At 44.5% G+C, this 71,855-nt stretch overlaps 3 protein-coding genes, 1 long non-coding RNA gene and 2 pseudogenes across 4 annotated transcripts; 3 read left to right on the top strand and 3 right to left on the bottom strand.

The window, feature by feature from the left end:
- The first annotated feature begins 3,179 nt into the window (after window positions 1-3,179).
- Window positions 3,180-5,388, top strand: LOC117838832 (uncharacterized). Its single transcript, XR_011897159.1, has 2 exons — window positions 3,180-3,706; window positions 3,792-5,388. It is a non-coding gene; the product is annotated as an uncharacterized lncRNA (long non-coding RNA).
- A 23,578-nt stretch (window positions 5,389-28,966) lies between these two features.
- On the top strand, window positions 28,967-31,782 carry LOC117840819 (putative receptor protein kinase ZmPK1). Its single transcript, XM_034721358.2, has one exon. It carries the CDS (start codon window positions 29,194-29,196, stop codon window positions 31,624-31,626), a length of 2,433 nt encoding a protein of 810 aa, XP_034577249.1. The 5' UTR covers window positions 28,967-29,193; the 3' UTR covers window positions 31,627-31,782.
- Window positions 31,783-34,642: 2,860 nt separating this feature from the next.
- LOC117840818 (wall-associated receptor kinase 2-like) lies at window positions 34,643-39,053 on the bottom strand (annotated as a pseudogene).
- Window positions 39,054-39,133: 80 nt separating this feature from the next.
- LOC117840821 (F-box protein At5g39250) lies at window positions 39,134-42,088 on the top strand. The gene is made up of 2 exons (XM_034721360.2): window positions 39,134-39,321; window positions 41,126-42,088. The coding sequence occupies exon 2, from the start codon at window positions 41,183-41,185 to the stop codon at window positions 41,933-41,935; it is 753 nt and encodes a 250-aa protein (XP_034577251.1). The 5' UTR covers window positions 39,134-39,321; window positions 41,126-41,182; the 3' UTR covers window positions 41,936-42,088.
- A 413-nt stretch (window positions 42,089-42,501) lies between these two features.
- Window positions 42,502-44,324, bottom strand: LOC117840820 (acyl-[acyl-carrier-protein] desaturase 4, chloroplastic). The gene is made up of 3 exons (XM_034721359.2): window positions 44,146-44,324; window positions 43,279-43,885; window positions 42,502-43,207 (listed from the first exon to the last, which is right to left on the bottom strand). The coding sequence occupies exons 1-3, from the start codon at window positions 44,268-44,270 to the stop codon at window positions 42,629-42,631; spliced, it is 1,311 nt and encodes a 436-aa protein (XP_034577250.1). The 5' UTR covers window positions 44,271-44,324; the 3' UTR covers window positions 42,502-42,628.
- Window positions 44,325-62,801: 18,477 nt separating this feature from the next.
- LOC117835660 (U-box domain-containing protein 57-like) lies at window positions 62,802-69,136 on the bottom strand (annotated as a pseudogene).
- Between the last annotated feature and the right edge of the window lie 2,719 nt (window positions 69,137-71,855).

The raw sequence follows: 71,855 nt of genomic DNA, 5'->3' as shown, positions 1-71,855 counted from the left end.
GAAAGTTAAACCTTGTCGAGGTGAATGTGGCTGTTGCAACTTCCTTTTCCTTTAAACCATGCCTTGCATCGTTGGGTACACGCGCGAATACAACTAAACTCTTGCATGTGCATGTCGTATAGAAGCTAATCTCGCCGACGGAACCTACGAGCTCCACCCGACATCAGAGAAAGACCCCGCTGCGAAGCTTCATCACTTGGAGGGCGAGCCCGAGACGCATCAAGACCCGAGGAACCGCTAACTTTTCCTGAAGGCAAGCCCCGGTGCATGAATTCCCTATTTTACTTTTATGCCAATTGTGATGCTTATGATTGTGCATTTATGTTTGTAGGAGTTGATTGAAACCATAGATGCATGAATTTAGTACCTTGATCTGAATGCTAGTTGTTAAGGTTGAGTAGTTGCAATGCTTAATAGGTTTTGGTAAAAGTCGAGTGATTTCCCGTCACTCGCGAGTTATAGGAGTTGAATGTTTTATTTATGTTGCAACTATAAGGACGACGGATGGGGTCGGGCTTATGTTCGATACTTGGTGGACTGCCCCGTCTGTCTAAATGAAACTGATCTAAGGTCGAAACGTGTCGGCGTTCGTGATCAAGTGTTTGAAAAAGTACTAATCTCATACCTAGTATGGGATGGGGAAGCCTAGTACCTAATTGAACTGGGGCGTGGCATACCCTCCGTCTGTCCTTGGAATATCGTTCCCATGGTGCATCATGTGGGCGCAAGTGTGGTCATAGTACGACAGAGGCTGGGATTATGGACCATTGCATGCCAAAGGAAGTTGGCTCTGACACGTGCCTAAGGGATCGATGGGGACGGCTGACAAATGAAGCGACCCTTTGTGATGCGCGGATGTCGTGAGATTAGGTTTGCTATGCATGGTTAATAAATTCGAATCAATTCATCTGCCTCTCACAGTTTGGGACTGCTTGATTGCTATTCTGCACTGAGTAAAGATGGAACATGATGATGATATTAATTTGATGCTTGTTCTTTAATTGCTGGAAACTATGCTTGCTTAGTATAAGTTGCTAATCTAGACTGGATAAAGAACATAGAACTTGAGCTAAAATATTGAAAGTAAGGACCTACTTTAGACGCTTTTGGCAAAGCAAACCCAGAGCCAGAAAGCCTTGCATGTCTAGATCTTGGTAAAAATAGTTTACCTGATGGGGCAGTCTTGCTGAGTATTAGTTGCTCAGCCTTGTTGTGGCTTAACTTTTCAGGTGATGTTAATAGATCCAGCTCCCTCTGGGCTGGACAGTCGAGTGGGATCCCTCCTCGGACGGCGAGGGTAGAGATTTTTGATGTCATGATCGGCTTCGTCATGATATCGTGTATCGACGTTTAGCTTCCCCTTGTTTTATTCGACTGTTCGAACCTTGCAAACTTGCTTGAATTTCAGAAACTCTGATGTAATAATTTGTTGAACTAAGTTAATGTGATGGGAATGTTGTAATCTCTGTGCTACTCACCTTCGTGTGAGCGATGCTTCTCCATCCTGTGTAAGTGGTTCATCGGATGAAATCTGACGGTCAACCAGGTTGACTTGCTTAAAGTGCATAATCGCAAGTCAGGCGACTTAAATGCATTTTAGTCAGGTTAATTTGGACGGTTCCACCACACTATGACGAACGGGGAGTCCGATAGCGATAAAATTTGGATCCTTTGTGTAGGATCAACCCCACTTAATGTTTCGGGTACTAAAGAAAAAGGTTGTGAAAACCCCTTTTGAAAATGAACCCCTGCATGTGTTGAAAATCTAGCTTTATTGCAAATGAACCTTAGCCTTATGCCATCTAACATCCTGTGCATATTCTTATTTTGTTGCTACAGAGGAAGACCCGGACTTCGTCGCCGAGGATTTTGAGTAGGAGGTCGTGTCCGCACCCAACGCTGCCTGTGGTGTTGGCCTTCGCAAAATGCTTCTGCTGCCGTGTAGTCCCGAGTGCTGTCTTTTGGCAGTCGCCTGACTCGCTGCTGTTATTTATTTGCTTATTATCGTGGTGTGGCTTTCACGCCCACTCCCTCGGGAGTTGTACGGTATTTGAACTATCTGTTGAATAAATGTGTTATCAGTCTCCTGAGACTGATATTTGCATCACATTTGGGGACGCTTCACTCTCTCTACACAAACTGATAAACCACTATTGGTATCACAGTTGATAATTCATTCTCATCATAATAAATAGGGCCCTCAGGTTAGAGGATAACTCCCCAGACCCGCTTCTTTGGCTGGTGGATGAGAACTTTCTTGGCTGTTCACAAGGAAATGCGTAAGGGCCTTGATTCTTTGATAATTTTGGTCGCATGGGAGATTTGGAAACACAGAAATGATTGTGTTTTCGAAAAGGTTAGGCCAACAATTCAGGAAGTCCTTAGAGCCATAAGCAATGAGGGAGGCTTATGGTGTATGGCAGGGGCTTCCAGGCTTCGAGAGCTACTGTCCAGGTCGCCACCTGTGGGAGTGTAGGCTCTGTACTTCTGGTCGCCTCTTCATACTTCTAGTGCAGCCTTAGTTTTGTTGCTGCTGGGGTGTGTGAGTTTGCAGGTGTGTGTTCTTGTACCTAGGTAGGGGCTACCGAATCACTTTTGTTTTCTCCTACCTTAATGAAATGACGCGCAACTCTCCTGCGTAGTTTGAGAAAAAAAAAAGGTTAGAGGACAACTTAAAAAAAGGGGACTACTGAGGCCATTGCTACGTGGGTCATCTGAGACACTCAGATACAACAGAAATGAAAATAAAAGGAAAGGAGAATGACTTAACAATATTTAATAGCTTGTTTTGCTAAGTGGTTCTGCCATAAACGATATGATCCGCTTTTGATTGCATTCTGGATTTCGCTAGTTAATGTACTGCACTCAATGTTGCTTTATCATGTCGAATCCTTGTGAGCACTGTAGTTGCTAGAGACACTGCTATGTAAGTCCACATTTTTTACTTCTCTTGTCCTAATGTGATGCGCGAAAAAAGAGTTTAACTGAGACACAACAAGTGTTACGAAATAGAAAAACTAATTTACGAAATGTTACTGTGCAAATTCGTCCTTTCGGCCCGGCAGCAAAAGACGGCCCACAGCCCGTCTTGTGCTCGCGCGGCTCGTGCTAGGCTCTGGCACAAATGGCCGAAAGCCGGTCTGTGTTTTGGCGACGCGGCCCACGGAGACAATGCGGCCCGTCAAAAACGGCCGGCCCGACGGCTCGACTCGCTCGCAGGCCTCAACCTGGTCCTAGGCCGCCGAATCGGCCTGCCGCCGCTGCCCGCCTGGGCCAAATCTGGCCCGGACAATCGCGGCCGTCCGTCGCGATGGACGGTCCTCCGGGCGTCTCTCCGGAACAAAAACCCGGCGCACCGGTACATCCGCAAAACCCTAGGGCCATTTCTCTTCCTCTCCCCCGCGTGGTCTCGCCGTGGCGGGGCCGTCTCTCCCGCTTGCGGCGAGGCCCGCCGGCGGCGGTTGAGAGGCGCACGGCCGCGGCAGCCCCCCCTCCCCCATCTCTTTCGTTCTTTCCCCTCCCCCTCTCCCTCCGAGCCTCCTCGAGATCCAGAGACTTGGCCGCGGAGGAGGGCCGGCGCCACCGCGGGTCCCCTCGCCGGCGCGCGCGTCCACCCGAGGGTGAGCGCGCCGCCGTCGAGCGGTCCTGTGGTGGTGCTATTGCGCCCGTGCGCGGCGGTCGCGCTGTTCGGCGAGGACGGCCCCAGGTAAGCCTCTCCGCGTCCCTCTTTTTTCTTCTTTTTCTTTTTCGATTTTTCATCGATTCGCTTTCTGTTCTTCCCGATCTGTTAGACGAAAATCTAGAACCTCTGAGCTGGGGAACGAAGGCGGTGGGCCCGGCTGGGGTGGGCGCTGAGCTGGCATACGCCGATCGATACGCGTTTCCTATTCCTACTCGAGTAGTCGGATACCGTCAACCGACATACGTACGGTGGTTATAAATCCAAGGGGTACGGAGGGCCGTCCCTCCCCTCGCATAACGCCGTTTGCTTTGCGTCAGAAAGCTCCCGCGATTCGGCACACGGCAACGGTTCGGGCGCTCCGTCTCCTTCTCTCTTCCGTTAAAGTTTCCGCCTTTTGTTTCTTTCCTCGTTAGTCTCCGTTTAGTTCTAGTTAATCTTCCCCGTTTACTATATTCTGCTAGTTTAATCTCTTGTTAGTTTTCGCTTCCGTCTAGCTAGTCTTCATCTTTCTTATCTAGCTTTTTCGCATCTATTAATTTTTCTCATCTGCTAATTTACATTGCAAGTTATTTTCTCATCTATTATCCATTGTCGATCTAGTTATCACCTTGCGCTAATTAAATTCTGTGTTCTTTATCTCATCTACTACTTGTTGTTAGTCTTCGTCACCTGTTAATTTGTCTCGTCTAGTTTACATTGCAACTTAATCTCGGTTTAGCTTATAGTCTATTCAAGAAAATTTCTTGCCTAGTTTCTGCATTTCGTTCATTTCCCTTTCGTATTGCTCTGTTTTTGTTTTCCGTTTCCGTGCACACGCGCAGCTTGCCGTTGATGGCTGACGCTTGCACGCTGACCCCGGCGGCTGCTCTGCCGCCGTTGCTCCCAACCCCCCGCTTTTTTTCTACTGTTGCAGGCCGTGCGAGCGAGGGATCGGCTTGGGCCGGCAACAAGAAGCCCGGTCGCGCGTCGGCGAGCGAGAGCTGGACCAAAGATAAGCTACTCGCCCGTACCACCGCCTCGTCGAGCGTTCCAAGCCGCGCGTCCCTGAGCCAGGATTGGACCAAGGACAAGGCCCAGCGGAAGGAGGAGACCGAGCGTGTGGGGCGATCCTCGTCGAGGGAGGATCCGGTCGGGCCCAAGAAGAGGACCTTGAGCCGAGCGCCGTCGGTGGAGGTCGATCGGAGCGAGAAGAAGGCGAAGCCCGAGGATGCAGTAGAGCCGGTGACGGTGCAGTACTACGCTGGCCCGGCGTTCCTGAAGTCGCCGGACCCGAGCGAGGTGCCACTCCCGACTATGTTCCTGAAGCGGAAGACACCCAAGGCAGCTGATGACCGGAAGTGAAGAATCGCCAAGGTTCCTGAAGCGGAAGACACCCAAGGCAGGCAGCTGATGACAGAAAGTGAAGAATCGCCGTTCACGAGATAACAATGTTGTGGATAACAGATTAAGATATGAAGAGAGTTATTATCTAGTTTGCTCAGCTTCATAGTACTCCTATTTTATGATTTATCAAGTTTTATGATAGAGTAGTGGAGTACCAGTAGTTATGTAATATATTAACATTCGATTACAATTAATCTAGTTTGCTAAGCTTCATAGTACTCCTATTTTATGCTTTATGAAGCTTTCAGATAGAGCAGGGGAGTACTAGTAGTTATGTAATAAAAGCTAAACGATCGATTAATACGAAGCCATCGCTCTGGTCAGTTGTGCGTGTCTGTGTGGTTTCATTCTTTCTGTCAGCAACAACCAGGATTAGTCCATCCAACACCAAACGAACGTGTAGTGGAAGGCCGTCTTGGTCTCCATCCAATGCGCATCGTCTTCGCCTGCGGTTGCCAATGTGCCATGGCGCGGCGATGCAGACTCACGCTCGCGCATTGCGCCACGGCACACAAATCGTGCGGTCCGGGATGCACGTGCACGGGCGCGCGCCGCTGAGAGGGAGCACGACGCCTCGCGCTGCGTGGGGGTGGCGGCGGGAGGAGTAGCAAGCGGGGACGGTCGCCAACCAGGCAACCAGCTCCGTACCTCGTCCCCTCGCCCGCCCCGCACGAGAGACTGGAGCGTGCGAGCTAAGGGCATGTCACGCCCGCCCTCAACGTGTTCGACGGATTGCCTCGTGGCGCCTGGAAGAGTGCTTGAGGGAGGATGGGACTCGGGAGAGAAGATGTTAGGCATATGGATTACGTGTGGTGGTAAGACATTTTTCTTCAAAACACCGAAAAATAAAGCTGTTTAATTAGGTTATTGGTCATTTGGTTTTGAATTTGACAGATGTACATAGAAATTATGTTCGATTTATTCTTGCTTTCCTTCCCACATTGCATAGGTGGCCATTCTACAGCCTTCGAGGACTCTACTATCAAATCTTAACTAACCAAATCTGCTAACAATCTTATCTAATCAAGACTTGGACCTGAAGGCAACTAGGGATAAGGAGCACTATGGATCCTGTCGTGCAGCATCAACTGGCTTGGACACATCTAGCTTCGATGATGGCTCTTTGTGCCATGAGCACCCAGCTGATCCAAGGTCTTGACCATAACAAAAATGCTATCCTGTACATACTACAAATATATGGGAGTGCCCAGCCCAACTTAGTGTTCCAATGCTCTTTCTTTGAATCCGATCTTAGCTATCAATACATCATTCCAGTCAATGAAAATTTATCCTCGGATTGCTAAGGACAAGTGATCTTAGCTATCAATACATCATTCCAATCAATGAAAATTTATCCTCAGATTGGTAAGGACAAGTGTTGGACTGTGCATAGCCTTTTAATTGCAAGCAGTTACATGCTTATTATCTATATAAACTTGAAAAAAAGCCAGGAATGGTTCATGATTCTATCCACAATTCATGAATTTTGTCAGAACTTTTGGTCCGTGTGGGCTCAAACTTTGCTACTTTTGACCTATATGCCTGGCTTTGCCAAGATAAGAGTCCATAATATGTTATTGCAATTGTGCTAGCAAACTCCAGTACTTCACTACCTTTTATGTGCTTATGTGTGTATATCATCACAAAATTACAAAGCATCATTTCTAACTGACACAATTTGTCCTCTGTTTAAGTGCAAGGGTCTTATATTGGTAACTGTACTGTAAATTTTCATCTTAATTATAGATATATGTTGTTGGTAAGTGATTTGAAATTACTCATCAGTTCGATGGAGCAATGTAATGTTTACAATTGCACTTTTCAGGCTTTCACAGCGGTGTGATTTCTTTTATTGATATCTCCGTCTCAATTTTTATCTTACTGATCAGCGATAAAGAGTTGATAAGTGATTCTTATATGTATCCTGCTTTCAAGAATCAAGATGCCAGTCACGCACGCAGGTGAGCCCATCAATCTAGCTTTTGTTTACAGACATCTTTTGTGGTGTCTGTGTTTCCTGTTGGCAGGTAGGGCAGCCAATCACGAAATGTATGTCCTTTCTCAAAATATGGGTGAAATGGGTTCTACTGACCTACCTTTTCCATCCATATTAGTCAGCTCTCTGTAACATCCGTAAAATTTACCAACCTAAAACCCTCGCTAAAAATTTGTTTTCAAAATCTTTTTACCGTTGAGCTCCCGAAAATCAAATCATCCCAGCGATTTCGCCGTCCCGGTGCCCAAAGCCGACAACTATCATTTTTATCCTCTCCGTAAATTTCGCCGCGTGCCGGTCGACAAACCACCGCGCGTGCTCCGACTACATTCCACAATCTCCACCATCCATTCTTTCTTTTTCCTCTCTGCAAGTCACGCCACGTGCCGGTCAGAAGACCGCCACGGCCGCTCCCGCAAAATCCATTGTATCCCTCTCTACCTCTTTAACCTGTCAAATCGATTAAATTCTACCTTTTTGCTCCGGCATTTTCCTTTTTACCTTAACCCCTTTTTTTTTTCCTTTTAACACGTTCCCTTTTTTTCCTCTCTTTTTCTTCCTCTCTCTTTTCCCTCTTTCTTTTTCCTCTTCCTTCTTCCTTCTTCATCTTCCTTCCACCTCCTCCTTTCTTCGTCATTTCCTGGCTGCGCACGCCCTCCTCCCATGCCAGGCCACCTCCCTAGCTGGACCCCCCAGCTTCCCTCCACACGGCGTGGGGCCCGCGACCGCCCCTCTCGCCCGGCTGCCCCGGCCCTCCCTTTGGCGCACCATGCCCCCCTCCTCTACCTCCCCTCGCCCGGCGCCCAGCGTCCAGCCCCTGCGCGCCCGCCTGCCCCGGCCCCGACACCGCCCCGGCAGCGCACCGACGCCATACCCCAGCGCCTGGCCCCCCCAAGCGCCGGCGACCCCCACTACTCACCTCCTGGCGCACCGCACGCCGGCTTCCCTACCGGTGTCCCTCCGCCAAGCTCGCCGGCCCAACCCCTACGACCGACGGCTCTTCGTTGTGGCGGAACTGCCCAACTTAAACTGGCTTAAGTGCGCCTAATTGCTGTTAGAACAGCAATTATCCAAAATGCACTTAAAACAGTGTAAGTCCGCTAGTCCGTCAAGGGTTCTGTTCACATAACTCCTTGAAAACCTCCACGGGGTGTTCCATAGACATACATCAGGATCGCTTCCACGATGGGATAGCATCAACAAACATTACATCTTTACATACATAACCGAGGTATGATTTATTACAAACCATAGATTGAAGAAACTTAACAGTGCAAGTTAAACCAGTGCTAAGAGTTTAAAATATAAAACAGTCCGGGGTAAGTAATTAAACATCTAAGTTTATTCTAGGGTATCATGAGACTCATAAGATACCCTAGTTATTCGGTGCTTCCTCCTCGGTGGGTCCCTGCTGGGTTTCTGAAAACAACAACAAATGATCCCCTGAGTACGAAGTACTCAGCAAGTCTGACCCGTCTAACCAATATAAATACTTTTGACACACTGTATGATAGCTTTATGGTGTACTAGCTGACTCACATTTTTTAGAAAGAGCTTATTATAAGTGAAACCTTAGCTTTATCTTTTATTTTAGATTGAGTTTGTTACCTGATCAGTCTAGATGATGAAAAATATTTTAGCAACTAGATGGAACTAAGTCATACAACATATTTATTCAAAAGCAACAGTTCCCTTCTCTTTGTTACACTACGATGCTTAAGCAATGGTCAAGTGCATTCATATCCGAGAATTGCAGCGATCCGGACCGATTTACATCCTGCAGGAGATACCCGACCACCAACCATGTACAACTGTCCGGGTTGCACATAACGACCTTTTGATTAGATGTACCCAACGATCGGAAATATGACTACTCGAACCCAGGGCCGCACCCCCACATGGAACCCCACGTCTGGCGATCTCCACTGTGAGTTTCAGGCTACGCCCTGCCCTTCCACTGCATGCCAAGCATGGGTACGGAATATTTCCGATCAGAGAGCCAACTAACCTACCGGGTTGCTGGTTCCCATATAGCAGTAAGCAACCAGGTAATATCACTTGATCACGGGTTAAAACAACGATCGGTCCTTAATCAAATTAATCGAGTAGGCGGAACTACGGAACTCAAGACTCCTTTCTTGATTCCATCTTCACTATCTTCCAAAACAGGTCATTTCTTTGATATACATATGTATGACAATGTTACCTTAGGGTGCTGAGTACCATAGGTTCTCAGGAATGGTAAAGGTAGCGTGACTATGCTTTGCTAAGCATGGGATACTTACTAATTATTGAACAAGTGGCAAAGATGTCCTTAATAACAAGGTTGGATTGTGCATAAAAGTAAGGTTTCAATCAACTCCTAGACTTAATGCATTCATAAAGAAATAACCAATTGTTGGACACATGAAATAATAGCTTTAAAATAGATAGGCATAGATGCACCGGGGCTTGCCTTGGTCTGCAAAAATGTCAGTGTTGCCCGATGGTCCGGCTTCACAAGGGATCAACTCAATAATTTCCTCAAACTCCGGAGGTTCTTCAGAAATTTCCAGAAATTCCGCTTCTGGAGCTTCAGTATCTACGGTAAAGCATATGCATGAGTCAGAGATGCAACTTTTTAAGTACAGGACTCTACAACTTCTTTCATGATAAAGTTGCAAGCGAACAGAACTCTACCCATAACATCTAACTTGCGATTTAAACTCCCTTATTTAAACCCATTTTAGACTTTTCTTTTTATTTTCGAAAAGCATTTGAAATAATTTCTAATGTAAAAGAAAATGTAAAATTATAGATTAACATTTGTTTGGAATTAATCAACACCTTATTCATAATTTTATTTATTTATAAAGCTTAAGCATTTACTTAACTATTTTAAAGAAAAGCATTAAATAAATACTCAATATTTATCTTTTATTTAAGAACGTAAGCCTTTTGTTTTTATTTTTCAAAATCATCATAATTATTTTCTAATCATAAACTCCTAATAACTATAGATTATGGTTAATTTGTAATTAGAAAAGCATTATTTCATATTTTATGTATTTTGGAATTATTAAGTATTTATTTAAAAATTTTAATTAACGACACTAAATAAATACTCAAAATATTTCTATAAACAAATAGGTTTTAACAATTTTAATGTGTATAGGAGATTAAAACAAACCTAAAGAAATTTATTTCACTATTTTTGGGTACCTATACAATTTACAGTGAATTAAATGGGTTGGCAGTTATTTAAATTTATTTTTAAATCCGGAAATTCCAACCTTATCCAAAAAAAACCCTGGAATCCTACTGCTACCGGCCCTCCCTTACCCTATCCTCACCGACGCTGGTGGCGGGGCCAGGCCAGGGAGCACCCCTAGGCCCCGGCGCACCTGCAGGTGGTGCTAGCTCACTCGGAGGCGGCCTGAGCCGGGCCCTCCACGAGCGGCAGCGGCCATGGCCGAAGGCCGGCCGGATTCTAGGTCTTGCGGCGGCGCAAGCGCCCGGTGGAGGCGTCCTACGACGTCTACGCGACCTAAGGAGCCTCTAAACCCGAGCACAAGAGTGGAGAAGGGGTGGCGCGGAGGGCTCACCGGAGGGGCAGTAGCGGCGGCGGGCGGACAGGAGATGCGATGGGTGTGGCTCGCCGGCGGGAAAACTGGTGGACGGGGCGGTGTAGGGTGTCGGCGAGGGGCTAGGGGAGATTCGGGTGGAAGGAATCGAGGATTAGAGCGGTGGTGCGGTGGAATCGTCCGGCGGCGGTGCCGGTCACCCGAGCTCTGTTTTGTGGCAGTGAAAGAATGGCGGCAGGGTAAACGGATGAGGGCGGGAGCGGTACAAATACGAACTTCTACCGCGTGCATGACGGCCACATCGACGACTTGAAGGCGTGCATGGCGCGATTGGGATTGTTGCGCTGGCCGGCGGGCAGAGGTGCCGGCGGCGGCACGACTCTGTTCCTGCTCGCCTGTTTCCCTCTTTCTTCTTCTTCTTCTCCGAAATTCAGACTTCCCCATCGACCACTTTCAAATCCGAAGGTCCAAATGTTCCTCAAGCAAACTTGTAGGGTAGCCCAAGTACTTCATTTGATAGATTGACCTCCAACCGAAATGAGCACCCTAAGACCGAGATTGCAAAGCTCAAAGTTTCTGCCAGAACCTCGTGTTAACTGAACTTCAATGGTTTAGTTTCGTCAGGTACGGTACAGGGCCATTTATACCTCTTTGAGCTTGATTTAAATTAGGCAAACTTGTTCCATGCAGCTTGACCCTTACCCAACCTTGTTCTACAACTAACAAAGATTCCATTTTGCACATGAACTCATATATCTTTTACACTAAATTTTTCTGAATTTTGCTCCAAACATAGCCACTTGCTGCTGTTTTCAGACTTTGGAAAAATGCAGTTCAGTAGTTAGGCCGAAAATGGCTAGAGTGCTGACTTTGAGCCTCAATTTAAATTTGATTCCTTCACTATTCCTGATCAACAACACCCTATTAAACTTGTCCAAAGATCATGCTTCATTGCTGTGCAGTTACCTTGGTCCACTTACTTGGAAAGTTTGGCAGAAATCAATTTCCAAAGTGGATACTCATCATGTTTTTCTGAATTTTCCTATTTTCGGATAATGAATAGTACTCACTTTATTTTGATTTTCAATTGCATTTCTTGAGGAGTTTGGGACTTGATTTAATGTCCAATTTCATTCCATTAAGTTCTAAACTTCCTCAAGCCTCAACTTCATATTTGTGGTAAATTTTTCCAAATTTAAATCTCCAAATTGCAATTTTGGCTAAATTCGGCTCAATTTGACTTTGACTCAAGTTACCTTCTGTTGACGCCAGATTTCATCACTAGTAGAATCGGCGCCAAGAAGAGAGGGAATCGGAGAAGCACAGTTGGGAATCAGCCAAATGGTGCTACAGTGTGAGATCGGCCGGTGACTTCTGTCTCGCTTCGGGTCGAATGTACCAGAGTCCCAATCGGTAGCCTTTTGCCGATGAGGAATCGGCCGATTAGGAGGATGGATTAAATGGGCCTGTATGGGCTTGGAAAGGGATAGAAGGATGAGGTGGAAATCAGCCCACAAAGCGTGGAGTAACCAACCTAGCACGAATCGTGCTTGTAGATATTCGTTTTCTGTTTGAATTAGGGATAGAATTCTAGTCGGTTAAGAAGTTATCTGTACGAGGCTATAAATAGCTACCTTTGTAAATCTGTAATCATCAACCAATCAATACAACAAGCTACTTTTTCCTCGTACTTAGTTTCAAGCAGGCGACTTCGCCATTACTTTCCTTTTTTTCACGAGTTCGTGCGGGTTGGCAGGGCTGCATCATCTTGATCTCCGGCCGATTCTGTAAGTTCCATTTACCGAGTAATATCTAAGCTTTAACTTCGGGCGTATCGCTGTTGTTTCGTTTAGATTTATTCACTAGTTATCGATATTTATTAGAATCATAGGGTTTTTACCTGTTGTTCTAGTTTTATCACCAGTTATCCAGCTAAGAATCGGTAGTTTCGGCTTCATTACTTTCTGTTGTTAAATTCATCTATTGCCAATTAGATCTGTTCCTAGTGTTGTTATCATAGCTCTGTGTCAATTACACTAGTAATTTCCTGTCTACAAGGCTACAGTGATCGGCTGCCTTATAGCCGATTTCTTTATTATAGCAAATCGGCCGATTCGCTGATAAGCTCTCTTGGGATCAGAAACTTAGCCGATCGTGATTTCTAGACCTGACACGTATTCTTCCTTGCCAATCAACAGGTCAGATTGGCTGGCACGCCGCGCGAACCGCACCAGGACATTCACCCGAACAGGAGCTAAGCAGATTCTCCCGGGTCGTGTGTCGGACGCTGGGATTCGGTTGACCGATTTCTAGCGCCAACACCTTCCTTTAATCCAAACTTCACCATTAGCTTCTTGAGGTCATACTTAAGTTGTCATTAACACTAGGTGTTACAGTTTCCTCTGCCCGCCGGCTATAAAAGGGCCGACACCCCGGCCTCCCTGGCCACCCACACGCTCACCGCCCCTCCCCTTGCTTCCTCCCGTGCGCCGCCCTCGCCAAGCACCGCCGCCACCAGAGCGCCGTGCGCCGCCACCTCCCTGCCCACTACCGGCCACCCCCTTCCCATCTCCAAATCCCCAAGGTAAGGGGCAAAACGGAGACCCCACGACCTCCTCCACCTTCCCCCGCCGTCCAATATAACCGCCAGCGAGCCATGGCCGGCCGCCCCCACCGGATTGCCCCTCCTCTCTCTTCTCCAAGTCACGGTTCAAAGGAGGAAGTAGAAACCCCCCCCCCCCCAATTTCGGTCTAACCCCCTACTTCTCTCTATTCTCGAAAGAGCCCTCCCACCTCTCTCATACTCTCTTATGCAGGAAGCCCTCCCCTCTCCAAAAATAATTGCAAATAAGTCCCTAGTTTCTCGCAGATCAGTCCTAAACCTTCTTTTAAGCCCCTAATACTCCGTTAACTCGTCATTTCATGCGCCAAACTTCCTCCAATTAATCCCAAGTTTGACCACGTCATCCTCCCATATACTTTCGCCGAGTCATATCCAAAACTCGTGAAAATACTCATTTCTTCTATTTTCCGTTCGCGTTCTTTGTTTGAAGCTCAACGGGTAAAATCTTATTTTCTTTTATTTATTGGATGCTCGATTGTGTGTGCCATAGGTCGCGGAGTACCCGAGGAGGAGCCCGAGGAAGAGTTTGACCGCAAGCCCGAGCCCGAGGACCAGCACCGCGGGCAGGAACTCCCGGAAGGCTTTGAGGACGGCAAGTCCAATCTCACCCTTTGATGCATATTTATCCTAGTTTTTCAAACACAACCTATTGGCCTGGCTTATAAATTGCATATTGTTTTACTGCTGAAACATGGTTGGATAGCCACCCCTTGATTGTTATGATTATTCCTTGTTTGTCCTATAATTATCTCTAAATATGATTTGCTCTGTTTGGATGATAATTACTGCTTGAATGCTTAGGACCTTGTCACTCAAATCCAATCATGACTACAATGGTTTATTTAAAGGATAAATGTGTGAGTGTTTTCAAATGGGAAAATGGGTTTTCGGAAGTGAAGAAACGAAATGCTTAGATGAGTTGGATGGGCGTTTCATGTGCGAAATGCCAAAATGTTGGGCTCGTACCTTGGTGGTTGAGCAAAGTTGGGAGATATCCATCTTGTCATGGTTAAGGACTGAGTTGATGTGTCATCTTGCCTAACCCAACCTTCGTGCAACCACTCGACCGTTGTATGCGGCAACGGCTTAGCATAAATCCCACTAGCTAAACTGTTAGTCTTCGGGTGAGCTGGTGAGCAACGGGAGCCCATGAAAAAGGAGTAAGATCTTTGTGACTTAGGTCCCGGTTAGGACCTCGTTGGTAGGTCGTTAACCCCTCGGTCACTTCCGTGTGGACTAGTCAGTCTTAGCTAAGGTGGGTAATGGCTTTGTTAGGATCCGCACCGGCACTAAGGTGATCATGCTGCGGTACCCTACTTGTGAGAAAAGTGTACAACCTTTGCAGAGTTAAAACCTATCCGGGTAGCCGTGTCCACGGCATTGGACGAGTTACGGCTTGGTCACATAACAAGCACTTGGGGTGGAACAATTTTCTTGGCGTGCGTTGGATTTTGGTAGTGTCCGGTAGTTGTGCCATGAACTATGTGTAACAACTCTACCTAAATTAAGTTCTTTCAAATCTAAACAAGTGGTTAGTCACTAAGCAAAGAGGTGAAATGTCCATTTTAACCCTAAGAAGCTCTTTTTGGAGTTTAAAATAAAACATGAGATTTTGTATGCAAACGTAAAATTTTTCCCAAATAAGAGTTGTAAAACTTTTATTTTCAAACAACTTTTGTTAAAGGCACTTTGTCTAATTCGGAGTGGGAGGAAGTCAAAAACAGGAATCAAAACCGGAGTATTAAAGAACCCTATAAACCACCAGTCCTGGAATTCAAGTTTTCCTCCAACTTTGCAATTTGTTATCTCACGAATTCATATCTAACCTCAAGTCTGGTCCTTAATAAAAGTTGTAGTCCCTCGAGTGTGTTCCAACTTTGTTACACTGACCCAGGTCCAAATCGAATCCAAACCTGTTCAAAATCTTGGTTAAAGTTGGGTAAAATAGTCAACTCAGCCCCTGGGCACTACAACACTAAGTCTGGAAAACTGCTCAGAGTGCGCCTCTTGGCGAGGGCGTTCCTCCAAATTTCTGAACTAAACTCAAGAAAACCCTAAATAAAAGTTGAAGTCCTCAGTTTGGAGAGCAACTCCTTCAATAACACTTTGGTCTAATTCAACTCAGAAACTTCCCTAAATTCAAGTCAAAGATACCTAAACTCCTGAATTTCCACCTCTCCGGCTAAATTGGCTAAGTCTGAATTTTCAGATTTTTGGCAAACTTTAGCTCGAGGTATCTCTAAATCCGTTGAAAATATGAACAAACACCTTAAATCAAGTTTGAACTACAACCAAAGTTGAACAAGTTTGCTTAAGGGAGTTTCGAAAGTTTAGTTGCAAAATCTGGAGAGGGGAGCTCCCAAAGACGGTCAGGCTTGCTGCCCGAAGTGGCCTCGATGCCTGCGCGCCCAGGGCATGTTTGCCCACGCGCCGCATGGCCGCTGGCCACCGGCAGCTCGCCGATGCCCTATCCCCGATGAGACAGCGACAGGGCGAGAGCCACGGCGCCCAACCCGCGCCTGCGACAGGACGGGGCGAGCGCCGGGCTGGCCAACCGCCGGCCGCGCGCATCCCTTCTCCCTACCGCGTATCTGCTCCGCCCAACCAGTGCGTCGCCCGCCTGCCGGAGAAGCCACCACGCCGTCGACGTCCCGCACCTCCGCCCGCTCGCCCAACCCAGGTTGTGGCCCTCCGCTTCGCCCGCCCGACAGACCGGAGGCAGACGACACGCTCCGCCCGAGGCCAATCACGGCAGGAGAGCGCCCGGAGCTCCGCCTCCCCAGCCCAATGGCGCCGGTGGCCAATGGCCGCCTCGCCCGCGCACCCGCCGCTCCCCGGCCTTATCCTCCCGCCACCGGAGCCCCGCCTCGACCCTCCGCTCCACCGCAGCCCTATAAAAGGGTCAAGCTCGCCGTTAGCGCCACCCTTTGCCACCTCCCGCAAACGCGCCTCTGTTTTTTCCACTGCGCCGCCGTTAGGCTCCCGTGGAGCTCACACCTCTGCACCACCCCACACTCCGACAACTTCTCCGCCCGCTTCACCACCCCTCCGCGCACGTCGCTGAGCAGCCCGTGGCCTCCCCGACGCCGCCGGTGTGCCGGAACGCCGCCTACACCGCCGCCCACAAAGCTCTGTCACCACTGCCGCGTTCCAACCCTCACCGGCCACCTCCGTCACCCCAACCCCACCAAATCGAGCTCAGGTGAGCCCCTGAGCCTCTCCGGCAACTTGTTGCCCCATCCCCGCCGGCGAACCGCCGGGGGTTTTATAGCCGCCGCCGCGCGCACCCCGGGGACGACATTGCATCTTTCCCATTCTTTCCAGGGGCTTGGGTGCAAAAACTCAGGGACCCCTGCGTGTTTAACCCGTAGACTCAGGGGGTAGGATGCAAGTTTGCCACGGCTTTTAGTTTAAATATAGGCAGAAAAGGAGTTAAACTTTGTAAATGCCTAGTAAATCGTAGAAACATCAGAAAAATGCCAAACCACTTTTGTTGGAATTCTTGCTCTGTCTAGTTCCTAAGAAAAATAAGTTTGCTCATGTTACTGTTGTAAATAATATCCTATGCTTTTAATTATGGTTTAGGCCTTTTAAATCATCACAAATAGAAGAAAAGTGAGAAAAATGTAAACCCAACTCTATGATGCTAGTTGCTATGTGTAAAATCTCAGAAAAATAATTAGGGCTCTGGTCTAGAATTTAAAGTCACTGATTTAACTTTATTTTGGGAATCTAAGATTAAATATTCCTTCTTGCATAAGTTTTGATCCAGAGCTCAGAAAAATGTGAAACAAGTTGGGTTGAGTTTGTTTTTCTGTATAGTTTGTAGTAAAAATATGAGTTGTGGTGCAAATCAGAAAGAAAAACACCTTCCTTGTTAAGCATGTTTAATTAGAAGGAAAATAGAGAAAATAGTTTTCCTACTCAAAAAATCATGAAAAATTCACCAAAGCTCCTGTAACACACCCTTAACATACTGGTAAAATTTCATGATCAGTTTCACTATCATTTTGGAGATAGAAAAAGTTAAGCTCATGCTACCTTTAATAATGAAATGCATGTAATTCCCTTTTGAGTCATCCAATGGCTTCCAAAATTTTACAGTAACTTATTGATGGCTTAAGTGAGGTGTTGTAATTTTCTCAGTACCTTTAACTACTGTTTGGTTATGAAATCATTTTTGGTTAAGTAATCGACCTAAAAGAATAAAAGGAAGCACCAATTCTAATACGCTAAATACGTGGAAATCTGAAGATGTACATAAAAACATTTAGAAGTAAGTAACTCTCCTAATGCACTTGAACCACCCAAACACGACCTTTCTCTCTCTTTGTGCAACTCTAAGTTGTAAGAAACTATATATGTACACAATCGCCATCAATTTCGAACTCAAGTTTAAACCGACCACATTCTTTTGAAGTTAAAGAAAGTTAAACCTTGTCGAGGTGAATGTGGCTGTTGCAACTTCCTTTTCCTTTAAACCATGCCTTGCATCGTTGGGTACACGCGCGAATACAACTAAACTCTTGCATGTGCATGTCGTATAGAAGCTAATCTCGCCGACGGAACCTACGAGCTCCACCCGACATCAGAGAAAGACCCCGCTGCGAAGCTTCATCACTTGGAGGGCGAGCCCGAGACGCATCAAGACCCGAGGAACCGCTAACTTTTCCTGAAGGCAAGCCCCGGTGCATGAATTCCCTATTTTACTTTTATGCCAATTGTGATGCTTATGATTGTGCATTTATGTTTGTAGGAGTTGATTGAAACCATAGATGCATGAATTTAGTACCTTGATCTGAATGCTAGTTGTTAAGGTTGAGTAGTTGCAATGCTTAATAGGTTTTGGTAAAAGTCGAGTGATTTCCCGTCACTCGCGAGTTATAGGAGTTGAATGTTTTATTTATGTTGCAACTATAAGGACGACGGATGGGGTCGGGCTTATGTTCGATACTTGGTGGACTGCCCCGTCTGTCTAAATGAAACTGATCTAAGGTCGAAACGTGTCGGCGTTCGTGATCAAGTGTTTGAAAAAGTACTAATCTCATACCTAGTATGGGATGGGGAAGCCTAGTACCTAATTGAACTGGGGCGTGGCATACCCTCCGTCTGTCCTTGGAATATCGTTCCCATGGTGCATCATGTGGGCGCAAGTGTGGTCATAGTACGACAGAGGCTGGGATTATGGACCATTGCATGCCAAAGGAAGTTGGCTCTGACACGTGCCTAAGGGATCGATGGGGACGGCTGACAAATGAAGCGACCCTTTGTGATGCGCGGATGTCGTGAGATTAGGTTTGCTATGCATGGTTAATAAATTCGAATCAATTCATCTGCCTCTCACAGTTTGGGACTGCTTGATTGCTATTCTGCACTGAGTAAAGATGGAACATGATGATGATATTAATTTGATGCTTGTTCTTTAATTGCTGGAAACTATGCTTGCTTAGTATAAGTTGCTAATCTAGACTGGATAAAGAACATAGAACTTGAGCTAAAATATTGAAAGTAAGGACCTACTTTAGACGCTTTTGGCAAAGCAAACCCAGAGCCAGAAAGCCTTGCATGTCTAGATCTTGGTAAAAATAGTTTACCTGATGGGGCAGTCTTGCTGAGTATTAGTTGCTCAGCCTTGTTGTGGCTTAACTTTTCAGGTGATGTTAATAGATCCAGCTCCCTCTGGGCTGGACAGTCGAGTGGGATCCCTCCTCGGACGGCGAGGGTAGAGATTTTTGATGTCATGATCGGCTTCGTCATGATATCGTGTATCGACGTTTAGCTTCCCCTTGTTTTATTCGACTGTTCGAACCTTGCAAACTTGCTTGAATTTCAGAAACTCTGATGTAATAATTTGTTGAACTAAGTTAATGTGATGGGAATGTTGTAATCTCTGTGCTACTCACCTTCGTGTGAGCGATGCTTCTCCATCCTGTGTAAGTGGTTCATCGGATGAAATCTGACGGTCGACCAGGTTGACTTGCTTAAAGTGCATAATCGCAAGTCAGGCGACTTAAATGCATTTTAGTCAGGTTAATTTGGACGGTTCCACCACACTATGACGAACGGGGAGTCCGATAGCGATAAAATTTGGATCCTTTGTGTAGGATCAACCCCACTTAATGTTTCGGGTACTAAAGAAAAAGGTTGTGAAAACCCCTTTTGAAAATGAACCCCTGCATGTGTTGAAAATCTAGCTTTATTGCAAATGAACCTTAGCCTTATGCCATCTAACATCCTGTGCATATTCTTATTTTGTTGCTACAGAGGAAGACCCGGACTTCGTCGCCGAGGATTTTGAGTAGGAGGTCGTGTCCGCACCCAACGCTGCCTGTGGTGTTGGCCTTCGCAAAATGCTTCTGCTGCCGTGTAGTCCCGAGTGCTGTCTTTTGGCAGTCGCCTGACTCGCTGCTGTTATTTATTTGCTTATTATCGTGGTGTGGCTTTCACGCCCACTCCCTCGGGAGTTGTACGGTATTTGAACTATCTGTTGAATAAATGTGTTATCAGTCTCCTGAGACTGATATTTGCATCACATTTGGGGACGCTTCACTCTCTCTACACAAACTGATAAACCACTATTGGTATCACAGTTGATAATTCATTCTCATCATAATAAATAGGGCCCTCAGGTTAGAGGATAACTCCCCAGACCCGCTTCTTTGGCTGGTGGATGAGAACTTTCTTGGCTGTTCACAAGGAAATGCGTAAGGGCCTTGATTCTTTGATAATTTTGGTCGCATGGGAGATTTGGAAACACAGAAATGATTGTGTTTTCGAAAAGGTTAGGCCAACAATTCAGGAAGTCCTTAGAGCCATAAGCAATGAGGGAGGCTTATGGTGTATGGCAGGGGCTTCCAGGCTTCGAGAGCTACTGTCCAGGTCGCCACCTGTGGGAGTGTAGGCTCTGTACTTCTGGTCGCCTCTTCATACTTCTAGTGCAGCCTTAGTTTTGTTGCTGCTGGGGTGTGTGAGTTTGCAGGTGTGTGTTCTTGTACCTAGGTAGGGGCTACCGAATCACTTTTGTTTTCTCCTACCTTAATGAAATGACGCGCAACTCTCCTGCGTAGTTTGAGAAAAAAAAAAGGTTAGAGGACAACTTAAAAAAAGGGGACTACTGAGGCCATTGCTACGTGGGTCATCTGAGACACTCAGATACAACAGAAATGAAAATAAAAGGAAAGGAGAATGACTTAACAATATTTAATAGCTTGTTTTGCTAAGTGGTTCTGCCATAAACGATATGATCCGCTTTTGATTGCATTCTGGATTTCGCTAGTTAATGTACTGCACTCAATGTTGCTTTATCATGTCGAATCCTTGTGAGCACTGTAGTTGCTAGAGACACTGCTATGTAAGTCCACATTTTTTACTTCTCTTGTCCTAATGTGATGCGCGAAAAAAGAGTTTAACTGAGACACAACAAGTGTTACGAAATAGAAAAACTAATTTACGAAATGTTACTGTGCAAATTCGTCCTTTCGGCCCGGCAGCAAAAGACGGCCCACAGCCCGTCTTGTGCTCGCGCGGCTCGTGCTAGGCTCTGGCACAAATGGCCGAAAGCCGGTCTGTGTTTTGGCGACGCGGCCCACGGAGACAATGCGGCCCGTCAAAAACGGCCGGCCCGACGGCTCGACTCGCTCGCAGGCCTCAACCTGGTCCTAGGCCGCCGAATCGGCCTGCCGCCGCTGCCCGCCTGGGCCAAATCTGGCCCGGACAATCGCGGCCGTCCGTCGCGATGGACGGTCCTCCGGGCGTCTCTCCGGAACAAAAACCCGGCGCACCGGTACATCCGCAAAACCCTAGGGCCATTTCTCTTCCTCTCCCCCGCGTGGTCTCGCCGTGGCGGGGCCGTCTCTCCCGCTTGCGGCGAGGCCCGCCGGCGGCGGTTGAGAGGCGCACGGCCGCGGCAGCCCCCCCTCCCCCATCTCTTTCGTTCTTTCCCCTCCCCCTCTCCCTCCGAGCCTCCTCGAGATCCAGAGACTTGGCCGCGGAGGAGGGCCGGCGCCACCGCGGGTCCCCTCGCCGGCGCGCGCGTCCACCCGAGGGTGAGCGCGCCGCCGTCGAGCGGTCCTGTGGTGGTGCTATTGCGCCCGTGCGCGGCGGTCGCGCTGTTCGGCGAGGACGGCCCCAGGTAAGCCTCTCCGCGTCCCTCTTTTTTCTTCTTTTTCTTTTTCGATTTTTCATCGATTCGCTTTCTGTTCTTCCCGATCTGTTAGACGAAAATCTAGAACCTCTGAGCTGGGGAACGAAGGCGGTGGGCCCGGCTGGGGTGGGCGCTGAGCTGGCATACGCCGATCGATACGCGTTTCCTATTCCTACTCGAGTAGTCGGATACCGTCAACCGACATACGTACGGTGGTTATAAATCCAAGGGGTACGGAGGGCCGTCCCTCCCCTCGCATAACGCCGTTTGCTTTGCGTCAGAAAGCTCCCGCGATTCGGCACACGGCAACGGTTCGGGCGCTCCGTCTCCTTCTCTCTTCCGTTAAAGTTTCCGCCTTTTGTTTCTTTCCTCGTTAGTCTCCGTTTAGTTCTAGTTAATCTTCCCCGTTTACTATATTCTGCTAGTTTAATCTCTTGTTAGTTTTCGCTTCCGTCTAGCTAGTCTTCATCTTTCTTATCTAGCTTTTTCGCATCTATTAATTTTTCTCATCTGCTAATTTACATTGCAAGTTATTTTCTCATCTATTATCCATTGTCGATCTAGTTATCACCTTGCGCTAATTAAATTCTGTGTTCTTTATCTCATCTACTACTTGTTGTTAGTCTTCGTCACCTGTTAATTTGTCTCGTCTAGTTTACATTGCAACTTAATCTCGGTTTAGCTTATAGTCTATTCAAGAAAATTTCTTGCCTAGTTTCTGCATTTCGTTCATTTCCCTTTCGTATTGCTCTGTTTTTGTTTTCCGTTTCCGTGCACACGCGCAGCTTGCCGTTGATGGCTGACGCTTGCACGCTGACCCCGGCGGCTGCTCTGCCGCCGTTGCTCCCAACCCCCCGCTTTTTTTCTACTGTTGCAGGCCGTGCGAGCGAGGGATCGGCTTGGGCCGGCAACAAGAAGCCCGGTCGCGCGTCGGCGAGCGAGAGCTGGACCAAAGATAAGCTACTCGCCCGTACCACCGCCTCGTCGAGCGTTCCAAGCCGCGCGTCCCTGAGCCAGGATTGGACCAAGGACAAGGCCCAGCGGAAGGAGGAGACCGAGCGTGTGGGGCGATCCTCGTCGAGGGAGGATCCGGTCGGGCCCAAGAAGAGGACCTTGAGCCGAGCGCCGTCGGTGGAGGTCGATCGGAGCGAGAAGAAGGCGAAGCCCGAGGATGCAGTAGAGCCGGTGACGGTGCAGTACTACGCTGGCCCGGCGTTCCTGAAGTCGCCGGACCCGAGCGAGGTGCCACTCCCGACTATGTTCCTGAAGCGGAAGACACCCAAGGCAGCTGATGACCGGAAGTGAAGAATCGCCAAGGTTCCTGAAGCGGAAGACACCCAAGGCAGGCAGCTGATGACAGAAAGTGAAGAATCGCCGTTCACGAGATAACAATGTTGTGGATAACAGATTAAGATATGAAGAGAGTTATTATCTAGTTTGCTCAGCTTCATAGTACTCCTATTTTATGATTTATCAAGTTTTATGATAGAGTAGTGGAGTACCAGTAGTTATGTAATATATTAACATTCGATTACAATTAATCTAGTTTGCTAAGCTTCATAGTACTCCTATTTTATGCTTTATGAAGCTTTCAGATAGAGCAGGGGAGTACTAGTAGTTATGTAATAAAAGCTAAACGATCGATTAATACGAAGCCATCGCTCTGGTCAGTTGTGCGTGTCTGTGTGGTTTCATTCTTTCTGTCAGCAACAACCAGGATTAGTCCATCCAACACCAAACGAACGTGTAGTGGAAGGCCGTCTTGGTCTCCATCCAATGCGCATCGTCTTCGCCTGCGGTCGCCAATGTGCCATGGCGCGGCGATGCAGACTCACGCTCGCGCATTGCGCCACGGCACACAAATCGTGCGGTCCGGGATGCACGTGCACGGGCGCGCGCCGCTGAGAGGGAGCACGACGCCTCGCGCTGCGTGGGGGTGGCGGCGGGAGGAGTAGCAAGCGGGGACGGTCGCCAACCAGGCAACCAGCTCCGTACCTCGTCCCCTCGCCCGCCCCGCACGAGAGACTGGAGCGTGCGAGCTAAGGGCATGTCACGCCCGCCCTCAACGTGTTCGACGGATTGCCTCGTGGCGCCTGGAAGAGTGCTTGAGGGAGGATGGGACTCGGGAGAGAAGATGTTAGGCATATGGATTACGTGTGGTGGTAAGACATTTTTCTTCAAAACACCGAAAAATAAAGCTGTTTAATTAGGTTATTGGTCATTTGGTTTTGAATTTGACAGATGTACATGGGAATTATGTTCGATTTATTCTTGCTTTCCTTCCCACATTGCATAGGTGGCCATTCTACAGCCTTCCAGGACTCTACTACCAAATCTTAACTAACCAAATCTGCTAACAATCTTATCTAATCAAGACTTGGACCTGAAGGCAACTAGGGATAAGGAGCACTATGGATCCTGTCGTGCAGCATCAACTGGCTTGGACACATCTAGCTTCGATGATGGCTCTTTGTGCCATGAGCACCCAGCTGATCCAAGGCCTTGACCATAACAAAAATGCTATCCTGTACATACTACAAATATATGGGAGTGCCCAGCCCAACTTAGTGTTCCAATGCTCTTTCTTTGAATCCGATCTTAGCTATCAATACATCATTCCAGTCAATGAAAATTTATCCTCAGATTGGTAATGACAAGTGATCTTAGCTATCAATACATCATTCCAGTCAATGAAAATTTATCCTCAGATTGGTAAGGACACGTGTTGGACTGTGCATAGCCTTTTAATTGCAAGCAGTTACATGCTTATTATCTATATAAACTTAAAAAAAAAGCCAGGAATGGTTCATGATTCTATCCACAATTCATGAATTTTGTCAGAACTTTTGTGCGTGTCTGTGTGGTTTCATTCTTTCTGTCAGCAACAACCAGGATTAGTCCATCCAACACCAAACGAACGTGTAGTGGAAGGCCGTCTTGGTCTCCATCCAATGCGCATCGTCTTCGCCTGCGGTCGCCAATGTATACTTACAAGGCTTGAAGCCAAGAAGAGGGAGGATGAAGATTACAAGAGACTACTCAGCCAAAGCTTTATTTTATCCCCGTCATTGGTTTAGCCCTTAAGGTGACCAAATTTAACTCCTCTTCAAAGAAGATCTCCATCTAGCAAACGAAAGGCTTCCTCCATCAAATATGATACATGCTGTTGCGGTGGCACCATAGTGCCCATGAAGAAACAATCACAATCTCTCTGGAAATGCATGACCCAAATCTTTCCCAAGCTTGAATTATATCATATCAAATGGCTGTAGATTAGTGTCCCTGTGAATATCTAGAAAGAGCCAACAAGCTTCATTAAAACGACAATTGATCGAAGAAGAGATGGGATATAGTCTCTTCCACGTTTTCAACACAGAGGACGCGGTTGTAGCTGTCAAGATGCATGTGTTTCCTTTTTACATGATTTCTTGTGTTTAGCCTATCTCTCAGGATCGGAGGAGCTAGAAAAAGAACTTGGGCTTGTTTTGAGCCCTAAATTTCCACAAACATTTGAAGAGAGGAGATGCAGGCATGCTTCCTTGAAGACAATTGTATGCTCTCTTTGGAGCGATAGGCCCATGTACCCTCCGTTTCAAATTATATATCACTTTGGCTCTTCTAGATACATAGATTTTGATATGTATCTAGATATATATTATATCTAGATGCATAGTAAAAAAATCATATATCCAGAAAGTTAAAACAGCCTAAAATTTGAAACGGGGATATTTGATAAAAGAACAAATGATATACAACTGTATGTCCGGTGTGAGTATTTCGCACAAATTCTTATGTGTCCCTAATTTTCATCGTGGGCTTCAGTAGTTGTAGTTTTTTTAGTACTCTCGAGGTCATATGTGTTAGTATTTAAGTTTCAGTAAACTACTGATGAAAACCCTACATTTTATCATTATTTCCCTATTCATTGCTTACTCCAGGCTACTGGCGTGAATTACTAAACGTGAATACTTACCCACACAAATCCAGAAATCCTTCTTTCTTAGTGTTTTACTGTCTTTCAGTGCTGCTTCTATATGAGGATGTCTCCTACCGACAGTAATTACACAATGGGAGTGAACACTGAACACTACTGAACTAACGTTCTATTGACACAATTATATGCATGGCGTGGGATGGACTATTGACGCAAAATATCGAATGTGAATAATACTACTAACGCAAAATTAATGCTTCCTTTTCTTCAGTAGCTAGATAATTGTTTTATTTATTCTGTAATTAGTAGTTGCAAGTATAGTAGAAGTGACCCCTTCCATCATTTGGTAATTTGTCCTCACAGTTTCAGTAGTATATATTTGGAATACTGAATGATATGATGAAAAGCCAGCATGTTTCAGTAGAAAAAAAATTACTCTAGTTTACTCTCACCCCTTCAGCAATCCAAAGTCTCGTCACTTTCATGCTCATGACCAAGGTGGTGGCAACCCGTCATGAAACACGCACGTTGGTTGCCCGATAGTTATCCCATTATTTGTGTGTCGCATACAAACAGAGGTTTTGTTTTGTAATAATAATAACTAAAAGATAAATGTATTTTTGAAAGTTAATATAAATATATCCTTCTCTCTCTCTTTTTTTTTTTTGCAAACCTGATAATATATGCTGTGCGACCATGCCCCTGCCCTCATCGACGGATATTTAATTTATGCGATAAAAGTATCAAATGGATGAAGAGGTGTATCCATATTGTGATCTTGTATGCACTTATAGTAAATCACGCACGTGTGTACGTATAGAAGGCTGTCTTGCACTGGGGAGAAGAGATTTTTGGCCCAATATGTTGCATACCTTTTCTAATTATAGAATACACAATCACACGTGCTAAGTTGTGGACTTGAATCCAGGTCGACATGTTTCACCATGAGGAACCTAACTGACTGAGTTGCGCTAATTTTTCCAGTATATGGTAAAACCTTATTTTATTCCTCCCCTCTCTCTCTGTATATATCTGGATTTTTGGCTAATAAATTTGGGCATCCAACTGAGCTGCTGACCAGCTAGGTCAACGCCCAAGCACGCGCAAGCGCAACTAGACACGATCATAGGCCGCCCGAGCCGACCCGCTCGAATAAAACACGGCCTGACTCGACCCAGTCTGCACATGGGGTAGGCGCGGGGGCTTATTTTTAGCATCTTCATCTTTAAAATCCAATAACAGCCCATCCAATAAGCCCACAGCCCATGATTAGTTTAGCGCGCGTCCACATAGAGAAAGAAGACAGTGCAAGCATGCAACGCCAATAAGAAATACTGGCACGCTGGGAGGACATGCAGCGGGGACCACATGACACATATGGCAGGAGGTTGTTGGCTTATGTGAGATTGGTTTTCGAATTTTGAACTAATTTTTCTCACCAATACTCCATTCAATTTCAATTTTGTTTTGTACCATCAGCTTCCTTATAGAATTTTCCTAACAAACAGGGGTCCGATATGTACTTCTTCTAATTTTTCTTTCAACATTATATATGCATTAGCTCAACATTTTAGGTGTATTACAACATTTTAGATATACTATTTCAACATTATCGAAAAAATGTTGAACTTATTTATCCATAATGCTGAACTGGATTTGAATAAATGTTGAATATATTATTTTGAAATGTTGAAATAACATATATTAGCTCGACATCCGTAATATTGAACCAGACATGAACAAATGTTGAATATATCATTTTGAAATGTTGAAAAAGCATACAGTAGTTCAACATTTACTCGTTTTTGTATTGATAAAAAAGATAAACCAAAGATCACCCTCTTTAAGTACAATCGGAGCAAGAATGGAAAAACAAAAAATCTTGTTACAATGCCCACAGCAAACTGCACACGAGCCCACATGCTAAACATATGTTACATCTAATCTTCTAAATATTGATTACATTAGAACAATATCTTAAACATACTTTGGAAGAAAAAATATTGAAATAGTATTTTTTTCAAAAAAGGTTGGTGTGTGTGAAAAAATGTTGAGTCATAATGTTGGTGAATGTAAAAAAGTTGAAGAAAAATGTTGGTGTGTATAAAAATTAATGATCAACATCAAGAAATATTGATGACAATTAAACCTAGTTTTAAAGAAAATGTTGACAACTGTGAAGAAATGTTGGTGATGTTAAAAAAATGTTAAAGGGAAATGTTGGTACACGTAAAAAAATTAAAGAAAAATGTTAGCCAATATTACTAAAATTTAGTGTATTCGAAAAATGTTAAAAACAATTTGATTCAAATTATGGTCAAGTGTTGTTTTATTTTGTTGTAAGAGACACCACCGTTCAATCGAAATTTATAATTTGCACAGTTGGTTTGGAAACTACGATTTTTTTTTCCTTCGACTCTTTGTGTGCACAAAACCGAAACGCGTGTCAGACCTGTTACTTGCAAGACCAATCATGGTCCCCCGCACATGCATGGCCGCACTTGCCCAATATTATCGTGCTAGCCTGCCTGGCGTCCACCCGCACGCTCGCATCTAACCCGTAAGTTTAACTGTGCGCACGTATCTTAAAAGTGGAAGGTGAGCAACAAACTTTCTTCCGGAAGATGGATAGGAATTCCGAGTAGGCGCGGGCCGTAAATTTCAACCCGAAGCAAAGGGTCGGGTGTGGGTCTGATTTTTAGCCCGCGGGCTGACCCGATGGCCCAACTAGAAAAATAAAAAAGAACAAAAAATACTAACAGCAGCACTAGCTAACCATCCACCATGTGGGCCAACAAGAACAGCCCGCTAGCACATAACCACCAGCCCAACAAATCAATACACACCCCCACGTGAACCCTAAGGCCCAACAACATTTGGGATGATGATATAAGCTTAGGGTTGGAAATTGGACCAGTGGGCGGGGGTGCCCATAGGTCTTGCACCCAACAGGTGCAGTAGATCTTGTCACGGATGGGTTTTTGTTCCGCCCATTCAATGTCCATATGTGATGGGATGTAAAGAGGTAGGTAGGTTTGTGCTTGGTAATATCACAGTATAACTAGTTTTGATCAGGTTTAGGCTGACCAAAGTAGCCCTCACCAAAATTAGTTGAGAGCAAAAAGGAAAATCGGAGATGATTCGAAGTTCCAACTGTATATTCTTCTCGAGTTCTCGTTTCTGCTCCTTCAATCCAAGTGGCAAACCGCAGCAGGAACTAAGGAGGAAGAAACAAGTAGATCCATATACAGGCAAAACTGGTAAGATTGAAGCAGCAAAAGGAATATAGCCTCCTCAAAGGTAGATGCTAATGTCTGAACTCTGGAGGTGGGCAGAGGTTTTCTTGACCAAAAGAATGCGACGACTCAAAACCGGAATTAAATCCGCTTGGAAAAGTTCCACATCAAACTCTGCAGTCTGCACTGTACATAAACAAGAGAAGAGAATACCACATGGAGTTGGTCTTGTGCTTTGACTGATTCATACGGAAGCATCATTCTTCATGGGAGACAGCCTGTCTACGCGTAGTTGAAATTGTGGCTGTCTGAATTTGACCAGGAACAGCAGCTAAGCCAGGGATTTTCTCCTCCTGAACTCAGCCTCCTGATAGCAACACAAGTTTTACTTTATAGATAGACTAGGCTACATAGCAAGCATGGTTAATACTCTAACTCAGAAACTAACAGAAAAACAAGAACTTCATTGACTCTATGTTAGTAACCATGGAAAACAAGACGAGCAGCTGGATATGGCTGTGATCCTGAACACGTGCCCTTCATGCCTGAGGACACCACCAGAGAGGATATGTGAGCTTGAGAAGAAGCACGCTCATCAGCTCAAACCATTCGCCCAGACTCCAGTCTCCAGCCATGGCACCCTTCTTCTCCATCCTGCCGGTCCTATCACTGCTTCCCCTCCTCTCAAGCGCAGCATCTCCAGACACCCTACCGCTAAGATCCTCACTCTCCGTCGACAAGCACCAGACTGACGTCCTGCGTTCACCAAACGGCACTTTCACCTGCGGCTTCTACAGCGTCTATGATAACGCCTTCACCTTCTCGATATGGTACACCAACTCGGCGAACAAGACCGTTGTCTGGACCGCGAACCGTGACCGCCCCGTGCACGCCAGGGCGGCGGCGGTCACCCTGCGGAAGGGTGGCGCCTTGGTTCTCACGGACTACGACAGTGAGGTGGTGTGGCAAGCAGAAGGCGACACGGCAGGTGTGCAGTATGCCCAGCTCTTGGACACCGGGAACCTTGTCATGAAGAACTCCAGCGGCAGGGTTGTGTGGCAGAGCTTCGATTCACCAACAGATACCCTGCTGCCCACCCAGCACATCACCGCATCAACAAAGCTGGTCTCCATCACTGGATTGCACGTCCCAGGTCACTACATGTTTCATTTCACAGACTCGTCGATATTGTCCCTTATATATGATGATGTCGACGTTCATGAAATATATTGGCCAGACCCTGACAATGGAGAGTATCAGAATAACAGGAATCGGTACAACAGTACAAGGCTAGCGGTTCTAGATGATGCTGGCAATTTTTTTTCGAGTGATTTTGTCAACCAGAAAGCACTTGTTGCCTCTGATGAAGGTAATGGGATCAAAAGAAGGCTTACTCTGGATCCTGACGGCAATCTCCGACTCTACAGCTTGAACAATTCAGATGGAAGATGGTCAGTTTCCTGGATTGCAGTGTCTCAGCCGTGCAATATTCATGGATTGTGCGGCCCAAATGGGATCTGCCATTACTTGCCTATGCCTACATGCTCCTGCCCACCGGGTTACGTGATGAGCAACCCTGGTAATTGGAGCCAAGGTTGTAGAGCTGTAGTAGACATCACCTGTACATTTCAGCAAGCGCAACCTGTCAAGTTCTTGCGACTTCCAGGCACCGACTTTTGGGGATCCGATCAAGGCCATGTCGAGCATGTATCCTTACAGGCTTGCAAGAACATATGCAGGAGTGATTGCACCTGCAAAGGTTTTCAGTACCAGCAAGGATCAGGGACATGCTATCCAAAGGCTTTCCTTTATAATGGGAAAGCATACCCGGCACCTACAAAATCGACGCGCATGATGTATCTCAAGCTCCCAGTGGGCTTGAATACTTCAGGTATTTCGATGCCGCAAACAAATGTGCTTATTTCAAGAAAGAAACATCCTGACTGTAGCCAGATGAGCGAATCAACGATGGAACTGTTTCCGGATATTCACAAGGCCGGACAGGGGGAAGCAAAATGGTTTTACTTCTACGGGTTTGCAGGTGCAATTTTTGTTCTTGAAGTTTTCTTCATTGCATCTGCTTGGTGCTTCGTTTTGAGATGGGAGTTGGGAGCATCCGAAATACTAGCAGTTGAGGAAGGCTACAAGGTGATGACTAGTAACTTCAGAAGATACAGTTACAAAGAGTTGGTTAAAGCAACCAGAAAGTTCAACGATGAGCTTGGAAGAGGAGGCTCAGGGATTGTCTACAGGGGAATCTTGGACGACAATCGACCAGTTGCTGTTAAGGTGCTGGAAAATATCAGGCAATGCGAGGAGGAGTTTCAAGCGGAGTTGCGGATAATTGGGAGGATTAATCATATGAACCTAGTAAGGATATGGGGTTTTTGCTCCGAAAGCTCACACAGGATGTTGGTTACTGAGTATATTAAGAATGGATCATTAGCTAACATCCTATTCAAAGACAACATTCTGCTAGAGTGGAGGCAGAGATTTAATATTGCATTAGGTGTCGCAAAGGGTTTGGCTTATCTTCACCATGAATGCCTTGAGTGGGTAATACACTGCGACGTGAAGCCAGAGAACATACTGTTGGATCAGAATCTAGAACCCAAGATTGCCGACTTTGGGTTGGCAAAGCTGCTGAACAGAGGTGGCTCCAATCAGAATGTGTCGAGAGTGCGAGGAACCATAGGCTACATCGCTCCAGAGTGGATCAGCAGCCTGCAGATCACAGCCAAAGTTGACGTGTATAGCTATGGGGTTGTGCTTCTTGAGCTAGTGTTGGGAAAACGAGTTCTTGACTTAGCAGTAGGTGCTGAGGAGGTGCATAAGGTGCTAAGGAAGCTTGTAGAAATGCTAGCTGATATGTTGCATAAAGAAGAATCCTCTTCAATTGCTGAGGTTGTGGATAGCAGGCTGAACGGCCAATTCAACTACATGCAGGTAGGAACACTGATCGAATTGGCTGTCTCAAGCTTGGATGAAGACAGAAGCAAAAGACCAACAATGGAATCTATAGTGCAGACACTCCTTTTAGCTGATGAATCTTGTAGTATGTGGTAGGGTGGATGTTCGATGTAATGAATTGGTGACAAGCAGGATGTGAGTTATTGAAATCTAATTTTTTAGTACTACTTCATTGTATGTCTATTGACTATAAGAAAATAACCTCTTGTACTAAAATTTCTCCAATAGTGTTATTTTTTTTTTCCTTTTCTACTAGTGATTGCTGATGTTCTGCTTGCTGAGAAACAGCATGCAGTGTTCTTTAGGTTATGTGAGTAGAGTATGAAGTTTGACGGGCACAATGTGGACTGGGAGGTCTTGATCTTCCCCAACAGGGATATTTATTACCTCTTAAATAACTAATCAGTCTCCTAAGATAAGTTTTATTTCATATCTTAAATAGGTTCTGTGCCATTTTCAGTATTTTAATTGAAGATGTGCCACCTCTTTTATGAAACAATAAAGCACATCTCTAGATGAATTGAAAAAAAAACGAAGGAAAACAGTTGCAGGCATTATAAAATGAGTAATTTGAAACTATTCCAGCACTATCCATTATCATTTTGGCACCCCAAAAAAAGAGAGTTCACAGCCCAATGTGCAAAGATCACTAGAGCAAGCATGCTAACAAAATAATGCAGTACAAGAACCGGATAGTAGCACATGAAACTTCTGATCAAGTGAGATTAATAAACGACTTGTCACAAAACATATATGTGGCGGCATCATTAGAACACTTCCTCCTCATTGGTTTATTTGCATGGTTTCGACTTCATTTTAGCACAATGATCTTAATGCAAACCAATGAACAAGAAATGAATGTCCATATAAATGAAACAAACACAAAAAGAAAATTATGAGGAAGACTAGCATATGAATGGTAAGAGGTCAAATGAAGAATGTTGTAAGCAATGGTTGGAAATATAGGGAATCTACTCATCAAATAGGCCACCAGCCATTTAAACACAGAATCTATTATTCATGCTATTTTGAAGAGTAAAGAGATGTACCGTGGAACTTGTCAGTGGAACATGTCTACCAAATGCATTATGAGTAAATTTACAACCCCAAAAAGTAGAAAAGAAAATAGACATGCAGTACAATATCTGCAAGACCAAAATGAAGGGAAGTGAAATGTGTGCAAGTTCAGTACCAAAAAGGCCATGTTGCTGGAAAGCCTGAAGCCTGATCCTGATCACCATTCACCAAACGTCTGCAGCAACCCCCACAAAAAGACTGGCAGCCATCTTTGCAATATTGTTCCTGATTACCACTCCTACACCCATGCTTTGCCAACATGAAGATATGACTCCAGTAATGATATCACCAAACCCTCCAGAGTCCAGAGGCAGTGTCCATTTGAGAACCAGATACATGACTCATACCTGGTGGAATCTGCTGGCTGTATACAGTATAAGATAATTGTTTTATGCAAATAGACTAGACTGCAGAGTGCAGCCTCTCCCATACTGTTGGAGTAGGAAAATTTAGAACTAGACACTTAAAGATTGTATTGTCATGTCCCAAAAATTACAAAATGCCTCAACTGGATATTATTTTAATCATCAGAATCCTAAATCCTAATCAGTATTTTCAACATTTGAGTAACAAACCATGGGAGCGTTTACCCTTTTCCCCCAGAGCTCTGTCAGTGGTGGCATTGTCTGAATATTTGAACATTCAGGAACTTCTGCCAGAAGTGGTCCTCCAACCAGAGTGTCAGGATGAGTACAGGTGGAAAATCTCTTCAGCAGGACAGTACACAGCTAAATCGGCTTATGAAGCCTTTTTCATAGAATCAACTTCCTTTGACGCTTGGAGATTCATTTGGAACACTTGGGCTCCAAAAAAATATTGATTATTTCTATGGTTGGCTGTTCATAATAGATGCCGAACAGCAGACCAGCAAGCCTGAAGAAGTTTACCGCACCCAAAGAGATGCCCTCCTTGTAACCAGCAGGAAAATATACCATCAAGGTGAGCACATACTTGAATTGTACTAATCTGTCCGCCTGGACATTATAATCAGATTTCCAGCCCCTGGAATTGGTTAGAGATATGATAAATGACTGGTAGAATTTGTGCCCTTGCCAGCTTCCTGATAGAGTGGCACGCCGAGGTATTTACAAGGAAAATCCTTTTTGTCGCATGGGAGGTGCTGCTGCACAACTGCCAGATCATCCAAAGAGAATTGAATCGGTGCAACATTATTCTTATAAAAATGTTGGTTTTGGGCCCTGAAGCTTTCACCAAACAGCTGCCATATACCCAAGATTAATTCCAAATCAAAAGCCACTGGTCAAAGAAATAGAACTACATCATCTGCATAGATAGAAACGAGGGGATGAAGTGGAAGGTGAGATGAAGGTTGCAGCAAACCCTCATCATTCGCCTCCTGAATTATGCCACTTCATAAACATCCATAATGATCACAAATAGCATAGGAGACAAGGGAACACCTTGTCTAAGCCCAAGCTAATGCTGAATTTCCTTCCCTGGAATATCATTGGAGTAAAATTTTAGTGGATGGAGAGACAAGTAGACCACAAATCACCCTCCTCCAAACGGGCCCAAAACCACATTGCTTTCAGTAAGAACGACCAAGAAAGAGTCAAATGCTTTAGATCTATCCAGTTTTAAAAGGATACGTGGTGCAAAAAAAATGCAAAATTTCATGTCGAAAAATATGAAAATATGGTACATGTAGATATTATATAAAGCATGGTTACTAGATAAACTAGCTAGCACCTCTGTAGAAGCACTACCACAACTGAAGAAAAAGTCTAAAGAGAGCATATTGTCTGAAGTGCACAACGCCATGCACGCAGAATGTGCCGACTGCTGAGAGAGGCACCAGATTTTATTAAAGCATTAATGTGGAGAAGCAGTCACCCTATCAACTTTTCCCACCTGGATGATTAAACGAGTTTTGTCTAGAACTAAAACTCAGAGCGCTTGGACTGAGTAAACAACAGAAACATAATAAATCAACATAAACAGTCTTTCACTTGGAAATCCGGATTACTCCTACACAAGAAATCCAGCAATGCACTTGAAAACCCACTAACGCATATTGAGAGTAATCATATGGTAAATTTACTCAACCTTCAACTAACTCACAAGGTACATGAACTTACAATGTGGTATATTGAATATAGGTGTTACAGTTTACATGATAAAAACTTACGGATATCCAGAGCAATCATACAGCAAATTATTCAACCTTCCACTGACTGACAATGTGGTAGATTGAATATGAGTTGTTACAGTGTACATGGTAAAACAAAAAAGCTGGATAGTTCTTCATACCAAAATGCCAAACCGTACAGTCAACGAGGAAACTCAGCAGAATGTATCATTTCTTGCTCCATAGTGTAGCACCTAGAGACAGCCTGAGATGATGGATTAGCAACAAGCCCAATTTCAGCTCCCTTGGTCATGGTCAGGGAAGTAGATCTATACTCCGAGGATAATGACTGCTTGGTTTCTCTGCCCCTTTTTGACCCCCTTTTTGCATGTTTTAGATATGTTAGCTTTTAGGAGCTGCAATCTTAACTCCACTTCTTTCATTTTAGGTCTCGTTTCTCCTTTAGTCCTTAAACACATCTCTGCAACCAAGGCAATCTCATCAATTTCACCTTGGCTGGCTTCCAACGCAACTTGTGAATCCACCACATCCATAGTAGTTTTATCCCTTAGCGCTTGAAGGAAATAATGATGTAAGTTCTGCTTTTCACCAAGGCAGTTGAGGAAAATCGGCTTCTTCCTTGTTAGGAGCTCAACAAGTATCACACCAAAACTATAAACATCACTCTTCTCAGTTAATAAGCCTGTGTAATAATACTCTGGATCTAAGTACCCAAATGTCCCCTGCACAGCTGTAACCACACGAGACTGGTCAATGGAAATGGATCTGGAAGCACCAAAGTCTGAAACCTTTGTAGTGAAAGCATCATCCAAGAGTATGTTAGTTGATTTCACGTCTCTATGAAAGATTGGCATAGCAGCAGAAGAATGTAGGTAAGCAAGTGCTCCTGCAGCCTCTAGAGCAATCCTGATACGATCCTCCCATGTTAACCAGCATTTGGCGCTCAGATTGCCATGAAGAAGATCATGAAGTGTGCCATTAGAGATGAATTCATACACAAGAAGAGGCACCTCAGATTCAAGGCAACAACCAAAAAGTTTCACCACATTGCGATGAATTATCTGGGACAGGATGGCCACCTCATTAACAAATTGGTCAATCTCACTCTGCTCCACAATTTTGGACCTTTTGATGGCAACTACCCGTTGATCAGATAAAATACCCTTGTAAACTGTGCCGTGGCCTCCATGTCCGATGATACGTGTTGTGTCAAAGTTGCTGGTTGCTTTCTCTAACTCTTCCAAGGAAAATATTCTTGTGTTATGTGTAACACTTTCACTTGATGAGATCAGCTGTTCCAAGAGTAGGCCTTTGTTTTTCCGAAAGTATGCCCTTCGGATTTTCTTTTGACTGCCTCTCTTCCATCTTTTAACTAATACAATAGCAGCCAATGTAAAAAGTAGAACTCCAAAACCACTGCTAATTCCAACAGCAGTCCCTACATGAGTAATTGCAACAATTGAAAAGTTGTATTTTTGACAACTTTAGTGCATAGAGATATCGAATGATAAGGGAACTGTGACATACCCAAAAGAATATTTTGCCGTTTACTAGAAGTGCACTGCCTTCTTACTGGATCAAAAGATACACCATGAGGGCAGCAGCTATAACTTCCAAGGAAGTTATAGCATATCCCATTACAGTAGTTTGGTATCAAGCACTCATCAATATCTGGTAACAGAATTCCAAAAATTGTAAACTGGAGTGGACAAAATATATCTCACTTTTGATGAAGATCCTATTGCTTTGTTTCAACTATACACTCATTAATATCTACAAATGGCATACAGTCAAATTCAATGGATACCACACCACTCTTTTCAAATATGCCTATTCATGTTGCATAATCAAATGCATGCATATGTTGAAGAATGCGTACCTGTACATCCATTTTGAATATAAGGATTTCCTTCAAAACCAGGAGAGCACTTGCAACGATAACCAATATAGATCGTCCCATGTGTAACACCAAGGCACTCACTGTTTATGCTGAGGCATGCGTAAGTACTGTTTTGTTTAGCACTTTCACATGTCAAATTGGTTATTGACCAGCTCCAAGCACCATACTCTTCAGATAAGCCAGATTTCTCCAAACCGTAAATTAACTGCTGGCCAAAATAATCAGAACCACCATAGTATATTGATAAATAATTTGTGTTGGCATCTTCAGATTCTGAAAGCTTATTGACATACATGAGTCCTTCATCTAATGAAATATTTGTCACTTCATATTTTGCAGGTGGTTTTGCAATAAGAGTGCGATTGGATGTGCAATACAGTTGAAATCTCCTTTTAGCAAAACAGCCTGGCTCCAGCCCGAAAGGGAAAGGGATATATGTGCTGCCACATGATCGAGAACACTTTGCTTTTGGGGTTGGGTTATACTCTGCTCCAGTTAAGAAAATTGTTGACCAAAAAGTATGTCAGAGATATATGATCAGTGACAAAAAGCAGAACTGCAGGGAATTGTGCGCATACCTTGTTTGCAATCATCAAGAAGGTAAGGATTGCCTCCATCAAAATTTCTAGAGCAAGCACAAGAGTAGCCTCCATTCTGTACATCCATACAATTGCTACTGCTGCATGCATACTGCGCCTTATTATCCAACTGGGCCCTTTTACAGTTGGGTTCATCTGCGATAACGGTTGAGAGGTATGCCCATGAAGAACCAACGATACTTGCATTTATTGTATCGGATAAGAGATCCATAATACTAAACTTATATGGACGGAAGCTTAAGAAAGCCTTGACGGTGATATGACTGAAGGGTTGTGGTACTTTATCGTTGTTCTTAATGATAGTCACTCTAAATCCTCGAAATGGCACCGGGAACGTGACAGTGCAACAACCCATGCCATTGCAGCTCCCTCCTCCTGTTGCTATCAGCATAGCCGCCATGGAGGAACACTTGCTTGTGCAATGGCCTACAAGGTCACCGGTGGCTGGATGGAACAGGTAGACCTCGATTCCGCAACCGAGGAACGCAAAGTAATTGTAAGACTCGATGTTGAGGTTCCGCCCTGGAGACTGCCAGGACAGGTTGTAGGTGCTGACACCTGGTGCCATGGGGATGTTGTACACAAAAGAGGCAAGGACAGTTCCTGAAGGATAGAGGCCGGTCACCTGAGTGGTGGTGTTACCCAAGAAGAGCTTCCAAGGTTTGGTGGTCCTATTGCAGGTGACCTCGAATCCCTGTCGGAAGCAGCCAGGCCCGATGCCAAAGGGGTACCAGATGCTGACATTTCCACAGGTTTTGGGGCAGTGCGCAAGACTAGCAGCAGAGGGAGGACGAGCTCCGGATGCGACCAACATGATGGTGGATGTTATGCTCCATATCAATACCAGCTGCATGGTGGTAATTGCAATTCCCTTTGCTGAACCCATGAGATGAGAGACAAGAAAACACCCCGTATTATAGCAAATAGCCTACCAATGGGTATGCGGAGGTTTCCTGCATACTCTTTACTTCTTTAGTCTTCACCGGCTAACCCCTCGTGGAAGGACTTGTTGCCAGATATCATTGTGGTTGACTTGAGCACATTGTTTTTCACTAGAACCAAGCACATCAGCATATACCATCAGTTCTGATGTGGACATACATCAATGACCCTGCTATAAAGATTTGTGGACTTCCTTGATCTTTGACAAGACTAATTGGCTTGGGTCATGCAACTCATCCACACAGGTGTAAAAGAAGCGTGTGAAAGTGATGCCCAATTGTAGCTGCTACTAGGTAATCCAAATTTCCAATTTCAGCATGTGCAGCCTCCAGGTTGTGTACATACTGCATACTGCGTGACGTATGAGCACTCGAACATGTAAATCGGGCAATTGATTATCCATAGGTCACTATCACAATACAAAGGTCTGGCAGGAAATCAAACCTAATTTCAATTCCTAGCTCCCTACTGTTCATCGATTTGGTGGAGTGCAGGAAGATGCAACCGAATTCCAAAAGGACTGTTTCCTTCCCTGCAACTTCACAAGACCAAAACTTGTGGGAAAAACACAAAAGCCATGTGCACGTGCGCCGCGTGGATTCTGATCTGGATGGGAGGAAATTCCTACCATGGCGAGCAAGGAGGAGTCGCGGGAGACTTGAGACAGCCATGGGAAACATCGTGCTGCTGCCGCTGGAGCGCACCGCAGCAGCAAAACTGTCGTTGCCGTGCTCATCGCCGAGGCGCTCGAGCGTGCTGACCGGCCCGCCGCAGATACTCCCGCCGCGCGCAGCGCGCGCTCGGTTCTCGCCCACGGCGACGGCGACGGCGACGGTTCAGCTCGAAAGCGCATTCGAAGACTACGCTTCCTGAATCTAAAAGCACATTATGGAAGAGCTGCAGGCCAAGGGAGGCAAAGGTGAAGTTGTCCATTTCAATAGCCTTCATTAACACCGAATATAATATAATAACTGGCTAAAAAGAATGCAGTGTCCGCTGTCCAGTGAACGGAGTGCGCGTTGGGCCTTCGTTCCTCCGCCGCTTTCCTTTCTCCGCTCCGCTCTCGGCCTTTCTCCTATCGGGCTGGTGGGACGACAAGGCGAGGAGCCACCCTTCATCCTTGGCCTGATCTTCGTCGGGCGGCGGCGACGAGCATCTGACAGGTATGCCCGCCTATCCCCTTCCCTTCCCTTCCTGCTGTGTGGAATCCAAAAACCAGAACCCTGATGTATGCTATCTAAATTTGGATCTGACCATGTCATCTGCTAGACTTAGATTTTTTTTTCAAATAATTACCGGGTGTGCATATGTACACCTATGTCTCCGAATACTGCGTCCGCCCCATATGCCATGGTTCCTGCTCCATTTTTCAATTAACATAGGTGTATTTTGATTTAACTAAAAGTCAAACTTCACAGCCTTTTGCTATCAGTTAGTCAAATTATAGGCATGCTTAGGACAAAAGTTGCATCGGTAGATCCATATTCGAAAGAATTTTAAGATGGTGTTGATTCTGTAGCAATTGACATTATATTGCCAGAGAAATTTAAGGTCAAAATCTTACTTTTGAAGATTTTCTCCTGAAAAAATACGTCTTCCTTTGATAGACTGCGAGAGTAATAAGCTGGTCATCGAATTCTTCAAGGGATATCACCTGCAAAGCTTAATGCTTCTGCTACCTTGAGTAATGTATCTTAATGTTTCATGCTGGACATAGCAAAGACTTGAGTAGTTTGATTACACATAGGGTCTTCTGTAAGTTCTTATATCTCCTGAATTCTTGATCCAACATTGGACCATACTGGTGGATCTAAACTTTGCATTCCTTTTCTTTCTTGTTTTAACTTTTCGTTCCCCGTTGCGCAATAGTTTTCTTTGATGAATTCAGTGGAAGGGTGATACATTTCCTGAAGCAATCCCTTTTTTATTTTCAAAGCTACCACACTTAGTGCTTGTGAGTAAATCTGCACTTATGCAGATTAGCCGCGCACTCAAAGGGGAAAAATGAAGTGATTTTTATATTTGCTTTATACTGAACTAAAAGGGCATGGCATTGTGATACTGAGAATGATTGATCAACAGCATTAATAAGACTGTTTTTCCTTGACGTTGAACTTCTACCTCCATGGTGCCATAGTGAACATCAATTTGGTGCTCTGTCCAAATCATGTTGTCCCTACCATCGTTGTGGTGATGGTTCTGGCATTCCCTGCTACCTTCCTCCCCAATTACCAGACCACATGATTCTTTTTTTCTTTCTTTCTATCTTTCTTTGGAAAGACCAAGAACATTGCCTGCATGAATAAGTAGAAGAGAGGATAACAGGTGCCAGAGGTGCCAAGTTTACCCTGCTCAGGCTCATGGCCTGAACAGGTGGAGCATCATATGAGCTCAAGGTGTTTTGCACCAGCAATGTTCCACAATCTGGCTTTGTCCTGAATTTCAGAGATCATCTGCGCTGTTTTCTTTTCTTGTCTGTTGAAACCAGAAGCACTCTTTCCTCCCAAAGGCTTCAAATGACTAGGATAGTGATCCCGCGAATTCCCTTTGTGGTTGTATACGTGGAATCCCAAGCAACCCAAGGTACCAGTCTGGTATGTTAATTGGTGGCCAGTAGGATGGATTGGATCAAGGCTCTGGCAAGGAACTATTTCTTTTTCTTATGGTTGTATCCTGGGCCTGTGTAGCTAACCATAACTTCTGGTGAACCTTACATTCCTAAAACTAGTATTGTCATGGAAATGGGATGCTATTCTTACAAGGACTATGTATAAACTGCAACCAGTGTTTGATATACTGTGAAATGTCATTCTATGTTTTCCCTTGTTTGTCACCTTTCTGCAATTAATGAGTGTATTACAGTGAAAGTGAAGTATTGAATATAGGAGTAATTTGAACATAGTATATTTTTGACACCTTAATTGGTGATTGGCACGTCTGAATTCATCTTTTGTTTTTCCTTTCCAGAATCCTGTCTCCAGGCGGTGTAGAGGATATTCCATTTCCTTCAGTTCTTGGATAGGAATGGAAAATGAATTTCCTGATGAGGTTCTCAAGTCTGTTTTCCCATTATTGGATGGGAAAGATCTAGTCTTTTGCATGCTTGTATGCCGTCAGTGGCGTGACATTGCAAAGGATGATTACTTCTGGAAATGCATTTGCTCACGAAAGTGGCCGTCCATTTGCAAACAGCCTCCTTCTGATGCAAACTACAAGAAGCTTTATCTAACCTTCTCCCAGCCACCAACAATGCAGCACCTTCCTGTACCAAGGCTCACGTTTGAGGATCTTGTTTTTTATATCGATATGTGGCTTGAGGGATCCCTCATCTTTTCTCAAGCAATTTCAGGTTGCACCCTTCGAGCAGGCCTACAGTGCACACCTCGCGGCATCCCAGATATACTTGCAGCACATTTGAAGTCCCTAGACTGCATCATGATGTTGGAAGTTGAACCCAGGTTATCAATCCCTATGGGACCAGCCATCACTGTATCTGTTCTTGCCCACCGCAAGGATTCCAATAAGATGGCTTGCATCATTAACAAGTCAACCTTCGATTACATCGACAGTAATGCTGCTCGCGCACTGGCATACGAGTATCTCAGGTTTTCACCCAGACACCCATTCATATCAGACATCCGGGCATGGATGTCCTTGCTTTTCCTGTACAAAGGAGACAACGTCGTCGAGGTATTTGGTATCGAGCTAGATTTCTGCGACGCTGCGAGGTCAGAAACTGAAATCCTATGGCTTTTGGATATGCTTGATTGGAAATAGAAGGACTTGTGACTCAACAAATGTAAAGAATGTTCGTGATTAGTTGATCTTTTCCTGTTGGGAGCATGTATGCTACTGAACTACAATCTTCTGGGCAATTTGAATAAATGGCACCTGCTACTCCATGTGTTAGCAGGGCGCAGTTGTTTCGTAGTTTCTGTCCCCTGAAATTGTTGTCCATCTTCACATCATCCATGCAAATGTTCGAAGCATGTCTTGTACCGTTTGGTGGCTTGTGGCTAGTTCCTTTATGATGCCATCTAATGTCCCGGACTATGCAGTTGGTCGTCAATGAGTTTTGTACATTGAGTTAATTAAAACCTAAGTTCTGCTTGTATGTGTCGCCATACCGACTCTTGCGGAGTCTGAAGCATGCAAGATAAATGTTACTAAAATGATATTTGTTTTTCACATGATGCGTCGTCATTCATAGGATGTGAATGTGCACGGGCGATTTTGCATATATTCTGTGTTCTGAAAACATACATGTCATAATATCATATGTCATGGATCTAACAAACGGCAGCATGATCTTCAATCACGTCAAAACGGTGAGAAAAATCGGCTAAACCATGAAACCCAGTAGTCGTTTTATTCCAGCTCGATAATAAGCAAAGCAAGCGTGTGGAAAAGCTTATTATCACTACCGCTATCCCAAGCACAGCATACAACGCGACCCGTCAAGCTTATTATTCAGCCCACCACGACGGTCCTGTCGAAAATCCAGCTGAACCGGGCCAGGCCGGGCTCCCCGCGGGCCGCCCTCCGCTGCGCCAGCTCCTCCATCCGCCGGATCTTGGGCGCCAGCCCGCACACGTACTCCTGCGCGCGGCGGCCCTCGCCGGAGAGGCCCGCGAGGTCCGCCACCCGCCACCGCCGTACGAAGTGCTCCACGAGGTCGCCGTAGTCGCTCGCCGTGTACACGCCGGCGCGCTGCGCCACCGCGGAGAACCGCGCGAACAGTGTGTCTCCGCCGCCTTCGCGGCCGTCCGACATGAGCAGCCCCGGCATGGTGACCTTCCCGCGCATGACGTGCGCCAGCGCGCGCACCATGCCGTCCGGGTCCACCTCGAGGAGCCTGGCGCTCGCCATGGTGTACCCCGCCTCGTGCCGCCTCTCGTCGGCGGCGATCACGCCGCAGATCTTGGCGAGAGCGCGGTCGCCGTGCTGCGCCGCGAGCCGCGCCGTGTGGCCGTGGGAGATGAAGGTGGCGCGCTCCTGGAACGCTCCGTAGATCAGGCTGTGGTACGGGCTCGTGGGAACCAGCATTTCCTTGACCCATTAATCCAATTAATTAGCCAACCGCTTGCACTTCGATCTCCGATTAATTAAAGATTAATTACCATGCCGTTGCGGAGGAGGTGGTGGACGGTGACCTCGACCTGGCGCATGTCGACGCGGCCGGTGAGGTAGAGGTAGCGGTTGAGGAGGTCGCCGTGGCGGTTCTCCTCGGCGGTCCAGCCGCGGATCCACCGGGCCCAGGGCAGCTTGCTGGAGCCCGTCTCGTCGCAGAGGCCCTCGGTGCGGTTGCCCATGCTCTGGTACGTGGGCAGCGCCTCCTCCGTGATCATGTTGCCCACCAGGCACACGAGCACGTCGTCGGGGAGGCACGCCGCGCCGGCGCGCAGCTCGGCGAGCCCCTCCTTGAACGCCTCGGCCTCCGCGCCGCCGCCGTCCGCGGTGGACAGGGGCAGGTAGTCGTGCGGCTGCCACGCGGACTCCACGGGCGTGAGCAGCGGGAGCATGTTCTCCGCCACCCACCCGTTCAGCGACCGGATGGCCTCCACCTGCTCCCGCGGCACCGGCGGCCACTGATCCATTATCTCCTCGCCGCCGCCAGCCGGCGCCGGCGGCGTAGCAGCGGTGGTGGCTGTGGTTGCGGCAGCACTCAATCTCCCTGCCGCCACGCCTCTGCTGCAGGTGGACGCGCATGCACGCAGGGCGTGCACACTGGGCGCCGCACGCCCAAGAAATGGTCAGTACTCAGTACGTTCTTCTGTCGAGACATGCACAGAAAAACTCGTGCATTCTTCTGAGCTGACTTTCCAGACACACTACTATGAACAGGTGAGTGTGCCCCTTCTGTTTTTGTTCTTCTGGTTTCATTATTGTTCTTTACTATTTTAAGCAACTTAGTGATCGAGGAATTTTTCCAGCGTTTGGATGTAAAGGAAACAACATGCACTTGCAGCACCACTTGTGGTATATACCTGTTGGAGTGTGCTGGGGAGAGGAGCCTGGGTGCTCCTCTCGCCGGCGAGCTCGAGTAGCTCCGGCTGAAGGGGCGGCCGAGCTTCACCGGCGCCGCCGTAGCCGTCAGCCCCTGCGCCGCCATTTCCAGCAACACCTCCTGCTGCTGCTTTGGCAAATGCCTGCGTGTGTGCGTGGCACACACGCACACACTATTTATAGGTCGAAACCGAGGTGTCTAGCCGTCTACTACTCATCATAGAGGACGATACAGATAAGAATAAGATACAGGCATGGTAGTATGGGACGATACAAGATTGATGAACAGCCACACTCAACCAATGCATTAAGTGCGCATGAATTAATGTTGCGAATATACACTGTGCTGTCTGTGAATGCATATATTATTATTGATGGAGTATTAAATATAGGCTAATTATAAAACTAATTACACAGATGGAGTGTAATTCGCGAGACGAATCTATTAAGCTTAATTAGTCCATGATTTGACAATGTGGTGCTACAGTAACCATTTTGCTAATGATGGATTAATTAGGCTTAATAGATTCATCTCGCGAATTAGCACAGGGTTCTGCAATTAGTTTTATAATTAGCTCATATTTAGTTCTCCTAATTAGCATCCGAACATCTGACATGATACTGTTAAAGTTTAGCCCCTCGTATCAAACACCCCCCTAAGCGTAGACACTGGTGCGCATGCATGTGACCGACGCATATGCCTAGTCGGTCGATCGATTAGATATTTTGATGGGAAACTCGAAAAATCGAATGTCTATATATATACATCTATCTTGAGACATGACTTTCAACTTTCATGCGCTTAGGTGTTCTCCGTGTACTCCTCCGTCAAAAAAAAATAAGTCATTTTAGATTATTTTATATTAAACGTTTTTTTAAGTTTGATCGAGATTATAGAAAAAATTGCATATATTTATAATATGAAATAAGTGCCATTAAATTTATCTTGAGATATATTTGTATATTGTACCTATTTGATGCCATAAACATTGATACTTTTCTCTATAAATTTAGTCAAGTTGAGAAAGTTTGAGTTAAGATAAACATAGAATGACTTGTTTTTTTGATGGAGGGAGTATATGCTAGTACGATAGAAATTACTACTCCCTCCGTCCCAAAATATAGCTACGTTTTGACTTTTCAAAGTCAAGTCTTTCCAAATTTAACTGTGAATAGAGAAATAGAAATAATTATAGAGACTAATAACGAAAAATAATATTAGTACATTTATCATGAAACCAACTATTATAATATTATAATATGTAACTTTTTCTATTTAAAATAAATTATTTTTAGAGATATTGTTGGTAAGCATAGCTATATTTTGGGAGGGACGAGTAGTTGCCAAAATGTCTAAAAAAAAACAGCGACACCAGATGAAATGTACTACTAGCAATAGGCACCGGTAACACACACTAAATGGGATAATATACTCGCTTCGTCTAAAATTATTATTCGTTTTTCACCTTTTGACACGCACCTGAAAATATATTTATATTTAGATACATACTAAAAGTGATATATCTAGAAAAGTTAAAACGAATAATAATTTGGGACGGAGTGAGTATCTCCTAATGTTCTATTATTATTATTATGCTATGATCTTATTTCTCAGAACGGCATCACACTCATGCTCTAACGTATATCCTTCGTCTAGCTCTTGGCCACCGGCGGCGCTGGGATCCGGGACACTACTGGCGACAGAACGCAATGCGTATTTGTACGTTTTGAGGAAGGGAAAACGTCTTGTGTATGGACCACCGTCAATTGATAAGCCAAGGTGGACGAAGGAGAGTACGAGGGAACATGCTGCAGAGATGGAATTTATGCATGGTTATTCGTAATTCGAGCATTTGATGGATTTTATCCGATAAGTACGCAGGTGCAGAGTTGGATGAAAATAAATTTTGTCAGACTTATAGAGGTCATCGAGATCTAAAAATTTATAATTAATTATTTTTTTCATTTGAGATTGTTTAGATGCATAAATATTCTATACAAAGTCTCAGACTCATCGAACGATCACAGAAGGAAATTAGATCAACATTAAAGTTTGACGAGATATAACTTTGCAATTGACAACGTGTTCACTTAAGAGTGTCAAATATGAAATACAGAATTCATACATGTTAAGTTAAAAAAATAACATCAATTAGACAATCACAAGTTGCTATGTAGATAAGGTAATAAGAACTAAGAAGGCAATTCGTGAGCCTCAAAATCTCCAAAAATACACATTTTGATTTTTTTTTCTTTAATATCATCATCGATTCTAATAACAAATTGGCAGTGATGCCCGTTTGGAACCGACGAGAAATTTCGATATTTGGTATCGAATCTGCAAGCCTAGGCCGCCTAGCTGCTCGTAAACCTCAGTTCGCAAGCCTTTAGCATATTATATCATCTATTAATTTTATGGAAAAGCTCAAAAGGTGGCTACAACTAAGATAATTAGAAGTGTTTTTACTTATTTAATGACTGGTAGAACAGACTTTCTCCTTGTTGCTTAATTTGTTCTAAAATCATTAGAAATACTTATATTCATGAACATAGGGAGTAGGTGGCATACGTACTGCTGCCGTGCCCTACTCTCGACCACCGGCCGGCCGGCCCACAGCCAGTAGATGAATGACTGTCATTGATCACTCCATGCAGTTAGGAAGGGTAGCACAAGTCCCAGATGGCCGGTATCTTTATGTGGTTGCTCATCGACGTACACTACCAGGGACCAGGCTTTACATGCATTGGATCAGAAGTCTTGCATGCAAGTGCGATGACGAGGATATGCATCATTTAAAGACTACACCGAAATTAATTAATTTGCTTATAAAGATTGCATGTTCTCCAGTAATTTTGTCGATCTTAGACACACACCGTCCTGTCCAGTCTCTTCCGAATGCTCGTAGAGGGTGTAGGTATGTTCATAAAAAGAGCTAATAACTATTTTTGTATTATAGAATGGCTCTTTAACAGAAGCTATATGTGTGCCGCTTTTTTTTTAAAAAAAAGCTACCTGTGTGTGCATTAATTGAAGCCACTGAAGCTATATATCTTCATGTCGTCGGTGACTCGGTGGGTGGTTGCTTTGGACCAACAACATGTTCAAGCGGTGTAGCAGAGAGTTGGCAGACGTACTGAATGCCGCCCATGACACACACAGTAGCGATGCACTGCAACAAAAGTTAACCTGCGTGCACAGTGCTGCATGGTCAGGTCGCTACAGTCCCACTCCCACCTCTTTTTTTTCTTACTCTCAAATGTCTCTTTGTTCGGTCGACGGAAAATAGGTAACCGCCTAAATTATCTCAATTAAACCGGATTATCATCCATAATCGACCCGACTTAATCGAAATAATCTCAACAGTCCCGATATGCGCCTCGAGCATCGCCCAGAAACAACCCGCGTACCGTTTTTACATCATGACAACCATCACAAGGATACATATGAGAGCAAAATTTAAACCTTGTTTACAAGTCTGGATCATCTTACAAAATTTCAGAAATTATTACTACAATATGAAGGAACTAGAACATAAAAATTTTCATCAATTAAAGTGATTTAGTTTAGGTCTATGTGGCTATCCTATCATATTTTTCTTAGATTGAGAGTTAAAACGCAGCGGAAAGATATAAGTAACAAGGTGCAACAATGATGTCCTTGCCCATAAGACACCACCTGCACAAGCTTAGAGCGACCTGCACCATCCATCCACTTTGCTAGCTCCGGCGGGATGAATATGGCCATCGCTCACAACAAGGAAACCTACAAAACAACTTAACGGTAGCACCGTAAGTACATTGCGTACTTGCAGGACTTAACCATAATACTGCATGAGGCTTGTCAAATTTTAACATTAGACCATAAAAATACGAGTAAATAAGCAAAAGACATGGCGTCTACTTTCTATATCAAGCACCAATACAATTGCATAAGTAGTAAAGTGATCATGTAGTCATAAGCTCAATCTTCCATAAAACCTTCACGGAACTCTACGCTAAAGTTGAAGTACAAGAGCGTGCTCTTTGACCAGGAGCACGAGGCGCAAGACCAACAACCGTAGCCTTGGTCTAGGATAAGTGTTGATTCATGCCTCCCGACCGTTCACATACCCACACCCAGCAATGAACGAACGTCCGAAAATGTATAGATGCACCAGACATAGCCAATCACACCTCATCCCATCCCACGCCGAATCTGGTCAAGGTAAGGTGCGACTTATGCTACTTGGCTTACCATTCCCATATTAATTATGTGGTTTGTACGGAATAGTGCTCAAGTATCAAAGCGATAACGATCGGACCTTAACCAACTCAAGTAAGCCTATGCCACTTGGATTCCAATCCCAACATGGCCCTACACACTTGCTCAAGGATTGAATCATCATTCATGTTGTTCATCTTTTATGCTTTCTCAACTACTCAAGTATAATTAAGCAAACATTCAAATTCTCGCGAGTGGTTGTGACCTTGCCACCCCTCAACTTCTACTGAGAATTAAGCATGGCTAAGCAATTATATCGAGATTTCTAGCATCCATACTTTCACTAAATAAGTTGAGCTAATTCCAAGAGTTGGCATGTCTAGTAGGTTCTACTCATTTCATGTCTAGATAGAGCTAAGCCCATGAACAACTATTAATAAATAATAGCATTTCACATTTAGAAAATAGAGTGGGATACATAGGTGCCTGCCTGAGATTGGTGCTCCAAGAACACGGCACTCCGGAACGTCACCATCTACGAGATTAGATGAATGCATGAATTAGAAAAGATGACATGAATGTATATACATAAGAGATGCAATGGCTCAAGAGAGGTAAAGGCTAACATGGTTCGAGGTTTTCAAGCAAGCAATCAAAGGTTAGAAGTAGGGCACACAAGCACAGCATAGAGAGAAGGTGCTAAAATAATAAGCCATACATGTGTGCATAATATTCTAAGACAAGTTGTAGTATGAGAAGGTTATTAACATCAGTTGTGCTAATTTTAGTTATCGTATGAACTAACATAATTAGATTGTTACAACTTAAAGCATCAACCATGAAACTATCTCACGATTGCTATCAATATTAAATAGTTGAGCATGCTCATACAAGCTAGTTAGCAATACTAGTTAATAATAACCTTAGACAATTCATGAATTAATGGGTAACTAGCATATCACATCTTAATTAAGAGTAGTAAAGTTATTTCCTAAATTAGAATTTAGCTAAACTTGTTATACTTATTAATTGAGGCAAGCATCATTATTCTATGTTGTGTCATGAAGGTTTCTAATCACAAAACTATAGCACATTTATCCTCAGTTAACAAGGGTGGGTTTATAGTTCACATGAGCACAATTGATCATCTAGGTATTTTATAAGAAAACTAGTTTTAGAACAAGCATATATTAAAAGTTGTATCCTTATGTAATCATCTCATGAAAACTAACAATAGAAATAAAATATCATGGCCTTAGGTGACTAACAAGATTGGATTAATGATTTTAGAAACATCTCTATATAATTGATCATGTATTTAACAAGCTGTCATACATACATAAACTAGGTAAGTGTATGATCTAAACAGTAGTTGAAGGTTAAAAGAAGCTAACAAAGTTTGGATCCATAATTTTAGAAGCACATATGAGATTATTATTCATTTTACTAATCAACAGGTTCAAACATATCTAAAACTCTACCAATATACACACAAATAGTGCAAACAAGTACTTCCATTGGATTATAAATACCATAAATGAACTAGCAAAATTGGTTTTACAATTTTTGGACTAATAGAGAATTAACCATGCAATTAACAAGATAAATACTCATATAATGAAATCAGATAATTAATTAATTATTTTTGGAGAAAAAATATTTTTAAAATGTCGCAGAAATCATTATGAAACTAGAAAATTTTGTTTCACATTAATCAGAGCTATAATCAATTTTATATGAATTATGCAAGATGACACATGTTTATGCTTGAACAATGCTGATAGGGTTGGGTATGGTGTACCTGCGGACCGTCCGCTCATAGGGGGATGGACCGTCCGCCGGTCAAGTGCAGGATGATTTCCAGAAATGCGCTGTATCTATGCAAACTTTAGAATTGAAATGCGGCCCGTCCACTGTACAAAGACAAGTCGAGTAGCAAAAATGAACCGATTCTGTGTGGATTTTAGGGTGAACCGCAGACAGTCCGTGGGTGGAAAGCGAACCGTCCGCAATACAAATTTTTGGGGACGCTTTTCATGTAGAGGCTCAGTGTTTTGGGTCACGATTCAGAGACCATCCGTCCTTAGGCTGCGGACCGTCCATGTGCTGGTCGAGGCTCACCGGCGAGGTCGGCGGCGGCATCTCCGGCCACGGTTTTGGGTGTTGTTTGTTTCTATAGCTTCCTAAGGACATGAGGAACTCGTTTTGGGTGGGGGATTTGACATACATGGGATCTTTGGAGCTTTAGGTCATCAATGGTGACAGGCCTTGGATAGGCTTTGGGGATTGATTGAGGGCAAAAGGAAGATGATGAGCAGTGAGGGGAGCTCACCGGAAACAAGTAGAGCACGAGCAAGGGGTCGCTTGTTGGTGTAGGGCAGTTGGAGTAGATCAGGCTGAGTTCATCCTTGATGTGCTTGGAGAAGATGAAGTAGAGGAAGAAGATACTTAGGGATGGCCTTCTCCTTGGTCTCCGATGAGGAAGAGGTGGACGAGGTGGTGAAGAAGCTTGTCGATGACGTCCTCCAGTGGTCCTCTGGTAAACTTCGGTGAGGGTGGTGGTGGATTTGGTGGGGAGGATGTGTTTTCTCCTCCATGGCTTGGTTGGGGAAGACACAGGGAGGAAGAGGGGCTTCTGTGTGTGAGAGGGAGTAGCAGGGGAGAGGGGAGGCGCAGGGGTGAGGTGGAGATCGGTGGGTCCGGGCAAGGGCGCGTGGCACAACTTCTCTACACACGCGACACGCACGTAGGGTCTTCTCGCGGACAGCCCGTGTGGGAGGGGCGGATAGTCCACGGAACGAAATCGCTTGACATCCACGGTTCTGTACATAAACTTCTCTCTTTGCTCCATACTCCAAACTTCAACTTCCAAGCTTCCGAAAATTATGTTGATACAAGAAATCAAGAGCAACCCATTTTGCTTGAATTGGGAAGAAAAGTTATGGTAAATTTAAAATGAAAATTCTTCCCAGAATACTATTTTTGGATTTTCGACTGAGTTGTTTGGCTTCAAGATGGATTCCTAAAATCTGGAAAAAAATACCTAAATTTATATTTGAGGAAGAAGTATTTTACCAAGTTATGACCGAACATACACTATTGGAAAACTGAACATTGGTCCTAGCTCTTAGTACCGGTTGGTTTTTGACTCGGTACTAATGTGAGCATTAGTACCGGTCTAACGGCTATTTCCCCAGGAGCGCCCCGTGACCCCCTTTAGTACCGGTTGGGGGCTCCAACCGGTACTAAAGGTCACCCATTAGTACCGGGTGGAGCCTCCACCTAGTACTAATGTGCCTGAGGGCCTTTAGTAGTAGGTGGAGGCTCTACCCGGTACTAAACTAATGGGTGACCTTTAGTACCGGTTGGAGCCCCCAACCGATACTAACTTCCCTTCTATAAATCAGGCGTCTTCTTTCTCCTGCCCGAGCCATTTCCTCCAGCTCGGGATTCATTCATTCATGGCGAAATAGGGGAGGTGTTACCGGATTTTTTTACCATTCCGTGGGCATTTCACTCATTCAAGTGTTCTAAAGGTTAGATACTTCATCCTCCCTTGATACATGGTTAGTATACTAAGTTTTATGCTTTAGAGGTAGAGTAATTTGTGATTTTTAGAATAAGGTACAATGGAGAAATTTTTCATTTATATGCATGTGTTATTTAGAGCTCATATTTGTGATTTTTAGAATAAGCTACAATTTTTTGGATGCTATGTTTCATATTAGTCAAATAAATTGATATGAGGCTAGAGGAATAATTTCATCCAACCAAACGAGGTCGATCACAGCCAGACTGACATCTACCTCAACATGTCTGGTGATGGTAACGAGGAGGAACCAATTGCCGAGAGAGGCAATGATGGGCAACAAGGCGAGATATAGCAATTAGTATACGTAAACATGATTTGAATTCTATACTTATCAAGATTATTGGGAATTGATAGTTCTTTCATTTTCAGCCATCTGGATCGAGCAGGCCTAAACGGAAAAGAGGCCCAAAGAAGAAGCTAGAAGGGCGTATCATCATCACGGAAATTAGTGAAGAGAGTGAACCAACTACTCTAGAGAATGCTAAGATCAAATTGGTGAATCAAATTGGATTTCTTGTTAGGGATAACATCCCAATAAGCTTTTAGAATTGGAAAAGTTCTAAAATTGATGAGAGCGTGGTCCCCATACCGGAGGTCCCTGTAAGCGTTGTCCCCTGATGGAGAGAAGGAAATGTTATGGGAGTAGATAAAAGAAAACTTCAGATTCGAAGGTGTAGATGTAGAAAAAGTGAAAGATTGGGTCTTTTGAATGGTGCAATTGCTTTTCAGACGTACAAGAAGAACCTAAACAAAACTACAGGGCTTTATACCAGATTTCACGAAGCACCCGAAGTTAGGAGATCACTAGGATTCATTTGTGCAGTTCAAGCAGTCGCAAAAGAGTGCTAAGGCAACTAAAACTAACACCGACAATTTTCATCAGAAGAAATACTTTCATCAGAAGAAAATGTTGAACTTCAAGTGTTGATGCAATGTAATATTATTCATTAATGTGTATGCAGAAGATGTCTATATATATATATAATATTATCTCAAATATAATATTATAGATCAAATACAACTTTATATATATTAGCGTATTAAAACTAGTATACATAAAGGAAATAAATACGAAATACTAATATAGAATAAAGAAACAGAAAAGAAAATAAGAAAAGAAATAGAAAAGAAAAAAAGACTTTTAGTACCAGTTGTTTATAATTGGCCTCGGCCACATGCGACGTGATAGAGGCCAATTTAGTGGGGTTAGGATCCGGTACTGAAGGCGCTTTCCCAAGCAGTGATATGTCCTATTGGAAAAAGAATGTTTCTTCACAAGGCATGCATTTCCAATCTATTCAATACAAGTAAAAATGTAAATGCACTCAAACAAGCACAAATTTTTTATGCTAGCAAACAATGATGCTCATGATGCAATGCTCAACAAATTAATTACAATTTGGTCATTACAAAATACATGAAACGAATATATATAGGTCAGCTTGGTGGCTATCCTAGTTTTCTGTCTAAACTTTAAATCAGGATTATAAAATCAATAATGAGATAATCTTTGAGCCCACCAACGGCGCACGCAGAGGAAGCGCAACCTAATTAGTAATTGTATCCCTATATGCACTACCGGAAACAGAAATTTTACCGAGTGTAAATTCTTTGCCGAGTGCTTTCTTTCGGGCACTTGGCAAACACAACCTTTGCCGAGTGTATACTGATAGACACTCGGCGAAGATTATACACTCGGCAAACACAACCTTTGCCGAGTGTCGAATGTACACACGACACTCGACAAAAATTTGACACTCGATAAACGCCAGCACGTGGCTCGCACGTGCGCCCTCCGTTAGGGGAAGTGGGCCGGCCGTTAGTACTTTGCCGAGTGCCCGACTCGGACACTCGGCAAAGAAGTGGTTTGCCGAGTGCCCCGTCGAGACACTCGGCAAACTTGAGTGTTTGTGGAGGCACTCGGCAAAGACAAAAAAACATTTCCACCACTGCCCTCCACACTTTTTCTACTCTCCACATACGACATTTGGTAGTCCATCTCAAAAGTTAGTCTATTTTTTAGTCTGTTTGCTATTTTTAATGAATTGATAGCATTAATAGGAATTGATTTATTTAATTCAAATTTTAACTGCAAGTGATTGAAATAATGGGTTAAAATCAGTGAAAAAATCATATTCATATTATTGAATCCGGATTGAGGTTCAACCAGGAAATGAAAAGAAATTTTGAACATTTTTTTTAGAAAACACAACCACGAACGTGTGGTTGAATGGTTGTTAAATTCTAAAAAAACCAAACGAAGTCTGAAAATCACAAGATTTGTCAAAATGTCATGATATTACATGTGGAGGCTGTGGTAAAAAATTGAGAAGGTTTCACCCAATTTATGACATATGATGCTTACCAACCGCCTCATCTCCCGAAAGGATTCATAGAAGTTAGAGAGGATCCAATAAGATTTGGAGTCCAAGGGACACTTGAATTGGGGTTTGACTTCAAAGCATTTTGTATAGGCAACATACAAAATAGATTGGTTCATGTCAAATTTTGGAAATTTTTCGAATCCGTTTGATATTTTTTATTGATTAAATGCAATTATAGATTTTTAATAGATATAAATTCAATTTGAGCTATAACTGCATGAAATAATAGAAAAATATCAGTAGATAAATCATATAACCATTGTTGAGTGAATTTAACATGGATTTTCCCAAGTATATTAGAAAAAGTCAGTAAAACACGTTATTGAAGAAGTGTACATGAAATGTCAGTGTACTTTGCCGAGTGTCTAGAGAAAATACTCGGCAAAGGTACCCTTTTGCTGAATGTTTTCACCAGACACTCGGCAAAGTAGGTACACGAGCCCAAAGTAGGTACACGAGCCCACTGTCAGGCGCTGTTCTTTTTTTTAAAAAAATATAACTTGGGATTGCCGAGTGCCTCCGATCTGGCACTCGGCAAACCGTCTGGCTTTGCCGAGTGCCAGATCGGAGGCACTCGGCAAACCACCGGGCAAGGTGCATTTTATCTGAAAAAATTTAAAAAAAATTAAAACTTCACTTTACCGAGTGCCCTATATCCGGCACTCGGCAAACTTATGACTTTGCCGAGTGCCAGATCGCGGGCACTCGGCAAAGAACCAGACTTAAGTCCTCTTAGGAACCGCCGTGGCCCTTCGTTCTATCCCAAAATCTAAAACTTCAATCTTGTGCCCCGCCCGCCGCCGCCGCCCGCCGCGCTCGCCGCCCAACGCCTTCCCCGTCGGCCCCGCCGCCCCTGGTGCCCCTTGCCCTGCCCGTCGCCGCCGCCGCGGCCCCGGCACCCCGCGCCCCTAGCTCGCCCGTCGCCCCTGGCGCCCCACCCGCCGGCCCCGGTGCCCCCGGCACCCTTGCCCCGCCCGTCGCCGCCGCCCCGCGCCCTCAACCCCGGTGCCCCGCCCCGCCGGCCGACCCCGCCCCAGCCCCAACGACCCCGCCACCCGGCGCCCCACCCGACGGCCCCGCCCTCGGCCCGCTTGTCGCCCTGGCCCGGCGCCCCGCCCCGCCAGCCGCCCCCGCTCCGGCCCCGGCGACCCCATCCCCGACCCGGCACCGGCGCCATCGGGCCCGGCCACCCCCACCACCGGCGCCCTCGGGCCCGGCCGCCCCCGCCCCCAACGTCGGACGTTCCCTTGCCTCTCTAGGCCGGCGTCCCTCACCCTCCCGGTAAGAATCAATTTTTGTTTTACAAGTTACAAAATTGAAATTAGAAATTAGAAAAGGTAGACAGGTGGTAGGATGAAATAGAAATTAGAAATTACAAAAGTAATTAGTAATTAGGGAAGGATAAGATAGAGAGGTGGTAGGGCATTTGTTTTAGAAATTAGAAAATGATGTTTGACTTGGCAATCTAAGGTATAAGAACTGTATGTGGAAGTTGGCCATCGTGCCGTTCCGTTGCTGTAGATGTGGTTGTCGGCCATCGCGCCGTTTTATTTGATGAAGGTTATGGAAACCTCCATGTGCAGGGTAGGTGCTGTCGAAATTTTAACTTGACAGATGTATGTTTTTTTTCAGGAAAGGCTACGTTACCGTCCTCGAGTCGTCACTTTGTACCAAACAAGGTGAGGCATCCTACACCTCTCTTTCCGTATGATGTTCATATATCACGTAACCTAGTTAGGTGTCTCCCGTTCAAAAGAGATAGGTTTGGAAATATGCAGATGTTTGCATATTTATAACTGTATCTGTTTCGAATTGTCCACGTTTTCTGGACAGCCCGAGGATATGTAGGTGGGTTTAGTTTCCATGGTCTACTCTGACCTGAGATAGAGTTTCGGCAGTACCTCCCTATTGTTCTCCGGATACACAATCTCCATTCCAGGACGTGTATTTGCAGAACAGCGGGGAGGTGCTGCCGAAATTCTATCTCGGGTCGGAGTAGACCATGGAAACTAAACCCACCCACACATCCTCGGGTGTGATGGTTGTGGTGCAATTTATATGCCTGTGGTGCAATTTATATGCCTGTGCTTCCGTGGTTGTTTTTTGAGAAGGGTCCTTTATACGTAACATTTCTGTTTTGCAGGAGGTGATTGGATACTCGGCAAAGAGGCCATTTTCTGTTACTGTTTGACAACTTTGCCGAGTGCATCGTCAAAACACTCGGCAAAGGCGTCATAAAAATTTGGCGGGAGGGGCTTGTTTGCCGAGTGCTAAGGGGCAGGCACTCGGCAAACGATGGATCTTCGCCGAGTGTCACTGACAAAACACTCGGCAAACGCGTCATAAAATCTGGCGGAAGGGGCTGGTTTGCCGAGTGCCACGAGGTAGGCACTCGGCAAACCATGGATCTTCGCCGAGTGCCAGTGAAAAATACACTCGGCAAACATTTTATTTTCGCTGAGTGTCAGTGGAAAATACACTCGGCAAACGTTAAATTTTCGCCGAGTGTCTTCCATTTGTCACTCGGCAAAGGCGCCATTACCGTGACAGTCCGTTATCACCTTTGTGCCGAGTGTTTTATTTTGCCGAGTGTTTTCCAGCACTCGGCAAAGCGAGTGCCCGACGTTCGACACTAGGCAAACAAAGGGAAAGTTTGCCGAGTCCAGTTCGCCGAGTGTTACACTCGGAAAATCCTTTGCTGAGTGTATTTGGGCCTTCGCCGAGTGTCTGAGGCACTCGGCAAAAGTACTGTTTCCGGTAGTGATGGCCAAGCAGAGAACCATCTTTCTGCGTCGGAACATGCATGCATGGACCGGATGCGTATCAGCCCGCATGCATACTGTATGGCTGCTTGATGAGTGATGGCCGGCTCACAAGAGTAATTTCTGATTTCAATACCCGCGCAGGCGCTCAGCGATACAGCGCTGGCAGATCATATGTGATGCGCAGCCACACGCATGGCGCCGTGCGCGCGTGTACGCGTGCCGAGATCACGTACGTACAGTGCGTGCACCGCATGCAGTTATACCCATACCTACAGGTTGTTTGGAAGGGCTTCTCCTGAAAACTACTCTGTCAGTGAAGCTAAAAAGAGAATTTCCTATTTGACACTAGAAAAATGACCCGTTCCTTCCTTAGTCTTGAAAATTTCTTCCTTCCTTATTGACACTAACTTCAACTTTCATCGCTAAAATGACACTCAGTCAATTCCGTTAGATAACACCGTTGAGTGCCAGTTGAAAAAAACGCTGTTACCCCTCATGTAGTTGTATAACTAGTTTAATTGGCACCTCTGTTGTTGCGCATGTAGGGGCGTAGGGCACTTGTAGCAATACTGTTGCCTATTTTTTTTTGCAACATTTATATTTTTTTATTATATTGAGTAATTTCTTTCTTTTTCACCATATTTTTGCATATTAATGAGCAAACCTGCATCAATTTTTTTTTTTTGCATCCGTCCGAGCGTCAGCCCGACTGTCGTGGCCCCCGGACACCGCACCCCTAGCCGATGGCGCTCGCGCCCGCCGCATCCGGCCGGTCAAGGGGGCCGGGGCCCCCGCGTCCGCTTGGCCGAGGGAGCCTATGGCCTCCGCTCCCGCCCGCTCAAGGGGGCCGTGGCCGCTGCCTCAGCTCACCCGAGGGTCCATGGCTGCCGCCTCCGCCCTGCTGACGGGGCCCGAGGCCGCAGCAGCAGCACACCGCTGCAGCAGGGCTGTCGGGGCTCGCGTAGTCGATGTGTATATGTGTCAGGCCGCTGTCGAATCCCCTGCCACCGCCACCTCGTCTGAGTTTTGAGGGTGATAGACTAACAAGTGAGGAACAAAGAGAATTCCCTATTTGGCACTCGTATAATGAGTGGTTCCTTTCTTAGCTCTCAAAATTTTTTCCTTTCTTATTTGAAACTAACTTGAAGTTTGGTTCTCATTTAACACTCCCATTTGTTCCATCAGTTAACTTGGGTGAACAATAACATGTGGATAGTTCCACCCTATTTTACTAAACAAAATAATATCCAAATCACCTCTAAAATTCATGAAATTCTTTATAGTTATATAAAAGATAGAGATGAACTCATTTTATAAAAAACATATATCATTTAAAATCTTAAAACTAAAATTCATCAAAATACACTACTTTTAAAGATAATGCGAATTTTTAGAGCATAAAAATACTTTCTAAAATTATGTAAAAATACACAATATCACTACAACATGATGAAGTAATTTATAATTTATTATCCATAATAATTTACATACATAAATTATAATTTATTTAACAAAGATTATTTTTAAACAATTTAAAATTTTTATTTGTGACATGTGAAATATAATAATTTTATAAATTGCTTAAATGTGCGACTAGAATATTGGGTATTTTAATGTAATTTTTGGAAAGTATTTTTATCCTCTAAAAATTCACATAATCTTTAAAAGTAACATATTTTTATGAATTTTAGTTTTAAGATTTTAAGTGATATATATGTGTTTTTGTGTAAAATAAGTTCATCTATATCTTTTATATCACTACAAAAAATTTCATGATTTTTAGAGGTGATTTGGATGTCATTTTGTTTAGTAAAATAGGGTAGAAGTATCCACGGGTTACTGTTCACCCGAGTTAACTGGCGAAAGGAACAGGAGTGTCAAATGAGGAACCAAAGTTCAAATCAGTGTCAAATAAGGAAGGAAAAAAAATTTAATGCTAAGAAAGGAACCACTCTTTATAAGTATCAAATAGGGAATTCTCTCGAGGAAGAAAGGGAGCCAGAAGGGAATTGCTTCCATCTGTTGGGCTGGCAGGGGCAATTTTGTCCACCTACAAGAAAACAGGCAGGTCTCCAAACGTTGTTTCACATTGGTGACTAGTGGAATTGACTGCGATGTCATTTTAGGGATGAAAGTTGAGGTTAGTGTCAAATAAGGAAGGAAGAAATTTTCAGGATCAAGAAAGGAATGAGCCATTTTACCAGTGTCAAATTGGAAATTCTCTCCTAAAAAACTAGCTTCACTTAGCTTAAAGCTAGTGCAATTAGAGCCCCTTTGGTGGAGCTTCACCGGACTCCACCATCGTAGATATGTAGCGCTACTGTAGTGAACCGGCTCCACCTGTTTCTTAGTTCATTTTAGCAAGAGAGAAGAATGACTTCGATGAACGTAGTGCTACAGTACCACAACAATGCTTGAGTTAGAGAAGCTGGAATACTTAGGAGCTCCACCAAAGGGATCCTTATTTTATTTTAGCTTCAGCTTACAAAATAACTTTATGCCTCGATTTGCTTAGAACAAATGAGTCAATCGAAGCCGAACGAAGCACTAGATCATAGTCTTGCAGCTTAATTAGTTCTATTATTGGAGCAATGATGCTAAAAGGAAAAAAACACATATATAAAGCATGAGATCAAACCAAAAATAAATGGTGGTGCTGCATGGAAAGAGCAATATTTGAAATAAAACTCAAAACCAAACAAACTCCTCATCCTCAATGAACCATGAAACGAAAGTCTCGGCTTTGTTTTGATCTCCTGTGTGATCGAGCTGTTAGATGAGAACTGAGGAACTCACATAAAAGGAAAGCTAGCTGACTGTCGGGAAAATCAGGTACAGGTCCAGGGGCTCGCCGGAGGCATTGTACCGACTAGCTATGTGTGGTTCTTGGCAGTTGGTCGCTGGGGTCAGTGTTTTTGGGAGTAGAACAATTGTAGCTTGAGGGCGGTCAAGCAAGCTGCCTTAAGACCCCCTTTCTGAATCGGCATATTTCGACCTCCCGTAACCTGTGTTGATCAGAATTCAGGAGCACCTTCGCTGCAAGCTAAGGTGGCCAGCCTGAAACTACTTACTACAGGCACAACCTTAGTAACCTCCAAAATACCTGAAGACCAAAGGCCCAACAATTGGACCCAAGCCCCCACGATATAACGCACACCCCAGAATAAGATGAGACACAGGACAAGGATGCCATACATGATCCACTAACTTGGTCATGTCATTTACAGAATGGCTACCACCGTAAACGGTCTGGGTACGTTCCGCCTAGGATCAATCTAACATAGCTCTCCAACGCACGCCAAAAGCAGCAAGCTCTCCAACGGAGTATGCTAGTATAGCGATCAGGAATCTAACTGCCCATGTTGCCGCTGAAGCTTTAGGTACTCCTGGATGCAAGATCGGAGGGCATGTTAGGGACGAGGTCTCGGTTTGGAAGGGCCAGGTTCGTCATTGGAGACCTATCGCTCCCGCCATCAAGCCAACCCATCAGATGCCACTTGAGGGTCCTTCATGATCTCCTGAGAAAAGCAAAAAATGCAAACTATCACTTCGTAAACGCACTTTAGTCAGATCAGAAATAAGAACACTTCAGGATCTTATTCTTAAGAAGAAAGAAATCATTGAACGTTCCAGGGAAACGGGGAAGTTTCCTTGGTTAGAAGATCAGGCCGCTTTCCCTTCCTAATCTCCACAACAGCCCAGGGCGTCCAGCGATAACTGCTTGGCTTGCGTGTAGGGCCAATCCCCAGCAGTTTTATCTATCAGCATGTGTAAGCTCTCACATTACAGTGCTGCTGCTACTTTCTGCTATAGATACTGGTGACTTTCCAGTCAAACAGACGCAGGATAATGACACCCGGGGCAGGATAAAGTTGGCTGCGCATGCACCCGGCTCGAGATGGGTTGGATACTTGGATGTACCAAAGTTGCAGAGCTTGGTTCTGTAGGTGACATGCATGGAGAAAGAGCAATAGGCTTATTAGAATGAAGGTATAAAACAACGCAGAGCAAATCTTAGGGCTTCTCCAACGGTTTGAGCTAGCTGCTAATTTAATGGGAAAGAGAAACAACAGTAAGTTAGGCCCTATTTGGGAAGGGGGTGTTAAAGTTTAACACCCCTTTTAACACCTTTTTAACACATTGGCTGCTAAATAGTTGTGTTAAAAAGCTTGTGTTAAAGTTTAACACCCCATTTTTCATAAGCACATGGAGGGGGTGTTAAAACTTGCTAAAGGTGTTAAAAGTGGTCCCCTAGTTCACATATCCCCTGGTTGCCCCCTCTCTCTCCTCCGCTGCCCCCATCTTCCTCCCCCGATCCGCGCGCGGCGCTGCCGCTCTGCACTCCCTCCGCTGTGCACCTGTGCCCGCCGCCGCCGGTCTGCCCGTCGCGCGCCGCCGCTGTGCCTGCCACCGCCGGTCCGCGTCGCTCCTGCGCCGGGATGCCGCGCCGTCGAGGACGCCGCGCCATGGGCCGTTGCTCCCACGCTGTCTTCCATCGCACTGGTGGCCACCGCAATTCGTGGGGACGGGATCTCGGGAGGAGGGCAACGGCGAAAGCAAGCAGCACCGGGCTATCCATCCCGCCGGCCATCCTTGCCCATAGGTCCTCCCATTCCGCCCACCTTCGTCTCCTCCCTACGCTGCCCCAGATCCACGGCGCGGCAAGCCGGTGGACGGCGCCTTGGTCCTCCCCTCCGCCCCCGCGGCTAGCTGGCGGCCTCGCGCGGGCGGCGGGCAGCGGCCTCCGACCAGCGCTGCAACCTCGACGAGCAGGAGGGGCAATATTGTCGATTCCCATCAAAGGTGTCAAAGTTTAACAGATCATCCAAACACCCTAATGTGTTGAATTTTAATACTCCATTTGAGGGTGTTAAACTTTAACACCCTGTTAAAAGTTTAACACCCTGTTAAAGTTTAACACGGTGTATCCAAACAGACCGTTAGCCTAAAAGGACACCTCGAGGCTCGTGCAGTGAGAGAGGAGAGATGTGCGAGCTTAACTCTTCACCATGAGCTAGTTGTGATGTTTTTACACTATTCATCGATTAAAATATTAATTGCACTAGCTCAACATCGATCGCCACTTTAAATGATAATATAGACACCTAAACGCAGAGTTAATCTTACTTAAAACCCCAGTAAGCCAGTCTTAGAAAAAGAATTGTAAACTGTGAACTTTCTTCTTTGGTCCAAATCTCCTTCGGCCTACACAGACTGTCTCACTGCCACACGTACATGTGTAGTCCACTGTAAGCCTTCTATAGAGTATCGTCAATCAAAAGCATGTGACGATGATCCCCTTTGCACATGTGGCAAGTTAGAAAGCATGTGCCATCGATAACGAATCACTATAAATGGCTATCATGTTTTGGATTTCCTAACATCTGTAAAAGCGGCCAAACTGAGAATGTAGATTAACCCCCCGAAAAAATATGTCTCGCTGTCTCACGGCCAGTAGACCAACATTTAGTCCCAAAGCGGCAACAAAATCCTACACTGAGACCAAACCCATATACACAGCATAACATGAAAGGAGCACTGTACAAACTGATGAACCCCAGAGTCATCAGACAGACCTAACACCTCTGTTAACTCTATCATCTGCCATTCACAGATTGCCTACACCCTGGCAACAGAGGCAAATTAGTCAGGCAAGTTCGATGGCCAGAACACCTTACCAAATAACAATCGAGGATCATGAATCTAACCGCCCTTGCTGCTGCTTCTGCTGCTGAAGGTACTCCTGGATCCAAGAACGGAGGGCGCGATTAGGGATGAGATCTTGGTTTGGAAGGGCCATGTTTGTCATCGGAGACCTATTGTTCCCTTCATCAAGCCAATGCCTAATACCTTCTGCTTCATAGGTGAATCCATCAGCTGCCACTTGAGGATCGTTCATGATTTCCTGAAAATGCAAATTACCACTTCATAAATGCAGTTCAGAACACTAAATATTTCAGGATTCTCGAGAAAAAACATTTGACATTCCAGGGAAAAGGGGAAATGTAGTACTTGGAGTTACCTTGCATGCTGAAAACTGAACTAATCAGTGGCTACTATTAACAATCAAATATGGTTGTTTAGTATGCGTTCCAAGTTATCTGAAATGCCGACAAAATTATTTACCTTGAGAATTGGACAAAAGAAGTGAGCCGGGGCCGGGCCACAGCTTCCTTCTGATGCCACTTGGAAGCATGGCCATGAGGCTACAGGTGGCTTCATGATCATGGGCTCAATGACTTTCCACACCTTGGTTGAAAGATCAGGTCGCCTTTCCCTTGACATTTTCACACATCTGAGACCAAGGAGTGCTAACTGCTCGGCCTGCGTGTAGGGCCAGTCCCCAGCTGATTTTTCTATCAGCAGATGTAAGCTATCGCTCTTCAGTGCTGCTGCTACTTTCTTTGCTATAGATAGTGGAGGCATTCCAGTCAAGAGACGACGCAGGATAATGGCACCCAGTGAGTAGACATCAGAGAGTGGCGTGAGCTCCCACGTGGTGAGAAATTCCGGATCCATGTATGGCAGCCTTGCAGACATATTTGGTGGGCAGGTGCCAGGCTCAAGAAATAGGTCAGACATACCAAAGTGGCATAGCTTGCTTCTGTAGTTGGCATTGATGAGGATGTTGCAAGGCCGGAGATCACCATGGACCAAAGCACTAGGCTTATTTGAGTGAAGGAATTGCATCATGCAGCAAACCTCAGCGATGATTTGTGCACGATTGTACCACAACAGAGGTGGGGAGTTATCTGTGCGAAGGATGCAGTCTTCAAGGTTTCCATTTGGTAACCACTCGTACTACACTAAAGCAGAAGCTTCTGAGCATACTCCGACAATGGTGACTATGTTTGGATGTCTCCCTTCGCGAAGAAGAGAAACCTGCAATACTCAAGGATTAGTGAAAGAATCATCGAAAGATCATTATGACACTAGGAGAACCTACCTCCCGTTGAAATAAGCTTTGGGAACGTGATAGTTTGAGTGCCACAACGTTCTTATGTATAATGCATTTGTATACACACCCATATTCGGTGTCTCCAACCTTCCACACGTCACTGAAATGATCTGTTGCTTGCTGCAAGTGCTCAAGGGAGAAGTCAAGAACAATATGCCTGTTCTGATACCGTAATTCATCCACCTGTCGCACAGCAGTATCTCGTTCCAGTTTCAATTGATCCCATTCTGCATTACATAAATGGAGGTTATATATTGCTGCAGCTAGTTTCTCTTTCAAATATAAAGAGAAACAAAAGATGCTCTTGCAACATTGATTTACCCTCTTTTGCTTCTTTTTCACAACGATCCTGAAGCTTTAACATAACAATCTCGTCTTCCAGAGCTTGTATTTTCATTTGTGCATCCTACATGTAATTATGTGAATAAAATTTATGCTAAAGGATTAATAAGCACAATATGATTTATTTGAACCATTAAAGGAGATAATGTCAAAGAAACAAAAAAAACATATGGGCTCCCTCTGTAGTCTGTACTTCAAAAGTAGGAAAGATCCATCTAACGATAAAGGAGTAAGCATCCAAGGGGGACAGGACTTAAAACCAACAGGAAATACAATCTTGTCACACAAGGCTGAAAACTGTAAATTGATTTTGAAAAATATAGCATAAAGCCACAAACAAAGACCTGATCATGAACATGCTCGAAGAAGACTTCCTGCAAAGTGATAACCCAGTACATATGATTTAAATTACAGCAAAACCATATCAGCAAGGATTAAGAGTAGCTAATTTACGAAGGTACAAAACCAAACCTTAAATAAATCAATTTCCTCATGTGCACGAAAACTGGCTAGAGTTCTTAGTTATGGAAGAATATCAGAAGGCCTCGATGAACCAATAAATCTATTTGTCCCATCCAAAAGAACAAAATCTAGTGAATGTTCTTAACGCAAAGTAGGAAGAAGAATGGAGAAGAGGAAGGGAGGGGGTCGGGAAGGTATTGATAAATAACTGTTGACCGTAGTTGCGTTTGAACTGGATCATAGAGCTTTAGATACACGAACAGATCTTCTTTACTCATCAGGTCCCGTGAAGAAAGAGGATCAATAACCTAAGTGAGCGCATATTAAGGGAAATTCAGTAAATATGGTGATGCATTAGATGAAAAAGAATTCTTTTAAAGAATAATATTTTAACACCTAAGGTTTAAAATTTATGCTGGACAGAGCTAGGGATGTAGCAATAAAATTTCATTTTTGTGCTCACTTAGCTTAAAAGAACCAACACAGATTTACTATGTCTAAACCCTCAAGCATCTTTATGCTTGTACTAAACACTTCATGCCCATGTGTATAGCAGTGATTCGTAGTACCCTGCTTCAGGGGTGGGCTTTAGCAAAAAAATTATCCTAGGTGTTAAATAATGTATGTCCCTGTAAGAAAAAAATCTACTAGAAAACATTTTTTGAAGTTCGAGTTTCAACCTCCAACAACAGATGCAGCTCATTTTTCCGAAACTTCAGTCCACCTACCTACAAGAGTGAATTTTCATAATTTAACATTTCATGAAGAAAACTTCTTATATAAATAAATATGTATCAGCAAAAGGAAGCATCATTCATCACACAAAAAGGACATCCCTTTCCATCGAAATAAATCATGAGAGGGCTATATTACACAAATATGGCAACCAATTACCTACCAAGCTAACAAAACATAATCATGTCCATTCAAGAGTTGGTATGGCCTAGGGCCACGACCTAGGAGGAGTGGAGACACAAGGGCAGCTGCAGGTAGTGCAAGGACTAATAACACAAAATTCCTTAGATTTTGTATTGTTGTGATATTGCAACATAACACAAACCAAAGGGCATAGCTTCCCTAGTGGTAAAGGGCGAGATTTCCATTTCAGGTGGGTAAATTCGAGTCCCACCTCTATCAGTTGATGCTTGCTTTCCATGTAAAAAGATTGAATCATTAAAGGTTAAAAAATAGTTGAATGAGTCAATATTGTCCCCCTGAACTTTGATGGCTCGTTGAGTCAACCTCCTTGACTAAAAAAACCAGTTATCCTAGCCCTTTTAAACCTTTGGTGACAGCACAAGCACCTCCCTCCCCAAAAAAGGAGATCTTGGAGGTGGTTTTGTAGCTGTGGAAAATGAATTGAACAACAGCTGACAATACACCCAACTACCCAAGCCATGATATAAGGAAGGGGAAAACGTGGCAGCACTCCCCTGAACCTCTGGCAACCAGCACATGGTGGATCCACGCATGAAAACTGCGCCCCAAATGTGGCCAAAGGTGAAGCTTCATTATTATAGATAAACTCAACCCTTGTACAGCTAGAATGCTAGATATTGAAGATCCGTCCAAAATACGTTCTTCTTGGTTCCTTACCCTCCTATTCGAGCCAAATCCAGCATGCAACATGTAACAGTTGTGCTGACAGTTTTTTAACCTTTTTCAAAGGCTAAGATTGAAATTAAACCTAACTTTTGACCAGTTGCAAAATAATACTGGGGCCCACCAGTTAGTACGGTTAAAGTCAAGAACCACCAGTAAGTTGGCAGTGGAATTCCCTTCGGTCTATTAGTTTGTGCCAATCCAGGCAAAAGAAATCCTACAAATGAAGCACTGGTGCAGTGAACGGAGTCTGATTTCATAATTTATCCTGGATAAAACAAAGTTCTTCAAAGCAAAACTGTGTCAAGAAACAGTTTGCAACTCACAGATTGTTTCTCTTCCTTGGGAGATAAAGGCCTGTATGGACGGTATGTGTTGTTTTCTCGTCGAGCCCACAACCAGAGGCGTTGAGATTGAACTGAGGTGCCGAATTCTTCAGCTAGTTCTTCCTGTGGAGCAACTCAACCACTAAGTATGCAGTATGCTGAACAATGAGACACCAATAATGACCGGGTGATAATCAGAATCAGTCAGATTCATCTTCTACAGTTTATACAAGGGACAGATAATAAGAACACAATACAAAGTTATGAGTGCATTGTTTAGCCTTTGCTTGCGTCAAGTTCTCGGAGAATAAACAATAATGTCAACCATCAATATTTTTTAGTAAAAAGTATAATCTCCAGACAAAACTATGGACCTGAGTTCATGGAGATCGCACTATGGACATACAGTAAGAAGCATTATAAAAGGTCAAAAAAATTCCACTAAAGCCTGCACAACAAGCTCATGAGCATGAATGTCTTCTTTCAGCACAATAAGCTAAAATAGAACCATGAACAATTTGAAAAGATCAAATTTACATGATGACATTGAGCTCAGAAGGATAAGTTAGTAAGATGTAGAATCGTAGATGAGTAGGCCAGGTGTGACAAGTCTATTGCAGTCTGGAAAGAACTGGATACATTTTTCACATAACAAATATAATTAAACCATACAGTTCACCCATTACAGGAGATGTTTGGCATGGCAGAAGCATAAGCTTGAAACATACAGTTTAGCTGTTAAAAGGAACAGTGGGCGCGGATAAGGAAATAGCAAACCTGTGCCGTTAAAGAAACAGTTGACGCACCAACAAGAAAACACAAAAATTATGGATTGCATGCTTTCCAGGACTCTCGGCTCTTACTCCAACAATAAAGCTATAACAGGATACATCTAGCAGGGTATGCAGAATTCGTGGAATAGCCTAAAGAAATTTAATTGTCTTAGGTTTGTAGAACTGATTTTTTTTTTCTGTTGTCCGTGACAACAAGGACCCTAGATAAGCGAAATAGTGAAGCACTGCATGGTGAAAGAACAAAATACAAATAAACCAAAACCACATCAGTTCAGTAAAACTTGCAGTATGCCAAGTTTAGCTTGAATTTCATCTCAAACTAGCAGAGGGCTTCGTAAAGAAATTCCTAAAATTGAAAAACTAAAATTCTACCCCGTATGCAACCAAAATTGGGGGTTAATTGTAGTATTCCAAAAATTTGTAATATTTATATGAGTGAAATTTGCAAAATTTAAAACTTTTTTGTTTGCATTGTGTGCCCATTTGGAAATGTTAGCTAATTCTCTCCTCATCCCAAAAATTCCATTTCAAAATTTGTGTGGGTTGAGTTGGTTTTTTTGGATTTTATTTGGAGTTCATGTTTGAGTGTTTTTTTGAATTTTAAATCCAATCCAAAATTCAAACTAAATCTAAATCTAAACCTATATCAAATAATAATCAAACTAACCTAACACCCCTACCTATCAGGCCGGCCCGCTAACCTACCTAACCCGACCGGCCCGCCAACCTTTCTACCTAGCCCACCTTCACCCGGCCCAGCTAGCCAGCCGGCCTAACCGCACGCTCGTCTGCCTCACCTTCGCCCACGCAAGGCCCAGCTCGCGCCCGCGCTCCGCCCACGCACCCACCTCCCTCCTTCTCTAGCTGCTGCCCGACCCCGCCTATTAGCGTCGCCCGGCTCCTGGTCTTCTTCTTCCCTACATCCGTACCCCCTCCTCACGCGCGTCGTGCATGCACGCCGCACCTGCGCTGGAGCGCACTACCGTGCTTGTCCGCTTTGCCCATGACCATTGCCCGCGCCTCTCCTTTTGCGCTAACAGCCTCGGATGAGCTCCACGCTACCGCTCATCCCGGCCATCCGCTTCGCCACCGCCACACCCCAAGCCCTAGCACGCCGCCACACCTACCCCAAACCCTAGTCGCGCTCCTCCGCTACAAATAGGGGCACCCAGGTGCTCTCCAAGCCAAGCCATCCACCCAGATGCCGCTCATCCGTCATCGTTCACCGAGAGGAGAGAAGGAAGGGGGAAGGAGAGGAAGGAAAGAGGAGGAGAAGCTGGGGGAGGAGAAGGAGGAGGTGGAAAGGAAGAGAAGGGGAAAGAAGGAGGACCGCCCAAGGGAGCTGCGCCCACCGTCGTCCGAGGGAGACGCCGAGGAGACGCCGCCTGATGCCGCTCAACGCCGCTGCCTCCTCTCCCTCACTATGAGCATGCCTCCCCATCTCTCCCTTGTTCCCTAGCAGTAGCGCCATAGTTGTAGGCCGCGCCGCCGCCTCGCCGCCAGCCCGGGACACCAGGGCCCAGCGCACATGCTGCGCCAGCGCCATGTGGCTGCCACGTGGCGCTAACGTGTCCAAGCCCGGGCCCACCTATGGGACCCACTGACAAGCTAAGGAGCCCACTGACTCATGGGGCCCACCATTGATCGTTGACCGGGTCAACGCTGACGTCAGCATGATGTCAGCGGCACGCCCTTATGCTGCCACGTGGCCCAATCAGTTGCTGACACATGTCACCCTTTTAATAAATATTTTTGAAATTATTTAAATAATTAAACAAATCCTTTAATATTTAAAAATTCATAACTAATTTATTTTAACTGAAAAAAATATGAAACCGGTTGCATTAAATTCGTAAAATCAAGCCCGTGCTGTTTGTAGATATTTGGTGTTATTTGGATCTTTTAAATTTGGTTTTTTTTTAGTTCTTGCCTAGATGTAATGCCATTTAATTTACGTTTCATTGTATCTCGTTCTATTCAGACCTGAGCTACGACAAGGAGGACCTTCAAGACCCCTACTACGCCGACGAGGATCCAATCGACTACGGAAAAGGTGTCATATCACTCCCAATCATATAGATCCTATGCATGCTTAGTTGCTAGCGCTTTTATTTATGTTCCTTGATAATGATGAATTGCATAGCCAATGTTTTAAACCATACCTTGATAATTGTTTATCCTGTTATCCTTGTTTACCTACTTTTGTGGACTAGCTACAGACCCCTAACTAGTCCACCGCTCATATATCCATATACATGCTTTTGAGTTATGGATGGGCTTTTGCCATGGATTTGGTGATGGGATTCCTTGAACACTCTCGCGTTTGTTTTGGGTGAGTGTGATTCCTTTATGTGTATTGGCGGGAGCGAGCCATGGTTGATACTGAGGAGTACCTTGCAGGGAGAGAGCTTTCTAGACTCTCTATACCCCGTACCTGTGGCGGGTACCTTGTTTGTTATTGAGAAGCAGGTGGTGTACTTGTACATCGCAGGTGCTTCGGCACATACTTGTTGGTAGAGTGCTCGCTCTCAACCGCTTAAGGATCGAGTCAGTGTATCACCAGTCACAGTAGCTACTTTCATATTTACTGCTCACTTACGTTATGAGTGGGGTTCGGTCTGAGACTAGTAGTGGATAGTGCTCTGCCTGTAGGCGGATTAGAGGATCCTGTAAGAAGTTCAAGGCATTGGCTTGCTCTAACCAGACTGCACCCCGTGCGTGGGTAGGTTTCATAGCTTCGAGGTCCTCACTGGTGACGGCGTGCCTTGCAGCTGAGGACGGTTCCAGACTCGAGGAAACAGGAGAGAGCTATCCACTTACTAGGGCTCCAGCTATTATGTGGGGTTTGGACGGATTGCTACCGTTCAGGCTCCATCCGTGCGGGTACAGTTGTACAACCTCTGCAGAGTGTATAAAACTATAGATATAGTCCGCGTCCACTTGTTACGGACAGTGTTGTTGACTACCGGTACTTCTGACTAGACTTTTTCTTATTCTTCTACCTCCCCTTTTTGAGATAGGACAGTGTTTGCTGTTGAAATGTGAGGGGAGGGAGCTCTCACATCGTCTGGTGTGTTTGGGTGCTGGACCCTTGGGTGAAGGTTCCGATTTTGTGCCGACTTCCTTGTTTGAGGTGTTGACCTCGGAGATGATGTTTGTTTGCTGCTTCCTTGATTGCCACCGCTGCTGCTGCATAAACCCCTACAGTCATATATAGGTTTTACTCATGCATATATTATAATTCTCTTGTTCCCTTGGCTTGCTGTTTTGGGAGTTGACATGGCCTATCCGCTTCTCGGTAGATGGTGGTTTTTTAGGGTCGGAGCCCGACTACGACTTCGATAACGACAGTTGGGAAGACTAGGGACCGTTCTTCGCTCAAATCACCTCTGGAGATGGAGTTCGCCATAACTTATGTTTCCGCTACGTAGATGTTTTACCTTTCTTGATTCAGTTTAGATGGACTTGTAACGGCATGTGTCGTTGAGATGTACTCGTTACTTATGTTATCTATGATATTCTTTATATTTCTGTGTTGGTATGAATTTGTACTATCTAAGATAGAGATTCACATGTGATAGCCTTCTTGGGACTATCACCGAGGTGTGTAAGCTTGAATTTTCAAAAATGAAAATTTGGATCCGTTTCATTCATATACCTAACAGAAAAAGTCCATACCTAGAGTACATATGCGTAGCAAATAGCAATACTTGAAACGGTTTTCAGATCACAGTTGCATTTTCTTGTGAGCTTGTTACTATAGATAATCTTCTAAATAATTTTTTTGGTTTCAATTTACTCCCACAATTACATAAAAATTATACAACTTTTTGCTAGTCTAATCTATCACTTAACAAGATTTTTTTTTCTCAACGCACAAGTTAAGTTTTAAGTTAAATTTTATAGCATGATAGTGAGCACCATAAATTATGTAAACAATATACTATGGATTTCTATTATTATTTGAACAATTATATATCCAAAGGATTAATTTTTTATTAGGTGTTGTAGTCTATCGGAAATAATGATAAAAATGTCATAAAATATTTTTAAGCATAGGTTATTATGCCCTGCAAAAGTTTTAACTTAAAAATCCAATTGTGCATGGAGAAAAAAAGGAGAAATCTTTTTAAGAGGTAAATTGGATCAATGGACATACTTGTAGGAGTAAATTCAAATAAAAAATTTAGAGTTCTATCTGGATATTGCTTATACATTAGGCGAGTAATTTATATTTTTTTCTTAATATTTTACTGATAGGTAGT

Source organism: Setaria viridis, chromosome 9 (genome assembly GCF_005286985.2).
Source record: "Setaria viridis chromosome 9, Setaria_viridis_v4.0, whole genome shotgun sequence".
In the NCBI taxonomy this organism is placed as follows: Eukaryota; Viridiplantae; Streptophyta; class Magnoliopsida; order Poales; family Poaceae; genus Setaria; species Setaria viridis.
Note: the sequence above shows the minus strand (reverse complement) of the source record. Positions and strands in the feature narration are given on the sequence as shown.

What these genes read in the sequence shown, in the direction of transcription:
- LOC117840819 (XM_034721358.2), top strand. Translation starts at nt 29,194, where the DNA reads ATGGCACCCTTCTTCTCCATCCTGCCGGTCCTATCACTGCTTCCCCTC.
- LOC117840821 (XM_034721360.2), top strand. Translation starts at nt 41,183, where the DNA reads ATGGAAAATGAATTTCCTGATGAGGTTCTCAAGTCTGTTTTCCCATTA.
- LOC117840820 (XM_034721359.2), bottom strand. Translation starts at nt 44,270, where the DNA reads ATGGCGGCGCAGGGGCTGACGGCTACGGCGGCGCCGGTGAAGCTCGGC. An exon ending in TCCCCAGCACACTCCAACAG is followed by an intron (nt 43,886 to 44,145) that starts GTATATACCACA and finishes TGCGGCGCCCAG; the next exon opens with TGTGCACGCCCTGCGTGCAT. An exon ending in ACCTCCTCCGCAACGGCATG is followed by an intron (nt 43,208 to 43,278) that starts GTAATTAATCTT and finishes TAATGGGTCAAG; the next exon opens with GAAATGCTGGTTCCCACGAG.